The sequence below is a fragment of the Marmota flaviventris genome, chromosome 8 (assembly GCF_047511675.1).
Source record: "Marmota flaviventris isolate mMarFla1 chromosome 8, mMarFla1.hap1, whole genome shotgun sequence".
NCBI classification, from domain to species: domain Eukaryota; kingdom Metazoa; phylum Chordata; class Mammalia; order Rodentia; family Sciuridae; genus Marmota; species Marmota flaviventris.
Genome location: NC_092505.1, coordinates 43038043 through 43110131, shown reverse-complemented (window position 1 = coordinate 43110131; position 72089 = coordinate 43038043). Strand labels below are relative to the sequence as shown.

The 72089-nt window shown below is 38.8% G+C and overlaps 3 protein-coding genes across 5 annotated transcripts; 2 read left to right on the top strand and 1 right to left on the bottom strand.

The window, feature by feature from the left end:
* Window positions 1–1614: 1614 nt before the first annotated feature.
* Dnajb11 (DnaJ heat shock protein family (Hsp40) member B11) lies at window positions 1615–15984 on the bottom strand. Its single transcript, XM_027951527.3, has 10 exons — window positions 15695–15984; window positions 13234–13390; window positions 9780–9877; window positions 8002–8134; window positions 5717–5859; window positions 5157–5239; window positions 4433–4490; window positions 3258–3369; window positions 2660–2816; window positions 1615–2066 (listed from the first exon to the last, which is right to left on the bottom strand). Exons 1-10 carry the CDS (start codon window positions 15760–15762, stop codon window positions 2002–2004), a joined length of 1074 nt encoding a protein of 357 aa, XP_027807328.1. The 5' UTR covers window positions 15763–15984; the 3' UTR covers window positions 1615–2001.
* A 2774-nt stretch (window positions 15985–18758) lies between these two features.
* Tbccd1 (TBCC domain containing 1) lies at window positions 18759–43241 on the top strand. 3 transcript variants are annotated; one of them, XM_071615162.1, is made up of 9 exons: window positions 18759–18828; window positions 21167–21545; window positions 29884–30039; window positions 34384–34750; window positions 38265–38451; window positions 38590–38723; window positions 38823–39087; window positions 41182–41331; window positions 42201–43241. In XM_071615162.1, exons 2-8 carry the CDS (start codon window positions 21210–21212, stop codon window positions 41309–41311), a joined length of 1575 nt encoding a protein of 524 aa, XP_071471263.1. In that variant the 5' UTR covers window positions 18759–18828; window positions 21167–21209; the 3' UTR covers window positions 41312–41331; window positions 42201–43241. The 3 variants fall into 3 exon arrangements, with proteins under 3 accessions (XP_071471263.1, XP_027807300.1, XP_071471264.1); XM_027951499.2 differs by having other exon boundaries at window positions 38590–39087; XM_071615163.1 differs by having other exon boundaries at window positions 18771–18828; window positions 21273–21545; window positions 38590–39087.
* Window positions 43242–44560: 1319 nt separating this feature from the next.
* Window positions 44561–50536, top strand: Crygs (crystallin gamma S). The gene is made up of 3 exons (XM_027951570.3): window positions 44561–44581; window positions 49416–49658; window positions 50010–50536. Exons 1-3 carry the CDS (start codon window positions 44561–44563, stop codon window positions 50280–50282), a joined length of 537 nt encoding a protein of 178 aa, XP_027807371.2. The 3' UTR covers window positions 50283–50536.
* Window positions 50537–72089: the final 21553 nt, after the last annotated feature.

Genomic DNA, 72089 nt, shown 5'->3' with positions numbered 1-72089 from the left:
TTTTCCTTGCAGGTCTGAAGATACTATTTTATTTTCCCACCATCATTATCTAGATCCTTCTACAGTGTTTCTCCTCTTATGAATCTATCACAGTTAAATACATTCTCTGGAACAGGTTGCCTGGATTCAAATTCAGGTTCCAAAACTTGTAGTAAATTATGGGATGTAACTCAGGTTCCTCATCCATAAGTTGGGGATAAAAAACAAAAACAAAACCTCATCCATGTTTAAAGATAAGGCACTTGGAATAGAACCTTGCTATTATCTATTCTCAATAAGTAATTTTTACTCAAAGAATAGAACAAGTTTTCAGTCCAATTGCATTCTGTAATTCACCAGAGCTTCTGGCTTGAACAGAATTTACATATTGACCACCTACCTCCTAGGCTTAGAGGCCTCCTCTGACCTCTTGAGACAGGTATCTTTAGTCTACTTGGGGGGATCATGCTGTCTTAGGGACCACTGCTCCATCTTTGGCAAGCACTAACTTCTGGAAGACAATTACACAGACAATATGGAGCCTGGTTTCGTGATCCTCCCATCATTCCCACCACCTGTCACTATGATTGACTACAAGAAAGTCTATGGAACTTGATATAAATCTTTCCAAATTACAGTGGGCCTGAGATATAACACTTAAAGTGAACTGAAGCTAAATCCAATGAGATCTTCTCAAACACAGCAGTCTAGACCATGGATAAAGAGAAAAAGTCCTTTTAACATTCTTTTTTGTAGGATGGAACATTATCTCTATGGGATCTTTCTAGCCCTGACTAGTAACTCCAACTCTCAGAATCTTGACTGACTTCATCTTGGAAAAAAACGGGGATTAGCAATTGCAAATAAAGACCAAGAGTTTTTCTAGGCTATGTTAGGAGAAGTGTTGATGAATATTTCTGAGAAATGTTCAACTACAGGAAGTTCAATATGTAATCTTAAATGTACAAAAATTCACTCAACTTACATTGTATTTATGTGGTTTCATTTGATTTCTAAGTTTCTTTCAAACAGTGGTATTGACTGCTGTGGAACCAAATGCAGGGATGCTGTGCAACTCCAGTGACAGTTGGACCCCTCCCCCATATAACAGCAATTGTTCAACAGCAATGAAACATTTACCAGCAGAGGCAAGAGGTCTAGAGTACATGAAAAGTAGAGCATTATGTGACTGTACAAAGTAAAAAAGCAAATGAGGGTCAAAAGCCAAAGGTACTCAAGTCACATGCCATTTGAATCGGGTGCTACTGGAAGAAACAAATGTAATTTGCAACTCTACTTTCTAAATTCATTTTCTAGAGCCAGTATAATCATGGGTTTAACTGAGATTATGTACATGAAAAGTGCTTTCTAAACAGTAAAATATCTATATCAGATTTTATTGTTCCCAAATAAAATGAGAGGAAATATATTTTCCCAGAAAATTAGATCTTCATATAATCTTGATTCCTATATCCTAGTCCCTAAGCTTGTTTTTTTAAGCTCTTTGCTACAAGATTCCATGTGTGTTTCATGGGGTATGGGAATTGGATTACACCAGTCTTTTGCATGCTTGTGTGTTCTTCTTGCCTAATGGGAGAACAAGCGGACTAGTTCACAGGAGAAAAGAAACAGGAGTCAAGAAAAAAATAACAACAAGATGTATTTAAAAACAGACTTCTCCAGTTGGCATTTTGAATGAAATAACTAACAATTATCTCCAACCCTTTTTATTCGCTTGCTCCTGGAGTCCTCTTGAAGCTTTAATTCTTGAAACTCAGGTGGCAGCACCAGACATTGTATTCCCAAAGGGAGAGGTATTAGTTAACCTTTTGCTGGTCATTCTTGTCTGAATGCAAATGGACAAACTCAAGCCCTCTTATTCATATCATGACGGTTATTAGGAAAAAAAATTAAGTCAAACTTGCATATTGAAAATAAAAATAAAAACACACAAAAACCCCCCTGCAGATAATAAATATCGCTGATTCACTTATATTCAACAAAGTCCAATTTTATTCACTCTTAATATCCTTGCAGTCCATTGTATACCTTCTGCACTGATCCTTGTTTCAGTAGCTGTTTGATACCTAAAAAAAAAAAAGAAAAGAAAAAGAACACATGACAACCTTAACAAAAATGTGACTTCCCCAGAGTTTAAACAGCATGTTTCATGGGGAGGCCCACAAACCCCAGGAAATCAAAAAGGAGGTAATCAAAAGGGAAAGAAAACTCTCCAGCTAAGTTTTTCATTTCTTCTCTGTTCTCAATTTTTACCTTTTTTACCACTTTTATTATTTAACAACACCAAACTGGGCCCTTTTCAGCCAGTTATCACAGTCATTTCTAAGCTTCTCATCTTCTTATAGTACATGGCTTCCCTTTTACAGTTTGGTCTAGCTCATTCGTTTTAAGTAGGTCTGCTTCACTCTGAACATACTGGGTTTCAAAGCATGCTCATACAACCTTTAACACACTTACCACAGGACTTTTATTATTGCATTGCCAGAGAAACACGAGTTTGTTCATTCCTATACTTGTATTCCACTATTATTAATGGCTGATACATTATGCCACTGGAGGGTTTTTATGGTCACTATACTCTCATATACATAACACACAGACACAGATGTGCAAAGGCATACACACACACAAACACACACACACTTATTATACTCCATACCTTCTCTTGCTTCCTCTGTTAACTGTTTTGGAAAATCCACATCAAATGTGATTATTAAAGAGCCCTTGATATTGTTGTTGTCAAAGTTAGGGAGCCCTTCCCCCTTTTTCCATAGCTTGGCTCCTGGCCTGGTGATCTTATCCCGGGAAATATGTACCTAAAAAGTAAAAGGGAATGTAGTGAAGCAGGACTGACACACCCAAAGTACATCACACAGCTCTAGTGAGCAGTGGTACATAAAGCTAATGTCACAGCTCAAAGAAAGGATGAGGGGCAACATCATTAAGATAAAAGTACAAAAAAAAAAAAAAAAGGTTTTAAAAAACACGAAGTAAAATCAAACACATAAGCCAGTTTAAAGAAATAATAATAAGGTTTTGTCAATGGAAACTTGGAAACTCTAAGAACAAGACTGTCAAAGGCTGTGTAATCAATTCTGAGCAGCAAAAGGCCTGTGGCACTGTTATTGCTGAACATTCAGCAGCAGAGTAAGGAGGGAAGGCAGAAGTCCCCGTGGTTCTCTACAAGTGAAGTGACTGAAATAATCTAAAATCACCCACATAAAGGCTTTAAAAAGAAGCAAAATTGCTTTGTTTACCTTGTGACCATCCAAGTGAGTAATATCCATCTCAAAGCCGACTAGAGACTCAACTAGTGAGATTGTCACATTTGTGTACAAATCATCTCCTCTCCTTTCAAATATCCGGTGCCTAAAAACAGAGTAAGATAAAGAATAATTAATTTCCATATGTATCAAGAGTTCAAAAGTTGCTAGAAAGATCTTGATGAACACCATTCTTTCAAACAATGAGCACTTATTAGACACACTTTTGTGTAAAGCATTAACTGAGATAACAAAACTACATAAGTCTTATTAAACCTTATTCTTAAAGAGAGTTTACAATCAGCAGAAGCCAAAATATATATATGTAAGGAAAACTATCAGTCATTAGGTTATGGAAAAGAGAGAAAGATGTTTGGTAGCAGGGGCTAGGAGATGGGCTTCAGAAACAGGTCTGTGGAGGTTTCCTGAGCTGGGTTCACAAGTCCAAGGGGGCTCCAGATGCAGATATGGCCAGTGCAGGAAAAGGGGGAACAGGCTAGAGGGAATTCTGGCAAAGACAAGGACTTGAGAAGGTACCAGGTTTATTCAGGGAATAGCCCATGTTCCAATTTCTTAGGAAGTGATGAGAAAGACAAGGTAGGTAAGAAAAGCTGGGAAAAAATAATCACTGAACATAAAGAGTGCACAGACAGACTGTTTCCCCATGTTCAAGTGGGAATCCTGTTTCAAATAATTCTTACATGAAGAAGTATCCAACTGGTAACAAGAGAGAAATAATCAACAAGAAAGCACAAGTCCTGGACAAAATGACTGCCTCCACAGCCTTTCTAAACAGAGAAGCTGAATATTATATAATAGAAGTTCCTTCCTATGGAGAAACCTCCCATTCTTGAATAGTACAGTAGACCCTCAGCTAAAATCACAGCTTACCTTAGTTCCCTATTCCTGTATGCCTCTCTTTTATAGCTCCTTTTCTCTATTCCTCCTTTCCAATGTCTTTTGGATTTTTATGTCCTAAGTGAATATATAACTGAAGCTCAAATCCCAGGGCCCAATCCCAAATTTTCAGGATTATTGAAGAATTACAAATAATCACTTGTGGTATTATGGGCATGAAACAGGAAAAAATCTTGAGGCATTATCTCTATCATCTGATGTACCTGAGAAGCATAGGTTGAAAAGATGGCCTCTAAAATTCGATCACTTACTTGACAACTTTGATTCGGAAGCGTAAGTCTCCAGGCTCACCATCCACATGAGGCTCACCTGGTCAGGGCAGATTACAGAAGGTTATAGAATACAGGAAGTCACACAAGTATAAGACTACAAATCTACTGGACAGTTGAGAGGAATTTTTAAAACCACTACCTAAGGCACTGGGTCTATCAAGTCTGTTAGGGCACAGTCTCAGCCTGGTTATATCAAGTTTCAGGTCATTAGTGAAGATCACCTGTGCTTCAGGCACAGCAATAAATAACTTGACCTAATTCCTAAACAAAGAATGATTCACCAATTTTCTGAACCTGGAGTCAGTCTTAAAGCTTTATTTCCTTTTAGAATTTTAAGTTTAAGTCCAAAAGTGAGTTTGGAGAACATATAATTAATGTCCCATTGGACATATATATCCTCTTTCATTGTTAAGTTAAAATTAATCTATTTATTGAGGCCTGGCCACCCTAAATTTTGATAAAATTTAGACTATCTGACAGTAACTTTTGGCCTTAATAGTCAAAGGATAATCAGTAATGCTAATGCTTCTGTGACTAAGCATGCTGGTAATAAAAGGCTTCCTATAACCTAAAACTGGCTGAAGAGTATTAGAAATTATACATTCATTTACCATGCAGTCACTAAGAGATGAGCTGAGGTAGAAGTGAGATGTATTCATAAGAAGAGAATAGAGTTAGGATAATAAAAACATTAATATTTCACCTTCTCCAATAAAGGGGTACTCCATGCCATCTCTCACTCCAGGTTCTATTTCTACTTCCAGCGTTCGTTCTTCATTCACTAATCTGGGACAAAGGAATTAAAAAAGGAAAAGAAAATGAAAATACAAATGTAATCCCCAACATAGATAAAGTTTTATCCGTTTTATCAGAGCTTTTTCTGATTATTAGTATACCTCTACTTCACAAAGCTCTCTCAGATCTGTTTATATCTTCTTCATGACAAAATTCAGGGCAAAGCCACTGTGTATTACATAAACATATAAGATTGCTCTACTAGTCCAAGTAGAAAGGAAACATTAACATTTATTAAGTATCTTTGGAAATAAAGGGCATTGCTTATTAGTTCAGAAACAAAAAAAGGATATATATAGAAAAAATATTTCAGGAAAAATTTTAAAACGTACATTTATTTGCTCTATCCTTTGGTGAAACATTGATGGAAGAGGAAGGGAGAGTTAAATATGGGCCATGAAATTTTTATTAAACAAATGAGATTATCCAAGTGTTTCTTGGTAGAACCATGGAGGTGATTTCACTTACTTAACATTAGGGCACTCATCGCAGACTACCTCTTGGGTCATCTGGAAGCGACCTGGGCCCAGCTGGGTGGTCCGCATTTCTTGCCGACAGTTGCATTTCCGTTTGCCAGGAGCCTGCCTTGCCACAGGTTTATTTCTAACTACCTAAGGAATGCATGAAACAGCCTTTAGTTTCCTTAATGAATTAGGACTCTACTCACATCTGTACTGGAATTTCCCCTTCTTTGGCAAGCTACCGATCAGGGAAACCTAAAGCTGACAGAAACCTTTGAAGAGTACAAATCAGCCCTCAAACAGGAATGAAGTAAACATATACTTAAATGACTCAAATTCTTTAGTTGGAGAAGAGAGGGAAGTAAAAAAGAAGAGAACTGAAATATAAGGTATATGACATCAGCATTAGAATTGTAAGCCACAACTAAGTGATACTGAGCTAAAGTGTTCATAGATTTTACTATCTCTTAAGAAATCTGAGTTGGGTAAAGCATAACCCTGAAGAACAACCACAGCATTCAGAAGCTACTGTGTTTACCATCTAAACCTATGATTAAACTAATGAAAATGCCTCCTTGTTTTAGGCAATTCAATCCAGGACTACTTTCCAGTGCTACCTTTGTTCAGACACATTACCATGCCAGGAAGAAACACAATGATCATCTCTTTGTAGTTGACTGCAATCAAATATCTGACCCCACCAAGTATGTGAAATTAATATGTATTAAGAAAAGTAATCTTGTTTTTGCCTAATCACAAGGTAACAACTCATGCAGCAGACTGACAAAAATGCCTGGAGTAAAACCCCTAACAGCCTATGTATATAAAAACCCAAGTCAACAGGATATTACAGCCAACAACAATATAATAATCAAAGCAAACACTTTATAGCAAACCTGTCCAGGAATACTCTAAACACTTTTGCACATTCACATATTCATTTAATCCTCACAACCTTACAAGGCAGGTCATATCATTATCTTCATCTTACAGGTGAGGTAAAGGTAGCACATAAAAGTGAAGTAAAAGGACCCAGGCCACATAACTAATATATGGCAGAACTAAAGTGGGAAGGTAGGCAGTCAAGCTGTAAAGTCCATTCCAGAGTTTTGAAAAAGATGAATAACCTCAAATAAAATATCTCAAAGTTCACTAGAAAATACAGAACAGTATTTTTTCATTTTAGAGCAGAATTTCTTATGTAAAATGCAAAGACTAACCATAAAAGATTGATAAGATTTGAATGCCTTAAAATTAATACTTTTGCTCATTGAAATAAATCTTAAATATAATGCAAAGATGTTACAAACTGATGGGATATATTTATATCATATGTAGCTGATAAAGAATTAGCAGAAAGAATAAAGTATTCTTAGAAATCAAAGAAAAGGGCCAAAGACATGAACAGACATTTCATAAGATAAGAAACAAACATGGCCTATAAATATGAAGGGACACTTGTCCTAACTGGTAATCAATAAAACATAAATCAAGACCATGATGAGATAACATTTTATACCTATTTGAAGGACAAAATTAAGAAGTCTAATAATTCCATTTATTAGAGTTAGTAAATCTATAAATTCTCATAAATGGTACAAGTGTTGACACAATCAATATCAAAACCAATATGGCATTATTTCATAAAACATGAACACTGGTTCCTATTACCCAGCAATTCTATTTAAGTATTACCCACCAAGAGATATTCTGCTCACGTGTACCTAGAATATGTACAAGAATGTTCATAAAAGCACTGTCTGAAACTGAAAAGAACCTGGGAAAAAACTAACACCTGTAGATAAATTGTGGTCATAATAAAATTTTATTCAGTGGGATTATACTCTAAGCAACAACAAGGGTGAGTCCTAGTAACATAATAGCAGAAAAGTCAGCCCCAAAAGATAATAACTGCTATATCATTTTTACAAACTCAAAAACAATAAATAATACATCATTCATTTGTTTAACAAAACAAATGAGAAAGGCAAAACGACCAAAAAAGACAAAATTCAGGTAACAAATTACCTATAAAGGGAGGCAAGAGGATGGAATAGGAAGTAGCATGTGGGCAGATTAAGTCCTGGCATGGTTTTATTTAGTTCCAAGTCTGAGCAATCTTGAGTTTATTAAAAAAATGACAACTGCATCATGAACCAAAGATTCTGATTAATTCAATTTCAGTCACTCCCCCTCATTCTCTAAAAGAGCAGGTACTCTGAAGCCTCTAATTTTTAGTCAAAAATTCAAGTTCTAGAAATAAACATGAATAGCCATATTGTTTAAACTTACTTCCACAAAATTTCCAGCATATACTTCTTCCAAAGTGACTTCTAGATCTACGATAATATCACTTCCTCTTGGAATATTTCTGTCTTGCTGGCGAGGGGTTCCTCCAAACATGAAACCAAAATCTCCAAAAAAGCTGTAGATAAGTGTGAAATCATCAGAAAAGAAATATGAGTTTGTTACAATTATTTAGTTTTCTTTCAAATTTATAAAACAATGCTTCCTGTCAATACAATGTACAAAAGTCAAAGACATTTTCCACATATTGAAGTCATATCATACACAATTATAATTTATATAATGTCAACTACATTGTAACTATATTGATGCCCACAAGAAAAAAAAATACTTTTAAAAGTAATATGGTCCATACAAATAGTATAGCATATACACATACTATATGCCAATGAAGTCAATGTTGGACTCAATGAAATAATATTAATTTGATACTAAGGAAAATCCAGCCATAGTAAACTTATTGAGAAAGGGTATAGTATACATAACACTGTATAAAGCTGAGCTTAGTGGTAAACTTATTTTTAAGGGTAATTTTGAACATACATAATGTTCACTTTATGTGCTTTTTAGCAGTTAACCTTGATGAAAGAAGCTACTACTGTGTACCAAAATCCTGGGTACATATTTAAATAAACTAAAAAAGCATCAGCTTAGCATCAGCTTAATAAAATTCTAATCCTTAAGGAAAAGTAAGTTCTGGTCTCTACAAGATCAAAATTAACTTTTGTAAATAAAAAAAGAATCATCTGCAATTAAAAAAAAAACAGTGACCTTCATTTGTGCAGGTATTCTAATATTAATGTTGATCTCTGGTGTAATTAAGAAGCTTCAGATATTGGTATGACAACTATATAATCCCCTCTCCCACCAAACAATCTTGGTGAATGTATTCCTCAATGTTAAAAGCAAGGAGGTAAGATGGGGTGGAAGTAGGGGAAGTCTTTTCTCTTCCTGACATCCCTAGGGAGTACTTTATTGTTTTGTTTTTGTTTTTTGGTATTGGGGGTTGAGCCCATGGGAGCTTTACCCTAGAGCTACATTTCCAGTCTTTTTTATTTTTTATTTTGAGACAATCTCTTGCTAAGTTGCTGAGGCTGGACTTGATCTTGCCATCTTCCTGCCTGAGCCTTCCAAATTGCTGGGATTACAGGTATGCCCTAGATAGCACTTTGAAAAGCCAAGGAGAATAGACACTTTTCTGATAGGCCAAAACAGCTAAATTAATCCTAGAGAAGAGGAAGATTTCCCAATCATTAACTCACACATTTTCAGAAGTCCTAAAAATCTACCATCACCCTTAAATACTAAATGGGGAAAACTACTGTATGCAATACCGATTCTTACTTTAAGAATCTGAAGAAAAAAACTCTCTCCCATAAAAATGCAGATTTAAATATCTTCTTAATTATAAAAGCTTCAGACCTGAACTCCAGGTGAGATCTACTACACAGAATTATGATATATGGAAATTCAAATATCAATAATGTGGGCTCCAAAAGGAAGAAGGGTTTATCATTCTAGCCACCCAGCACTCCTAGACAGCCATGTGCAGCAGGAGATTAAGAACTTCTATTTAATTCCTTCCCCAATGGTGGTTATCAAAACTACCTATTCTTGTTGATAGGATGAAAGAGAGGTAGCTCTGGATATAAGAACAGAATTTTTTTTTTTTCTCTTCTGTGCTTAAAAGAATAATTTAGCTCATTAAGTCACTATGATCCATTATTGGACACTAATCCTTTGCAGGTGGGTACATTACTTACTGCGAAAAAATGTCTCCATGGGAGCTCTGATGACCATCTTTCAATCCTTCTTCACCATATGTATCATATTGTTTCCGTTTTTCACTATCTGACAGAACCTAGGATAAAAGTGGAGGAAAAAGCCATACTTGGTAATATTCAGCTTAGGTACATTCATATTTATGTTTGTTTTTTTCACTCTGATACTATGTTTAAGATATCAGGGGAAGGTAATTTTCATTGTGTATGGTATTAAGCATTTTTATAAAGTTTTTTTTTTAATAGACTAAATTCTTTGGTGAATTTTCCATTTCACATTGCTTACTTCATGTTTTTAATTTAGCATTATCAAACCTCACCTAATTACTTAAAATTTATACTTGAATGATATGGCTGTGAAGGTTGGGGAAGTACCAGGAAAGAGGTGAGATGGACTGCTCAGGTTTACTTTCTGTGTTGTTTAAAGCCAGTGCTTATGCTATTAACTACTATGCTATATTCTCTCCAAACCATAAACTAGAATATAACTATGACAGACTATCATCAGTGATAGAAGCACTAAATTAGGACAGTCTTAATAGTTGGGACTCACGTGTCTATGCTTCCCAATATACACACATTAGGAGATTGGCAAGTCAACGGAATAGAATAATAGGCCCTTCAGTAAGATTTATACTGCTTTATTTTTCAAGTTTGGTATATGTAGAAATTCATTTGTGAAAGAACTCTATCTGCCATATAGTCAATTTCACTGCTTAAAAAGAAATTTGTAAGTTTTAGTTTAGAGAGGTTTATGCTTTCTCATTGAACCCACTCTGTGTGATAACAAAGAATATAAAGAAAAATAACTCTTATACTTTCAATTTTGCATGTTAAGCAAAAAGAAAAATAAAGCTTCCATTTTAGTCACAGCAACACATATACCTTTGGAAATTAAACAGCTTTAAGATATTCCTTTGTTATGTATAAACTCCCACTTAGACAAGAGACTAAAGGAGAAACAAAGGAGAAAATTATTTCAAACCCTGATTGACATATTCAAATAACCCACACTTTTGGCTCAGTGTCTGAAAGATGTGCAAGGAGCCACAGCAAACATTTACTAACATTGAAGACATATTTAGAAGGATATATATTAAATGTAAAAGAGAATGAGCATTCTTAAAAGCAAAGAAAAATGGGTTAGTCCAGAAGTAACCACAGCAGCACTATGATAAAGCCACTACAACAGATCAGGTAAGAGAAAGAAATGTTTTGGCAAAAATTCTTAGAAAACAGGTACTTTAAGACAGGTGTGGTGGTAATTCTAGCTACTCAGGTGGCTGAGGCAGAATGATACCAAATTCAAGGCGAGCCTGGGTATTTGAACAAGACCCTGCCTCTAAATAAATAAATAGCTCTGGGATATAGGTCAGTGGTAGAGCACTTGCCTAGCATGTGCAAGGCGCTGGGTTTAATCCCTAGTATTGTGGGGGGGGGGGGGGGGAAAGAAAATAGATACTCTGAAGAAGAAGAAATGGACAGAGTTAACCTGAAACAAACTTATTATTCCACAATCTGGATTCCCAATATTTTCATCTTTAAGTCTACATTGCTGATCTTATCTAGATAAAGAAACAAACCCTGCACAATGATTGGCTTTAAGTAAGTTTCTTTTTGGATACCAGAGGCTTCTATAACTGCCCCCCCACCAAAAAAAAAAAAAACTACCTGTAAAGTTGTCATTCATTTCTTCCTCACTTTTCTTCTAAGGAAAGCAATTTATTTAATAGTCTTAGAAATTATTTTACTTATTTTTATTTTTTATTATTTTCTTTTTGAGTCAAGGTCTCACTAGTTACTCAGGCTGACCTGACCACTGGGCTTAAAGAATCCTTAGCCTCCCTTGTAGCTGGGTCTATAGGAAGATGCTACCATATCCAGCCTCTTGCATTTTTAAAGTGGGGGGGGGGGGCGGTACAGAGATTGGCCAACCAACATGCAGATTCTCAACTAATTAAAAAGCCAGAAATATTCCCAGCTCAGTAGAGAAAGCAAATTGGTATTCATAGAACTCTTTGTAGTATACTGAGATTTTGATTAATGAACACTCATTTACCTAAGGTAAAAGGCAATCAAGCTTGAATGGTACAAAGAAAAAGAAAAAATCTGAACTAGTAACTAGAGAGGTTGTAGAATTATATAAACTGCAATTTCATGAAGGATACATGCATAGCCTGCCTAGGTCATGAATAAAGACCATGATAGATTGTTTATAAAGAAATGTAAGTTCAACTTCCTTCGAAAATATTTTTTGACTATTGGGTTCTTAGCAAACAATGGAAGTAGAAAATATAGTATAAAACATGGACTCATAAATAATAAAATGTTACATACATTTTAAGAGGGGACATAAGCCCTCTCAAATTTATCTTTAGACCTCAGGTTAAGAATTTCTGTTGTGTAGGATCACTGAAGTTATGGGGGAGAAGAAAGGGAGACCCCTGTAGCTCTAGGGTTCATATGGTATAAGACGATTTCAGTTCAGTAGATTTTTTTAATCTAGGAGGATTAAAAAAAAATTTTATTTTGAGATCCTCATTAAAAAAAAATCATATTACTTTCCAGCCTTTTCAATATGCAGGGTTTTAAACTTGAATTCAGAAAATTTCACTCTACGACTTTTAGAATTTAATTAATTTTTTCTGTGCCTTTTAGGAAATGGGAATAAAAATTTGTCTAGATCTACTATATTTCACAGTATCCTTGTGAAGATTGACATTACCCTTGCAAGTGTTTTGACCTCTAGATTTGCCCGTAAATTCAAACTATACCTATGTTTTGTTTGATCTGCAAAATAAAGAAATTCAATTAGTTACCAAAACTTTTACAATAAGGAGAATTTATATAAAAATGTAGATTTCCAACTTCTCTTGAAAAATCAGTAGATCTGGCAAGATAATATTTGCATTTGTTTATGGCAAAAACTGACTGGAGTTCAGTCACATCTGCTCCACTGAAAGAGAGCCAGAGGCTTCAGTTAATAACAATCTTCATCAGTCTGTATTAATTCCCAAGGAATGAAGGCAGAATATCCATTGTTATGTTTTATCTTACACCTCTGCCTGTTATTTTTCTTGTCCCTATGAGCATGTTAGGTTGCAAACCTCATTTAGGTGTTTTTTTTTGTATTTCTGGCTCAATTTCCCTAACTGATAGATTGATAGATCAATCAGTTAAGATTATTAATCTCTCAATCATACTTTCATTCATTTTTTTCAACATTAATCCCCTCATTAAAATAATATTAAAAAGATAGGAAATGACATCTACTAATAAGAATGTAATATCTAGTACAGCATAGCACCAAGTATTATTTTTACTTTTATCTATATGTTTCTAAACAGAAGTAACCTAAATGAAGTGTTTCTCTGTATTATATGGTCTTTTCTATATCCATAGCTTTTGTTTATACTTATCTTTTTTCTTGACTCACCTCATAAGCAGCACCCAGATCCTGGAATTTCTCCTGGGCTTGGGGATCATCAGGGTTCCGGTCAGGATGAAGCTGCAGGGCTAGTTTCCTGTAGGCCTTCTTAATATCCTTTATAGAGGCACTTCGAGGTACCCCCAGGATCTTATAGAAATCTCGCCTGGGAAGGAACAGAGAAAATACATCATTAAAAAGATTTATATATTAAATTTTTAAAAGTGAAAGGTTTTTTATCCCTTTTCATTTAGGTCTCTGTCTAAGCAAAGAAATACAAAACGAAATAAAAAAGAAATACAAAAAAATAAAGGTGTGCATGCATGTTTCACATATACCTTCATTTTTTATTAGAAAATGGGAATAAAACACACACACAGAGACTTGTGCTGGTTATTGAACTCAGGAGCGCTTAACCACTGAGTCACATTCTTAGCTCTTAGCATTTTCTGAGACAGGGTCTTGCTAAGTTGACTAGGGCTTTAGCAAGTTGCTGAGGCTGGCCTGGAACTTGTGATCCTCCTGCTTCAGCCTCCCAAGTCACTGGAATTGTAGGCATGTGCCACCACACTTGGCTGTAACCTTCTTTACAACTACCTTCCATCAGGAAACTATTTTCTTATTTTGTGGTCACATGTCATTTCTGGGCAATAACACCATAAAATGCAATTAACTTTCCCCCTTTTCCCTTTCTGGTTCCAGATGACTACTGACTGTTTCCAAAGGTCAAATATCAATCTCAAAGGATGGTTTTCTTTATTTAAAAAGATAATGTGACATAAATGTCCTAATAGAAACACTTACAAATGTTAAAGAGAAAGTGACTGAAGTGAAATTTAGAGGTTAAAATAAAGGTTAAGTCAAAGCCCAAATAGCAACTCTAAAGAAAAAATAAAACCCATCTGGATATAGTATTTTTTGCTGAAAGAGAAAAATATGAAACTTATACTCATTTTCAGTAGTTTTCATGTAAAAATGGGAACAGCTCAAAAAAAATGTAGGGAGAAAATGGCTAGCTTAGCTCAGCATCAACATTACACTGAGACTATTTTATGACTTACTTAAGTTTATACCTACAAGATTTAAAATATTTAATATTAGCATTTTATTAAACACTCTAGAGTACTTGTAGCTTTATGTGTAAATATTACAAAGAAAAGTATAGTTAAAAAACCAATAAAGCATTATTTAGGAGAAGTTAATTTTTTAGAAATTTAAGATGTTTCACAAGAAAAAATGACAACAAAGCTTAAACTTACATGCAAAGGGTAAAAAAAACTTGTGTAAGAAATTCTTAAATTTTAAAACTATGCTATGTAGTAACTTCCCCATTCAGAAAAACCTATAAATTGTTCAAAGATGAGACCTACTATTTTTTGCATTCTAAAATATGGGCTGGGGTTGTGGCTCAAGTGGTAGAGTGCTCCCCTAGCACGGGTGAGGCACTAGGTTCGATCCTCAGCATCACATAAAATATATTGTATCCACCTAAAACTAAAAAATAAATACAAAAAATAAAATAAAATAAGAGCCTGGTGTACTATATCTTGGGTTACCAGGAGTATAGGATCATGAATGTTAAAGGCTGACTGGATCCTTAAGAGTCCATCCGCATAAGGATGGCACAATACTACTTTCATGTTACAGATGAGAATATCTAAATTTCTTTCAAGGTTACATAATTCATAAATAGAGTGGCTAAAACCCCAGCTTACTATCTGTTGGCGAACTGTTCTTCTCACTCACACCATTTGAATTCTCAAGATGGTACCATGGAGAGAGACAGTGAGGCACGACAGCCTTGTCTCAATAGTAAAGAAGCTGGGAAGATCAAGAGCTCTCTAAAAGGTCTCGCTGCTTCCCAAATCAATTTTCTTCAGTCCCGGGTTTGCTTCCCTACCTGAGATCCTCACTCTGACTGGTGTCACAGCACACCCACTTTAATGTCAGCTCTTCAATGGCTTGCCCCGGACTCAGCATTGCACCATGTTCTGCTTCAACTCAGGAGGGTACAACAACACACCTCTTTGACCGAAGGCGTGTCCATCGCCTCAATCTCAGCTCGGCGCTGTCACTATCTTCAATTAGTCAGGAGTCCTATTCCTTCCCAAGCTCTGCGTGACACTGCTTCCGCTCGCAACCACTTTCCTCCCCTGAAACTCCCCTCAAACCTCAGCTGCTGTATTTGGCACTGTATTCAATTCCCACTCCTCTAGGCAAAGCCCTACAGGGCCTCTGGATCTAAGGTCCTCTCGCTGGTGACACGCTAGGCTCCCCTCGTATCCCAAAAGCCTGGCCCACACTATCCTACTCTTCCGCTCCATTGTCGTACCACAAGGATATCCCTCTCCATTCCCTCAGTGTGGCCATGCCGCTTCTCCCACCTCTCCCTCCCCAATGCCCATCCTGCCTCCTCCCCAGCAAAGCTGACTCCCGGGCCCCATGCCCGCCAGGCCCGCCTCTTCCTCACCCGGCGATCACGGCCCCGATGAGGTACAGCAGCAACAGGCAAAAGGTGCCCAGGTTCTGCGGGGCCATGGTTCCTCAGTGCCGGCCCCGGTCCCACACACTCCTCACAGGTTCCGCAGCCGCCGCGTCGTCTCGCCAGCGCTCCCGGCCTTGTGAGGCCGCCTCACGCCGGGAGTCTCCTACTTGGTCCGCAGGCAGATAGCTTGCCCCCAGCCTCTGCCAGTCCACTTCCCGGGAGTCCCAAGTCCCGGTGAGAGAAGCCCCCAGCAAGCGAGGGCCAATCGCTACCCGGGACATCACACGCGGCCGGTACCTCGGAGCCAATCAGCAGAGTACACTTCACCTCCGAGGCGGTGCGGGTAGCCAGTTAGGCTTCGGAACTGCAGCCGCAGTTTCTGGCCAATTGGAAGAGGAAACGTCAAAGGATCGCGACGCCACAAGAAGCCGCTCAGGCCCGGCTCCCGCGAGTCGATGAAAACTACGTAAAAGGCCCGGATTGGCGCCAAGTGAAGGCACCGAGATACCCTAAATCTTTCTTATCGACTCCCTGGATTTTTCACCAATCGCGAGACTTTTCTACCAGAACCGACCAATTGGGAGAGGGAGGTTTTAGCTTGGAAGTCTTGAAATTTCCCATTGAAATACATTGAAATTTCACTAGATGCCGGCGATGAGGGACAGTGGCGGAAGGGGGCGGGGCTGTTACTTCGCGCCAACGCTACTTGGGACGCCTCGCTTGGGAGGTCTCACTTTACGGTATCCTGGCAACCCCGTAAGCAGTATCTCGGTTGAGTAGAAAAAGAGGTCCGCTTGCTTACAGAAAAGCGACCGTGGAGGCAGACCGACTCAAGCCGAGTTCAGACTTGGTTTCCAGCACTTCAAAGCGGTGAGACCTTCCCCACCCTCCAAGTCCGAGCCTGTTTCTTAAAAAAAAAAAAATTAAAGCACTAACTGGCAGTGTTGTGAATTTTCAGTGGGGAGAAAAACCTAAATTATGCACAGTAACGCATATTAAGCACGCAATGAATAAAAACTATTACAGTTACGAGTAGAACTCATTGATTCTCTCTCTGTCTTCCCCGGTTTTGTTCATCGCAGTAAATGCACCACCTCGTTGTTTAGGACAAAACTCTTAAGTCTTACTTGATTCCTTTCCTGTATAACCCAGCCAAATCTTTTCCTCTCAACTATATCTTTAATCTGTTTACTACATAGTCATTATCACCTTTCGGCCACGACATATCCTCTTACCTGGGAAAGGCCTCCTAACTAACTGATCTGTCTCCACAGTTAACGTCTTAATACAGTATTTTAATATACTCCAAGATTTTTTTTTTAATGTCAAGTCATGTTACTTTCTTTTTAAAAAATCTCTAATGGTCTTTAATTTGCACTGAGACTAAAAAGCCAACGCTATGCTAACTCAAAAAGCCTTAAGAAAAAAAGGCGTATTATATGGTCCATACCCTCACCTACCATACACCTTACCTTGATCCAGAAAAACGCCCCCTTCCCTCAGTACATCAAGATCTTTCCTGAGTCCTTTGCCCTAGCTATTATTAACCTTTGCCTGAAATACTTCCCACCCCCAGGGCCTAACATAGGAACTCTTTTTTTTTTTAAACCTGGATATCCTAAATGTCATCAACTCAATCAATCAAAATTAGCCCTACTGAGTCCCTTTTTTACACCACCATGTTTTATTTTTTCCATCCCTGCTTCTGCACTCATGCAAACAGAAATGCCAGTCTCATGAGAGCATGAATCTGGACTAATGTTCACAGCCTATACAGAACTGCACAAACTGTGCCTGGGGAAGTAGTGATCAAATATATTTGAGTAAAACTTGCTTTGATTGTGATCTTCATGTAGCTAGTTTCTTATTCTCCAGGCCTCAGCTCAAATTCAGCACTGCAAAGAAGCCTTCCCTGGTCCTCTCCTTTCCATTTTCAGTATTTGTTGTTATCTGAAATCACTATTTTAAGTATTTGTTGTCGGTTTTCCCTATTAAATGATACACCCCAAGAAAGCAAGGAACTTGCCCGTTTTGTTCATTCCTAGCACTGTGCCAGACACACAGTGGTGCTCAACAAACACTAATTGCTGATGCAGAAAACTAAGGCATAGGTTGGGGAAGGGATATAGCTCACTGGCAGAGTGCTTTGTGCATATGGGAGCCCCTGAGTTTGATCCTCAGAGCCACAGGGGAGGAAGGAAGAAAAAGAAAGAAAACTCAGCACCAATTAGTACCAAATCGCTGAACCTAGTAGATGATGCTACCTGGAGTCCCTTTCAGGAAGATATCTAGTAAGGGAGAGAGGCCACCTAAAAGAGGAACTATTGTATTTTGTGATCTACTTTGACTTTCTTACACCTACATAGGCGATAAATGAAAAGCAAAAATGTTCAGAATTCATGAAATGGTAGCATAAATTGAGTGGTATCTTCTTGGTGGAATCCAAAAACGCTTCCTGAAGACTATAACATGGCAGGGAAGCTGACATGAGAGTTAAGGAGCTAACGCTGAGGAGGCCGAGGTGGTAGAAGGGGATGGCTCCCAATTCAGAGGACCTGGGTTTGACTCTTGTCCCATTTCTTGCTGTGTGACCTTGGGGGTGTGTTGCTTTCACCTTTTTATGCCCTAGTCTCATCAGTGAAACAAATGTGCTTAGCTTACAAATGCTCTTGAGAAGACTGGGATAATACAATTAATGTGTTTTACCTAGTGCCCAACCAGTAGTAAGCGATCCACAAATGTAAACTTGCATTATCCCCTCCCCGCCCCCCATCAAACCGGGCTAACCTTAAGAACAGATATTTGCTGATCAGCATTCTATGGAGCAATGGAAAACTTTTTTACTTCTCTGGGTAGAAATGCGCGAAACCAGAAAGCAATGGGTCTGGCTTGGGTTCTTGGATCGTGGACTCCTGGGATTCTGAGTATCCTCATAAGAAATTAAGTACGTCTTAGACGCGGGAGAAGCAGTTGCCACTCTAGCAACAAGGTCCGCGGGTTCTCAGTGGTGCGAGGTCTTGCGCTTGCGCGATGCGCGCGGCGGATATAACGCGCCGTGGAGGGTGAAGGGCGGGCAGGGCGCGCGGAGAGGTGCGGTGGACCGGTTTCTGCTTTGGCAGGTAACTGCTGACGGACTGTCACTGGGGAGGGCGGGCTGGCGCTAGGGAGGTTGAACTGGAGGCTGGGCCGCTCGGGCCACGGGCTTAGGCTGGGAAGGCTGCCTTAGAGCTCACTGGGTCTCAGGTCCACTCCTGAGCCTGTCAGCTGAATATCTTGTTACCAAATAGGGTGGTTGCGCCCGAGCGGCCCACGCCACATCCTACACCTCTGCGGAGATGGTGGCGAAGCCTCTGTACGAGCGCCTTGGGCCCACGCCTGTTTCTCGACCGTGAAACCTTTATCCCAGCGCGTCTCAAGGGAAAGAGCTCCAGTTTTGATGGTTGCGAATATAGCCCTGTCGAATCTCGGGGTTAGAATAAAGGGTTAGTCTTCAGGATCTGGCTTTGATTGCACACTTCTGAAACAGCTCAGTACCTCACGAGCAGCCTGTTTTCACTTTGGAGAGAACTAAGATCTGCCTAATGTACTTTTCATCGTTTAGCTGTGCTTAGAACAACGCCAATCCATTCCCATATCGAACCCAGCCGCCATTTACCCTCCCACACCCTTTTCAGTTCACACCCCTATGTTCCTTCACCTGTTGCTTAAATGGCTTAATGTCTTAAGACTTTTCCTACTGTTCTGGACCCACTCCTTTCCCAGAGATTCTCCCATTCTGGGTTCCCAAAGTACGTTTGTAGCTGCACAGTTCTTTAGTCAGACCTGATTTCTAATCCAGGACTGTGAGAACTAAGTGTATGACCCTTGGTAAGTCCCTTCTCCAAACTTCAGGTTTCTCAACTGAAAATGAAGGAACTCATGTATCACTAGGTGGTTGTGAAGGTGAAAGGAGGTGAAATAGGCAAAATACTTAGCATGCTATCTGGCACATAGTAAGCACTCCATGTCAAATTTTTTTAAAATGGTTTCCCAAAGCAGCACAACTTTCTAGAATAAAACGCAAAATAACAGTGAAACATTTTTTATCAGTCATATAAGGAAAGTTTTTTTCTAAATGATGTTCATGCTGAGGAATGCTCAGTGAAGTGGGTTCCATTGGTCAAATGATGGTACAGTTTTAATAGTTAATTTTGAAAACAATAGGAGTGTATGTCAGGAAGCATAGCAATATGTTACTTCATTTCACAATTATACATCTGAAAATCTCTGGGAAATAATTCATAATGCAGAAAATATGCAGAAATATGATAATCAGGGTATTATAATAATGAAAACATTTTAACTTTTTATAACAAATTTTTAATATACACAAAGGCGAAAATGTACATGAGCCCCCATCAGTTCATCGCCCAGCATCAACAATGAGTTACATCCCCAACATTTTTTAGTTTTTATTTTGAGACAGGATCTTACTAAGTCGCTTAGAGCTTTACTAAGTTGCTGAAGCTGGCCTCTAACTTGCGATCTTCCTGCCTTAGCCTCCCAAGTTGCTAGAATTACAGGCGTGCGCCACTAGACTCGGCTTCATGAAAACTCTTAAGCCTAGTAAGTTTCTAAAAGTAAATGGGAATATATTTGTCGTCTTTTAATTCAGAATTATATATATATTATATTATCACAACTATGAAAAACAACATCTAGTCTATAGAAAAAAGATAAGGAGGAAGTACAATCAAATATTGACTAGTTGCCATTGAGTGGTGGTAATGTGGATGATTCCCTCCTTGTGTTTTAAATGTTTTATACATATTCCATAAAATTATCCATCATAGTTATGTAAATAAACAACAAAGTCTAAAAATACTACAACTCAACTGAGCACAATAGAATATGCCAGAGCAGGTTTGTTGTAGAGAATAAAGGTGCTTTACTATCTCTTGATCTATCTTGTAGCCTATGTTTACATGAGCATTCTTGTTAGCTCCTCATATTAGTGTTTCATATTGAGTTTGTGTGTTCAGCTAACATGTCTAAATGTTAACCAACTGTCCTCTATGTGTAAGTGATTTAACTCTGAAATTTTATTCTTGTTTCTAACAATGTTCCCCGCCAGAGTAGAGCATAGCTTTCCATGACAGGATGATTTTTCTCTCTTTTTTCTTCTTTTCTTCCTGCCCAGAGCAGGGATCCAACCCAGATTTTATCCCTTTACACACTCTTCTGAAACAAATTTCTGATAATTCAAATAAGATAATTTTGTTTTATTGAAGTTTTTTCCTCAAAAAGATTGTAATGAGATCTAATCAAAAATCTCTTCTGCTTTTGGTTGATGAACTGTAGCTGCTTTTAAAACTGATGATGTGGTACTTTGAAAAACAGGGGAGGGGTTACCTTCCAGGGAAAATGTATAAATGAGATATGTTTCAAGTCAGTTCGTGAAGAAACTTTGTTTCCTAGGTATGCAAAGAAGCCTTTTCATCCAGATGTTCTTAGCGGTAATATGGATCAGTCAGGAGTTCTCCTCTGGGTAAAAGCAGAACCCTTTATAGTGGGTGCCTTGCAGGTCCCTCCTCCATCCAAGTTCAGTCTTCATTATCTCAGGAAGATAGCCACCTATGTGCGAATCCGGGCCACAGAGGGAGCTTACCCACGGCTCTACTGGTCTACATGGAGGCACATTGCATGTGGGAAACTGCAGTTGGCTAAGGATCTGGCATGGCTTTACTTTGAAGTATTTGATAGTCTTTCGGTGAGGACACCTGAGAAACGCCTGGAATGGTCTGAGATTCTCTCCAACTGCATGTCTGAAGATGAAGTTGAAAAGCAGAGAAATCAGGTATGGATCAATGTGTATAAGTGTTTAATAACTTTGGAAAATAAACCATTGTTACTTTTTTGTACTAGCAGTATAGTTTGAGTTTTTAAGTTAATCACTGTTGTGATCCTACCATTTGAGTTTTAGCAGTTCCAGTTTGGCAATGATTAGGCTGTCTTTACAAATCCTTTGCCTGCTCCCAAAGTAATAATGTTACAGGAATCTTGAAATTAAAACTGGGAAATATTTTCATTGACTTCATTATGAAACACTGATATGTTGTAGTCAGAGGTGCCTGACTTTAAATGAACATCTACTATGTGCTGTGATTCAAAGATGGTTTGGACAGCATGTTCACTCCTTCCCTGTTGTTAATAAGGTAAAAATCTTATTAATACTTATAGTTTTGGAGGTTCAGAGTCAAAGTGCCATATAATGTGATGGTCTTCTTGTGGGCAGAGTCTGAGGCAGTGCCAAGCATCACAAGTATGTGTGTATGCTAGTCTTTCTCCCTTTTATAAAGCCATCAGTACAATCATGGGAGCTCCACCCTGATGACCTGATGACCTTATCTGTTTTTTAATCACTTTCCAAAGGTCCTATTTCTAAACACCATAAGTTATGTTTCTACCTTTTTAATTCCTCATAATGGGGATTAAATTTGGAGATATTTAATTTTCCAATTAAATTTGAGTTTTCAGAGAGGACAAACCATAGCATTCTGCCCCTCACGCCCTATGACTCATGTTGTCCTCACATACAAAACAATTGTTCCATCCAAATAGTCCCAAAGTCTTAACTAGATCCAACATCAGTTCAAAAGTCCAAAGTCTCATTTGAGACTCAAGGCAATCTTTTTTCAGCTTTGAACCTGAAAAATTAAAACAAGTTATCTACTTCCAATATACAGTGGTGGAAAGCCCAGGGTACGTACACATTCTCATTTCTAAATAAATAGACAAGTAGAGCGTAGTAACTGTCCCAAAGCCTTCCAGAACCTGGCAGAGCAGACATTAAATCTTAAAACTTCAGGTCCTGCATCCTTTGCAAGCTGAGTTTAGGCTTCCAAGGCCTCAAGCAGCCCTGCTCCTCTGGCTTTGCTGGACTCAATCCACCCTCAGCTCTCAGTTTGAAATTTCATGATTGCAGCTCTATCAGACTGGCATTGCATGCTGGTTACTACATAGTTTTGGGCAGAACTCTCTGCCTGGCCTTCCAGGCTTAACTTTGAAATTTTGGCAAAAACTGCAATAACTTCATAGCTCTCAAGTTATGCACATCTGCAGAATTGGCACCATTTGTACACCAAGGTCTGTCATTCCTTTGGAATGGTGTCATTAGCTGCACCCGAACCTGCTAGAACCATAACTGGATCACTTCTCTGAAAAGCAGGGAGCAGAATCCTGAGTGGGCCCTGGGCACTAAGCCTAGGTAGAGCACCTGGAGCTCTCCTTGAAACAGTTCTTCCCTTTTAGGCCTCTGGGTCTGAGAGGGAAGAGGCAGCCACACAGATTTCTGAGATACCTTTCAGGACTCTTCCTTATTGTCCTAATGCACAGCATTTGGCCTTGTTTTATCCACTCATGCTCATATCTTTAACAAGAGATTGCTAGAATGTACTCCTTCACTGGCCAAGCTGTGATTTTTTTCAAAGTTGGTTTACCTCCCTTTATTGTTTTTTAAATTTTTTTAATTTAAAAAATTTTTTTTAGTTGTAGATGGACATAACTTTATTTTTTTTATGTGGTGCTAACAATTGAACCCAGTGCCTCACACGTGGTAGGCAAACATTCTACCCCTGAGCTACAGCCCCTGCCTTCTACTTCTCTTTAAATTATACATTCCATTGCTCCTAAATCCTACTATATGTAGTTAAAATAACCAAGCACTAGCCCAAATGCTTGGTTATTTAGAGATTTCCTCTGCCAGACATTCCAGTTCATCTTTTTTAAACTCAGACTTCTATAAAGCTCTAGTATGGACACAGTTCAGCCAAGTTCTTTGTAATGGTGTGACAAAGGTAATGTTTACTTCAATTTCTGTTGGAATATTCCTCATTTGAATCTGGTTACAACTACTTATCCAGTTGCTAAGATGTTCTAGCTCTCCCCTAGTCCTGAGTCCTGAGCTCAGATGTGAGCTCTCACCAGAATTACCTGTAATACTCCATTTATACCATTATAGGCATTTTATAACCTCTTTTTCCAAACTCTTCCAGTTTCTGCCCATTACCCACTTTAAAAGTCATTTCCACATTTTCAGATAATCATTACACACAACCGTACTCTTGGTACCGATTTGTGTTAATACATTTCCTGTTACAATAACCAAATATTTAAGGCTGGGTAAATTAAAAAAGATTTCTTTAGCGCTCTCTCTCTCTCTCTCTCTCTCTCTCTCTTTGGTACCAGGGATTGAGCCCAGAAGCAATTAACCCTGAGCCATATCCCCATTTTTAAAAAAAATATTTTATTTAGAGACAGCATCTTGCTAAGTTGCTTCGGGCCTTGCCAAGTTACTGAAGCTGGCTTTGAACTTGCAGTCCTCCTGCCTCACTCTCCTAAACTGCTGGGATTACAGGTGTGCGCACTATCATACCTAGCTAGCTCACATTTTTTTGAGACTGAGAATATAGACACTATGGTGCTGGCTCTGGCAGGAATCTCCTGTGTCACATGGCAGATGGCATCATGGTGGAAGCAGTGCAAGAGGGAAAGATCACAGGGGGACACTGGAAGCCTAAAGGGAGGATGGAAGCCAGTCTTGCTTTTTTATAACAACTGGTTAGAACAGCAAGGACCTTAATCTTTTCTGAGGGCAATGCCCCTAGCAAGACCTAATATCATCCCACTAGGCCCCACTCTTAATATCACCAGACCATGCTTCCAGCACACCAAGCCTTGGGAGACAAACCACATACAAATCATAACAGACAGCATCTCTGCCCTCATGGAGCTCATAAATTAGTAGGGGTAGCTGATGTTTAAAATAATTATTCATAAAGCAATATGGAGATTCCTCAGAAAATTTGGAATGCAACCACCATTTGACCCAGCTATCCCCCTGCTTGATTTATATCCAGAGGATTTAAAATCAATGTACTACAATGACACAGCCACATCAATATTTATAGCAGCTCAACTCACAATAGCTAAACTATGGAACATCCTAGGTGTCTTCAGCAGATGAATAGATAAGGAAAATGTGGTATATATACACAATGGAATATATATACACATTGGAATATATATATATATATATACACACAATGGAATATATATGTGTGTGTGTGTGTGTGTGTGTGTATAAACACACACACACACACACACAATAATGGAAGAATGACTTTTTGCCAACAAATGGATGGAGCTGGAGAATATCATGCTAAATGGAATAAACCAATCCCCCCAAACCAAAGGCTGAATGTTCTCTCTGATATGTGGATGCTAATTCATAATGGGGAGGGGTGCTAGGGAAATAGTAGGTAGCGGGAAATAATGGGAGGAGAGGGAGGTATGGGAGTAGTAAGAAGGATAGTAGAATGATTCAGACGTTATAACCCTGTGTATATATATGACTACATGACCGGTATGATTCTACATCATGTACAACCAGAAGAATGAGAAATTATACCCCATTTATGTATGATGTGTCAATGTGCATTCTACTGTCATGTATAACTAATTAGAATAAATTAAAAAATATCATAATTATTCATAAAGTACAAAAATGGAATACAGAAAAATTCATCCTGGTGATAAGAAAAGATTTCATAAAGTATGTTAATCATAGTAGATTAATTATAGTAACAGCCACAGCATTTCAGTGGCTTAGAACAATATCAGTTTGTTTTTCATTCATCCAAAAGTCCAGCACAGGTGCATCTGGTTGGTTGAATCTCTGGACTGTCGTTGTCCAAGCAGGGATTTAGGGACCCATGTTTCTGTATTTTTGAGTCAGTATTCATATTAATCAGCTTTTCTGCAGGAAAAAAAAAAAAAACAATGAAATTTTAGTAACAAAGGTTTACTTCTTTCCTATTTAAGATGTAGGCTGCACTTTAGCTATATCTTTCTTCCAGGCTGTGATTGACTTTATGTGTCCTCTCATTTGGGAATCCAAGCTGAAGAAACAGCTTCTTATAGGTCATGCCTATTCTTGTAACAGAAGGGAGGAGTGACAAAGCAGAAGGAAATCATGGTGCTTTTTTCCCCCCTTGTTTTGAAGACAATTTTATGAGTTTGGGGATAAGTATATATATTATGAAACCATTACCATTGTCAAGGGTTAAAGCTGTAGACTAACATCTGTCACCTCCCCAAATTTCCCCTACCTCTGTTTATTATTATTATCATCATTACGATTTGTGTGTTTTAAGAATATTTATATTTATATACCCTTTTAGAAAAAATTTTACCTGTACAATACAGTATTGTTAGCTATAAGCACTATGCCTTGTCTCTTAAGACTAAATATCTTGCATAACTGAAACTTTGTAGCCTTTGATCATTACTCTCCATTTCTCATTCTGTCCAGCATTTTACAGTTAGCATTCTACTCTACTTCTTTGAGCTTGACTAGTTTAGATTCCATGTATGCTACAATTTGGATGAGTTGAGTGTCCCCTAAGGCTTCCTTTGTTCCCATTTATTCCCCATTATGAGGAATAGAGAGGGTAGAACTTTAATCTGTTGACTGTGGTGTAGGAGATGGGGCCTTTGGAAAGTGATTAGGACTAGATAAGGTCATTAGGGTAGCCCACCTATGATTGAATACTGATGGCTATCTAAGAAGACAGGGAGAGAGCAGACAGATACAGACACACATAAACATACTCACTGTTTCTTGCCATGTGATGCCCTGGACCTCCTTGGGCTGTAGTAAGAAAACCATCACCCGTTGCAGCCCTTCTAACCTTGTACCACTAGAACTATGTACCTTTAGAACTAAAGAAACCTCTTTTTGCTATAAAGTAATCTGCTTTATAGAATTTGTTATAGAAACAGAAAGTAGACTAATACAACATACAAGGAGGTTATATAGTTTTGTTTTTCAGCATCTGGCTTATTTCACTTTGTATAATGTCCTTCTGGTTTATCCATGTTGTTGAAAATGGCAGAAATTTCCTTCTTTTTAAAGGCCGAATAGTATTCCATTCTATGAATATACATACACACACATCACATTTTCTTTATCCATTTATCTGTCGATTGGCATTTAAATTGTTTCTGTATCTTGGCATTTAAATTGTTTCTGTATCTTGGCCATTGTCAGTAATGATACAGTGAACATGAGAGTTTTGATTTGATTTCAGTTTCTTTGGTTAAGTAGCCAAAAGTGAGATTGATCATATAGTAGTTCTGTTTTTAATTTTCAAGGAACTTCCATCCTGTATTCCATAATTGCTGTATCAATCTACATTCCTGCCAACAGTGTACCAGAGTGGTTACCTTTTCTCTACATCCCTGCCAATGATTGTTAATCTTTCACTTTTAAAAAAAAATAATAGACATCCTAACATGTGAGGTGATATCTCCTTATGGTTTTGATTTGCATTTCCCTAATGATTAGTGATGTTGAACACCTTTCAAATACCTGTGGGCTTTTTGATGTCTTTGGAGAAATGACTTTTCTGGTCCTTTGCTTAATTTTCACTGGGCTATTTGATTTGATTTTTTTTTTTTTTGCCTTTGAGTTGTATGAGTCTGTTATATATTTTTGAAACTAACTTTTATCAGATATATAGGATTTGCAAATATTTTTTCTCGTTTCACAGGTTTCCTTTTCATTTTGTCGATGTCTTTCTTTTCTGTGCAGATTTTTAGTTTGATTTAATCCCACTTGTTTATTTTTGCTTTTGTTGCCTGGTGATAAGGAAAGACTTTACAAAGTAAGTATGTTAATTACAGTAACAAATAATCACAGCATTTTAGTGGCTTAGAACAGTAACCATTGGTTTGGTATCGTATCAAAAAAATCATACCAAGACCAATATCATGGAAATTTTCCTATTTTTCTTCTAGAAGTTTTTACTAATTTAGTTGTTGCATTTAAGTCCTTAATCCATTTTGAGTTGATTCTGTGTGGTCTAAGCTGTGACCCAGTTCTTTCTTTCTTTTTTTTGCATATGGATATCTAGTTTTCCTAATATCTTTTGTAGGAGAGATTATCCTTTCCCTGTTTTGCATTCTTGTCACATTTGTCAAAAGTTAGTTTACCATATGTGTATGGATTTATTTCTAGGCTCTCATGATGCCTCTTACTTATATTCAGGGCTTGGGTTGTAGCTCAGTGGTAGAGCGCTTGCCTAGCATGTGCAAGACCTGAGGTTCGATCCTCAGCACCATGTAGAAATAAATAAATAAATGAAAGATATTGTGTCTATTACAACTAAAAAAAAAAAGACTTATATTCAGATGTAATATAAAACAACCTAATATTATTCCATTGGCTAAAGCTCTGTCACATGCATAAAATCAATGAGGTAGGAAGGTAAACTATCTCACAGGAAATATGGGAAATCTCATGGCAATGAGTATGGCTGTATTAGCTTCTTGAAAGATGGGGAGGTGAACAATTGCAAATAATGATACAGTTTGCCACAACCGTGTCTATTAGGCCCTCAGAGTCATCTTTTGCTTCAATTTCTTTTGGAGAATTTTATGGGTCATGCTTGAAAATAGCAGATATAACTGTAAATTCACCCACGTTTATTGACTGTAATTCAGTTATACCGTATCTAACTGCAAGGGACGCAGTATGCCCTTCAAAGAGGAGAAAAAGGAGTTAACATTTAGCCAGTCTCTGCCACATAGAAAAGCTAAAGCTTTTGGAAATTGAAAAGTTTATCATGCATCCAGGAGGGATGAGGCATTGCAGTTATTCATCAATGAAATATTGAGAGCCTACTATGTGCTAGGTACAGAAGTAGATGCTACAGATATAGAGATGAAGTAAGACCTTCAAGAAGTTACAAATTTTTTGAGTGTTTATTATGTAGCATATTCTATGCTAGTTACTAGTGCTTTAAAAATGGATAAAGCAAGAATTTTATAGTTTAATGGGTAGACCATATAAAGAATATAATAAAATAACAAAAAGTATTAAATGGAAGTATGTATAAAATCAAGGAATTACCCTGAGTAAAAAAGCCAGTATCAAAAGGTTACATACTCTGTAATTCCATTTATGTAATTTTTTTTTTGTGTGTGTGTGTGGGGGTAACATTCTTGAAATAACAGAATTTATAGAGATGGAGGTTAGATGAGAGGTTGCCAGGGATTAAGGAAAGGATGAGGGTGGCAGGGAAGTGGGTATTGCTATAAAAGGGCAATAAGAGAGCTCCCTTTGTTGATGGAAATATTCTCTCTCCTGACTACTTTAATGTTAATGTCATAGTTGTGGCATTGTATTGTAGTTTTGCAAGGTTATAAACTGGGTTAAATTTACATGGGATCTCTCTATATTATATCTTACAGCTGCATGTGAAACTTCAGTTATCTTAAAGAATTTATAGAGTAAAAAATTACTAAATACATGCTTTCATGGGATCCCACATTGACCATTGGTTGAATAGATCTGGGTGATCCTGAGGATCTGTGTTTTTAAGTGTCTGTATTTTTTAATTCCTCGGATAGCAATTTTTAGCCACCTTGGAAATGAGGGTGAATATAACTGTAGACTCAGATGTATCACTTCACTTTTTTGCCTTTCTTATGTGGGAGATGGGGATGGGTACTTAAGGGTAATTGTGAACTTCAAATTGTGAGCTTCAAACTACACCCTTTCTCAAATAAGAAATGACATTGTATAGCTATCAGACCAGTAGCATTATTTTTTCTTTATATCTCTTAAGTACTTTATGAAAACCTGAGACCTACTCCCCTCACAAAATGCACATACACCAAGAAATTACATACAGTTTCAGTTATTACACAGATATCCTAAACTTTTTTGGTAAGTCTGTGAACCTTATGTTGAACCTTTGTATTTTGACCAAATTTTCTTTTTCCCCCTTATATCTGTTCATTTACTTATTCAAATTAAGGTGGATTTTTTTTTAACTATAAGATTAAACTTCTGTAATAATGTACTTAAGTATATTCTTCATCCTTTACTTTTCATTTTGGGAAAAAATTTCTATGAATTTTTACAAAGTGACTTGAGATCCATTGTAGACACTCCTGCATCTGGGTATCAGAGAATGCATATGAAATCCTAGCAATGTTTCTGAAGTATTTTTTAGGATCAGCAAACTGTTTTTTGAACATAAGTTTATTGTATCTACTTAGTTGTAGATTAATGATTGATTTAATGTTGATTTAAGTCATGTGTTCATCCTTATTTTCCTCTTGAACAGCTTTCAGTGGACACTCTACAGTTTCTGCTGTTTTTATACATACAACAGTTAAATAAGGTTTCCCTGAGGACATCTTTGATTGGAGAAGAGTGGCCTAGTCCCAGAAGCAGATCTCAGTCTCCCGACCTGACAGAAAAATCCAATTGTCATAATAAGGTACTGTTGTTTTTCTTGGTCTCTTTCATTGAATTGGACAATTTCTGAAGAAGAAGGTTCACCATTAAAAATTATGTTGGGCTGTATAGGCTAGTGATTTGATGGTTTGTTTTATTTTTTTGCTTTCTACTTTTTATAATCCTAGTTATAAAATCAATATGTGTAGTCCTAATCAAAATGGTTTTAGTTCCTTCACTGGTATAAAAATCTCATGATTTAGGGGCAAATTTATCACTATATTACATTAGCATTCCCATTTTTACAATTGTTAATGAGATTGAATCCATTTATTTGACTAAGGATAAATAAGAAGATGTAGTATTTATAAAGTTTATTGAAATATACTGAAAAAAATCTCTAAAACTATCTGTTGTTTAGTCATGCCTAAGTAATTTTATAACCATGACAATCTAAATGGTAACTGCCTCACATTGTGAGTTTTAGAAAATATCTTTTTTCTTCATTTTTGTAAAGAAAAACAGAAAGGATTTTATTTGTTTTATTGTGGCAGTATTTTAAAACACTTAAGTAAAATGTAAATAGTAAGTATTAATATCATGTGTAGGCTCTTTAAAAATGTTCTGAAACTTAAAAAAAACCCTTTAATATCTGGCACTTTATAATATTCTTTTTAATAAGTCTGCCTTTTCTTATATTCCATGATACTATACTTTATTGGTTCTACTTTTTTTTTTAATGGTTGCTCAAGACAATACAATGATCTTGACATATCATACTCTTCCTTCTCACTTGTCTTCATAGGTTTCTCTCCCATTGGCCCTTACTTGTCAGTATTCTGCCTGAGGCAATTTTCTCTTCCTACTTCATTCAGTATAATTGTTCCCTCTACTCTATATAACTCAGTGATGTCCAAGTTCGTCTCCATGCTAGAACTCTTGCCTGATATTCACATAAACGGCCAAGCTATACCTTAAATTTAGATTGTCCATGCTGGGCACAGTGGCACACACCCATAATAATCCCAATCGCTTAGGAGGCTGAGACAGGAAGATCACAAGTTCAAAGCCGGCCTCAGCAATGGTGAGGCACTAAGCAACTCAGTGAGATCCTGTCTCTAAATAAAATACACAATAGGGCTGGGGATGTGGCTCAGTGGTGAGTGACCCTGAGTTAAATCCTTGGTACCAAAAAAAAAAAAAAAAAAAATTATATTGTCCAAATCCAGATGCATTAGCGATACCAGTCACTATGCTCTCTGTCCATGTAGTTCCTACAAAATGGGTACTCTTAGGAGATGGTGTTTTGAGCCAAGGTAGCCTGCATTCAGATCTGGCTCTACCAAAAATAATATTATGGTTTTAGGCAGATCAGTTAACTTGTCTTGGCTTTTCCTTTTTAAATGGGAGTAGTAGTGCCTATTTCTGATTGGCCAAGAATCAGTGATATATTACCATGAGACTTGTTGCATAGTAAGCACCAGGCAGTGGCAACTCTGGTTTGTGCTATTATAACCTGATCTCTCCAACAACTGATTAGACCAGGACACTTGAGTAGAGTAGCTCATTTGAAATTGGTCTGATTTAAAATGATGACTTGGGCTATCAGTCGCCTTAGGGACTGAAGAAGTTACCAGTTAGTGATATATGCTTGAGCTAAAAACTCATGAGGCATTGAAATCCATTAGAATAGCCACCATACTCATGAACTTTTGAGAAGTTATGAGAATTAGAAATTAAAATAATCAGTGAAGTACAGGATGCTTCTCATCAGAGAAATAGGAGAGAATGGAACAGATAAGCAGAGGCTCATTGGCCTCTGAAAGAGAAGTGGATTTCCAGTTCCTGTTCTGATACAGCCTGTGTCTATTGGGGAGACAACCATATGTCCCTTCAATACAACCTATCTTTACTTGAGTTAACTTTTTCTCACTATTCTATATAACTATAGAGCTATATAGTTAACTATATAGTTATAGTTCCTTATAACTTTTAGTAGAAGTTACCACTGGTCTACCCATACTGGCTCTTTCCCCTAACCCTTGTCTATTAGTTGTCAGGTCTTAACTAATTCTGCCTCAAAATAGGTTCCTTTTCTTCCCTTTATCTGAATTTTTTCTTTCTTTCTTTCGGTACCAGGGATTAAACTCTGGGGCCCTTAATCACTGAGCCACATCCCTAGCCCTTTTTATTTTTTATTTCAAGAAGGTCTAAGTTGCTGAGGCTTTGAACTTGCAATCCTCCTGCCTCTGCTTCCTGAGTCACTGGGTTTACATGCATGCACTATCCCACCCAGCTCTGACTTTTTTCCTTTTTGCCTATTTTATGTCATTAGGTTCTATCTGGTCACCCTACTTTTAGTCTGCCATACTAGACTTTGTAAAAATGCATTATGTTCATCTCCTGTCTGAACTCCTATCAGTGAATTCTCTTTATCATTGTAGTTTTCTTTTTGTACTCCTTAGAACCACCTCAGGGCATACTTTGGGGGAGAGGAATGCAGCAAAAAGAAGGAAATCAGGTTGAAACTGAGGACAGCTGTGCTTTGATCTTTTTTCTTTGTGATCCGTATGAGAATTTACTTAAAAGAAAAACAAGTATAGTTATTTAGAAAATAATTGGAAAGTCCCTGGCATACAAAATAAAATCCTGATGTTTTAATAATTTGTATAAGGCCTTTCACGATTGCTCTTTATGATTCCAGCTGCTACTTTTCCCCGTGCTTTCTATATTTCACCCAGAACTTCCAGTTTTCTGAACAAAGTGGTATTTTCACTTTTCACATGCTGTTACCTATGCCTAGAATGCCTTTTTTTTTCTTATCTCTTTGCCTGACCACCAGCATCATTCAAGAATCTTTCAAGCAATGCTCCACCTTGATTTTTTTCTTAATTTTTAGTTGTAGATGAATACAATACCTTTATTTTGTTTATTTAGTTTTTTTTTTTTTTTTTTTAATGTGGTGCTGGGGATCAAACCCAATGCCTCAGGTGTGCTAGGCCAACACTCTACCACTGAGCCACAACCCCAGCCCTCCACCTTGATTTTTTTCCCCAGGTAGAGTTATTTGTTTCTCTCATGCTCACAGGATATTTTTAGAGATCACTAATATAGGTCTTATCTCACTGTGCAGTTATTATTTATTTAAATTGTCTTCTTACCACACAGACTCTTGAGATTATTCAGTTTACATATTTATCATTTAATATTGCTCAAGCCAATTAAGAGATGCTCAAAAAATACCCGTCAAATGAATAAGCCAAACCACTGGGATATCTGCTAACTCAAAGCTTATTCCCAAAGTTGCAGTTTCTCTTAGATCTAGTATGATCATTTCACTCAGTATAATTTGAAATTCCATACACTATTAGAGAAGGTCAGTTAAGAAACCCAGTGCTTCATTGACTGGATGTCCTTGGTGACTATTTATATATTTAACCTGAAACTTTAAAAGTATTTACTAGCTCTGTGACTTTGGGAGAATATCTTAACCTTTCTGTAGCTCCATTTCTTCATCTGTAAAATAGCTGTGATAATAGTGTCTATTTTAGTATTATTATTAGAATTTAATATGTTAAAGTATATATAAAACTTAATGCTTACTACATACTAAGAGCTATTTATTATTATAGGTTGAGCATCCCTTACTGAAAATTAGAAATTCAAAATACTCCTAAATTTGAAACTTTTTGAGCAACAATTTTATACCACAAGTAGAATATTTCATGCCTGATCTCAAGAGACAGATGACAGTCAGAATGCAGGCATACTAAAACTATTATATAAAATTACCTTCAGGCTATGTGTATAAATTAATTTCTTGGTACCATCCCCAAGATGTCTCATTTTATATATAAAAACATTTTCCAAAATTCAAAAAAATCCCAGGTCTGAATTAAATACATCTCATCTCAGCATTTGATATCAGGGATATTCACTTGTATTGCTTTTGTTTTTTGTTTGTTTTGCAGTGATGGGGATTGAACCCAGGTGCTTGAGCATGCTAGGCATTCTATCACTAAGCTATATCCCCAACCCTTTTTATTTTATTTTGAGATAGGGTCTTGCTAAGTTGTCAGATTGGCCTCAAAGTCATAATCTTCCTGCCTCAGCCTCCTGAGTAGCTGAGGATTACAGGAAGGTACCATCATGCCCAGCATCTTGTATTGCTTTTGAATTAGTTAATGTAAAGGGAGAATCTATTTATATCTGACATATACAGTCAAAAAAGTTGCTATGTATAGCCATCTAAATTTTGGGGGTGGGAGGAATAAGGCAAACTATGAATATGAATGTAAAATAACCAAAAACTTTAGATCTTAATAGAATCTCATAGTTCTATTAAAAATGCTTCTTTTAATTTTTTGGTTTTAATTTTTTTTTTTAGAACTGGAATGATTATAGTCACCAAGCTTTTGTCTCTGATCATCTATCAGATCTCCTTGAGCTGCTTTTAGATCCAGAACAACTTACTGCGTCGTTTCATTCAACTCATAGTAGTCTCGTCTCTCGAGAAGCTGTTGTGGCACTCAGCTTTCTTATTGAAGGCACAGTGAGTACAGCCAGGAAGATCTATCCACTTCATGAACTTGCACTGTGGCAACCACTGCATGCAGAGAATGGCTTTTCAAAGATCTCCAAGACTTTCTCTTTCTACAAGCTGGAAACCTGGTTGAGAGCTTGCTTAACTGGGAATCCATTTGGTACATCTGCTTGCCTCAAGTCAGGAAAAAAATTGGCTTGGGCTCACCAAGGTACTTTTGAAATATTTTAGTTGATTTTGAATTACAAGTTAAGGAACCTAGTTTTCTAATGTATTAATGATCAGCATCTTTTTTGCAGAGGATCTAAAAATAAAAAATACTGCTACTATAACAGAGAAAAAGGGGGAATATCTATCTTTTGTACACGGCTTTCTCCCTCAGGGGAGTAGAAATCTCAGCTGGTTTATTAGTCAAGGCTCATTTGGTTAGTTAACAGAAACTCCAACTGTAGTTAGTCCTCTTTTTGTTATGCTTTTCTCCACTTCTCTCTCCCTCTCACTCTTGTATGCTCATTTGCTTCAGACTTTTTTTATTTCTAACAACAGCAGATTTTGGTCATCCTAAAATAACCAAATAGTAACAGTAATCACCTCAGAGTTGGTGTAGAGATGAGATCTGTTTTAACTACATAGAACCAAGCACAGTCAATGTTTCTAGAAATTTAAGTTTTAGTAGAGAGAATCTGGCGTTGTTTGCATCAGGTCTCTATTCCTGATAGTGCAGCAATGGCTAAATGAATAGGTTCAGGTGTTGAATGACTCCTGGGACCATGTATAAGTTTTAAGAGAAGAGGCACCGAACATACATCTCTGTAGGCAAGTGCAGGCAAAATAAATGAAAAAAAAAAAAATGCTCTAGAATATATTTCCTCAATCTCTAATTTCAAAGTAACAACAAACATAGCTTCTAACCAATGTGTGGTAGCATACGCCTGTAATCCCAGAGACTTGGTAGGCTGAGGCAGAAGGATCAACTACTTAGCAAGACCCTGCCTCAAAATTAGAAATAAAAAGGGCTGAGGGGCTGGGATTGTAGCTCAATGATAGAGTGCTTGCCTAGCATCTGTGAAGCACTGGGTTCGATTCTCTGCACCACATATAAATAAATTAATAAAATAAAGGTCCATGAACAACTTAAAAAAATAAAGGACTGGGAATGTGGCTCAAGGTAAAGAGCCCCTGGGTTTAGTCCTCAGTAACCCCCCCCCCCCCCAAAAAAAAAGCTTCCATGCCAATGTTAAAAAATATATATAACAGTTTTGCATCAGATTTTCATAACTTTTTTAAAAAATATCTTTTATTTGTAAATATATACAGTACCTTTGTTTTTTTATAATTTATTTTTATGTGGTACTGAGGATCAAAACCCAAGTGCCTCACACAGGTTAGGCAAGCATTCTGCCACTGAGCTGCAACTCCAACCCAGATTTTTATAACTCTTAATAGAAAATGGCTGAACACCATCTACAGAATCTGGAGCAAAATGATTGTAATCCAAGAATACTACTATATTCAACCAAGCTACTGCTCTAGTATGAGGTCAGAAACTTTCAAATGTGAATAGCTCCCATAAATATATAGAAGATAATACATAATTCTTGATGTTCCAGACAAGTTTAAGCAAGTTTTTGAACCTTCTTAGGTTAGGCACTAGTAGGAAAAAAAGAAAAAATATCCAACCTCATAAGATTTTACTAAAATGTTAACAGTGATAATTGGATTACCAATTATTCTTATTTTCCTTTACTTTTATTTTTCTGCATTAACCATCTGTTATGTATATGTCAGATTATATAACTGAAAATTATTAATTGATTTTTTAAAAGAAGAATGATGTATTTATCTAACTTTTTCACATTTGGCCAGTGTTATTTACAGGGTGTCCTGATGACTCACAGAAAAATACAGCCTGAGAACTCAGTCACGTAGTGTTGGAATTATGTTAGGAGGGCAACCTGCACAGATGTTTTGTGTCAGTTTGTGCAAGACACTGTGTATAAGGGAACATGTGCTCTCAGGTAGTAATGGTCTTGGGAGACATGAACTCATTTAGAATTCATGGAATGTTACTGTTAAGTAAATTAAAATTAATATTAGGAATAAATTAGAATTAATATTAGGACAACTTCAAAACATTACAAAGCTCATGATATATCATCTTTCATACATTTGACTCAAGTGGGTTATGAACTCCCATTTTTACCCCAAATACAAATTGCAGAATCACATCGGTTACACACTCACATTTTTACATAATGGCATATTAGTGACTGTTGTATTCTGCTACCTTTCCTATCCCCTACTATCCCCCCTCCCCTCCCCTCCCATCTTCCCTCTCTACCTCATCTGCTGTTGTTCAATTCTCTCCCTTGTTTCCCCCCCCCCTTTCCCCTCACAACCTCTTATATGTAATTTTGTGTAACATTGAGGGTCTCCTACCATTTCCATATGATTTCCCTTCTCTCTTCCTTTCTCTCCCCCCACTCGTCTCTGTTTAATGTTAATCTTTTCCTCATGCTCTTCCTCCCTGTTCTGTTCTTAGTTGCTCTCTTTATATCAAAGAAGACATTTGGCATTTGTTTTTTAAGGATTGGCTAGCTTCGTTTAGCATAATCTGCTCTAATGCCATCCATTTCCCTGCAAATTCCATGATTTTGTCATTTTTTATTGCTGCGTAATACTCCATTGTGTATAAAAATATGGAACGCTTCACGAATTTGCGAGGTGATGGCCAATAGGACTGGAGAGGTGTGACTAGAACTGAGTCAACTTTAGTCATAGATTGCCCACCAGGAGTGAGGCAAAGGACCTGATAAGAATGATCCCTGGGATTGGTTTAGGAGTATATAAATGATGGTGCCATTTGATAGACACATGGGCACCTATTATAATTTTAAATTTCCCATTATAGACCTTCTGATGAGCTTCCTGCAAATTAAAGAAAGGACACTGATTTAAAAATGATTCAATATATCATTTTATCTTAGTAAGTTCTATCACTATCTGAATGATCCATGTGGTCTTTGGTCTAAAATTAGACACTATTTGCTGCTTTCTTGTACCACATTATTATAATATTCCCTTTCATTGGGGACATGACAATCCCTGTGGAAACAGCTTGGGAAAAAAAGGAATCATAAGCAGTTAAAAGTAAGTGAGAAGCATCAAGCTATTAGGCAAGGCATTGAAAAGATAAATGGCTTGTGAAGGAAAATGTAATTAACAGGTTACACTGTATATGTTTGCAAAATACCTATGATGCATGAAAATGTTTTTGTCTACTTAATTTTCCTAAGATTGTGTGTTTATATTTAAATTAATTAAATGCAAACAACCTTGAAAAAAAATATTAGGACAACTTAGAGAGATTATGGTTGGGATGATAAAGACATATTGCAGGAGATATTTGAGTGGGGTCAACTCTGCCACTTTCTAACTATATGACCTTAGGGGCATAACTTGAAAGGTAGACATGAAAAAAGTTTTAAATCTTTTGGCATTTTTTGAGTGGTTTATAGGTTTTAAATTTTTGGTAACAAATTATGAAAGATTACAAATACACAGAAAAGAATAGAGATTAATATAGCAGATACCTCTTTAGCCAATGCCCAGCTCTTATATTTTTTCCCCCACATGTATCTTAGGATATAGCCTAGTCTAACCTCATATGGTTGGTTTTTTTCCCTTGGTTTGAAACTGTCTCATTTATTTGTTTTCTTAAACAGTTGAAGGTACGACCAAAAGAGCTAAGATTGCTTGTAATACTCACATGGCCCCTAGAATGCATCGAATGGTAGTGATGAGCCAGGTTTACAAGCAGACATTGGCCAAGAGCTCAGATACTCTGGTGGGGTCGCATGTCAAGATTCATCGCTGCAATGAATCTTTTATATATCTTCTCTCTCCTTTACGGTAAGCACAATCTTAGTGTTCTGACATTTTGCCATGTTCTTTGGACTAGGATAGATTTTTTTTTCTTCAGATACTATTATTTTAGGCAACTTTTGTATCTTATTCAGAGGAATTTACCTCATTTCTTTATTTTTTCAGATCTATAACAATTGAGAAGTGCAGGAATAGCACCTTTGTCTTGGGCCCCATAGAGACTGCTCTTCATCTCCACAGTTGTGACAACGTCAAAGTCATTGCTGTTTGCCATCGTTTGTCTATCTCCTCAACAACAGGTTGCATCTTTCACATTCTGACCCCTACGCGCCCACTTATTCTCTCTGGGAACCAGAGAGTAACTTTCGCCCCTTTTCATACCCACTATCCAATGCTAGAGGACCATATGGCCAGGACAGGCCTTGCTACGGTGCCTAATTATTGGAATAATCCAATGGTTGTATGTAGAGAGAACAGCGACACAAGTGTGTTCCAGCTCTTACCACCTTCTGAATTCTATATATTTATTATTCCCTTCGAAATGGAAGGGGACACAACAGAGATACCTGGGGGTCTTCCATCTGCTTATCAGAAAGCACTGAGTCAAAGAGAACAGAAAATACAGATCTGGCAAAAAACTGTGAAGGAGGCTCGTTTGACAAAGTAAGTGTTTTCTAGGAGTAATTATATTTTCTTTGAAACCCCATGTGGGAAAAATTAATCTGCACCTACTTATAGCTGAACTAAAGTAATTAGTAAATATAATGTGTCTTTTGTTAAGACTTGCATTTCAGGTCAGTATTTTAAACATTGTTGGGATGGGAAGGAACAGATGTTCAAGTGTTAGACTCCTTTTTTTTAAGGTAAGTTTAGTTGACAGATATTTATATGAATTAAAGAAATGTAAAATATGCCACATAATTGAATACTTAAATGGATTAGTTTTAGTTGTTATGCTAATGGTTCTCAAATTTGGATACACATCAGAATTCTCTAAGGAGTGTTAAAAATACAGATTTCTCTGGCTCTTATTTAGTCTGTGGTGTGTCTACCTAATGCTGATCCACAGACTAATGCCTGTTTTTATCAAAGTTTTTCCTAATGATAAAATGTAAAAAATAAGTACAGTGTTTTTAGAGAGCTTAATTTATTCAATGTAAAATACTATCTTTTTTAATATACTATTTTGGGATTATTTCCTTCCCACTATTAGGATAGAAATTACCCTAAATATTTTATTTTTTATTATATGCTTATTGTATTAGACAGCTGTAATTATTGTATATATTATGTATAACCCACTCTTCTTGGAATACAATCTGAAGTCTGTACCCTCTTTGCCTCATTTTCTGTCATTCTTTGCCTCATTCACTCCCTCTCACCTTGTGAAAGTCTTCTTGCTATTATTTAGTTATTGCTCTCTTGCCAAAGACCAGCAGAAACAAATGTGTAGATCTAGGATGGCTTGTAGAAACAGTCCAAGGAGGAAGAAAACTGTCATCTCAGTAAGAAGGTATTAAAAAGAACTTACGATTGGATTTTGGTTTGTGTTAGGCGATTTGGGGGAGAGTTCTAGGAAATAGGAATTAGATGCCATCTGAAAGTGAAAGTATTTCTGTGATCGATAGCTTAATAATTTGTATCTCTAGGTGGGGGAACAATGAAGTAGAACTAAGTTTAATTATAAAGAAGCAACAGTCAAAATTACCCAGGAAAGGGTGGTGTTTCGTATTTTTTGTGGTTTGGATCACAACATTTATATTTTCCTCTGAACTGAGATATGATTATGGAGTATTCTTGTACTTGTTTGGTCTTTCATCATCCCAGGTGGCCTTGTCTTCTGTTGGTGTTCTGTGGAATTGTTTTGAGATCAACAGAAAAACATCACAGCTAGGCCAGACCTTAGCCACACCACGGCCTAACTGATAGTTTTAAGCTGCCTCCCGGCTTCTCTTATCTTGAACATGTTAAATTTGGTCTTACTTTAGAGCCTTTGTCATTTCTGTTTCTTCTGCCTGGCAACCCTTTCCAGGTAATCATTGTGCTTCTTCCATAACTTCATTCAGACCTCTGTTCCAGTATCATCTTCAAGAGGCCTCTTCTGTCCTTTTTGAAAAATAGTATTCCCAGTACTCTCTGTTCTCTTTCTTTGCTCTATTTGTCTCTGAGGCACTCAATGCCTGTTTTTATCAAAGTTTTTCCTAATGGTAAAATGTAAAAAAAATAAGTACAGTGTTTTTTTAAAGAGCTCAATTTACTCAATGTAAAATATTGTCTTTCATTTTGAGATTATTTCCTTCCTACTATTAGGGTAGAAATTACCAGTACTTCAGTTATGTTATATCATAACATTTATTTTGCTTCTTATCTATCTTCTCTACTAGAATATACAGTCTGTAAGACATAGATCATACAGATCACAATGTGCATGGTGCCCTCTGGAGTCATTCACCATCAGCCTGCCCAAACAGGACTTACCTCTTCCCTTTTATTTATAGGTTTGTTCGCATCAGTTGAAACACTGCCCAGCATTAACTTGGCCCTTAATGAATATCTGACAGGGAATAAGTCATGACAAAGACGATATTGTATCTGACCAATCCCCCCAACTAGTGATGGTGATCTAATGTACTATGAACAGAGTGAGATAACTTGAAATATTCATTTAACATGCTCCCATTAAAATTGTTATCACTTGGAGTAAAATTATGTGAATTAGTGTTCTAACATTATTTTTGCTCTCAATTACAATTTTAGGGATCAAAGGAAGCAGTTCCAGGTACTTGTGGAGAATAAGTTTTATGAGTGGTTGATTAATACAGGACATCGCCAACAGCTGGACAGCCTTGTACCCCCTGCAGCAGGCTCCAAACAAGCAGCAGGATAAGGTCCTACATCCAGTCACTGGTAGGCATTTATAATGCAGGCTGCTTAAAACAAATTCATTTGCGGGAAATCTTTCAAGTATACAAAAAATACACAAAATATTATGTTACTAACCCTTGCCAAATTTTTCCCCAGCACTCCCAACTGCAACATAGACCTTTACATATTTGCAATATTTTATAGTGAGAAAAACCAAAATATTAAGGTGGAACCTTTAGAATTTTAGGCAAATAAACAATTTTGTCTTTTTTACATTCTTAATTGTTTCCTTTGCTGTTCAGAAGCTTTGATGCCATCCCATTTATTATCTCTTGGCATTATTTCCTGACCTTTAGAGGTCCTATTGAGAAAGTTGATGCCTATACCTATATGTTGGAGTATTGACCCTACGTTTTCTAGGAGTTACCTAGTTTCTGGTCTGATTTCACATGGGCATATACCTAGGAAAGGAATTGCAAGGATATATTATACTTAATTTTTTAAGGAATGGCAATTTTCAAAGCTATGAAAGATATACTTTGTTATTTACTTTATGTGGTATTTACATTTTTAAGTTGCATATTACATTTTTAAAGAAAAAGTCTTCATATTTTTAGTTAATAATGCTGAGATTAAGAATTAGGAGATTTTGCAAAAGAAATTGAAACTGTAACAGGGTAAAAATTTTAGCTTAAACCTATCTCATGATCTGCCAGGTTTTTGTAGAATTACACGTAGAAGATATTATGAACTAATGTGACACAAAAAAAGGAATATGGTTAACCTTATAAACTCTGTTTTATCACTCTAAATTATCTCCATAATTTATGTGATTTTGTAAATAAGGGTTTTCTTATTTGCATGAAGGCAATAAAAATAATTAATATGAATTTTTCTTTTGTTATCTTCAGGGCCCTGAAAACATAAGGATGAATGAAGAATGGTTCCCATCTTAATACAAAATTGGGATAGCCTCATTGCTGCTTAAGAGACTTTGAGGATTTTTTTTTTTTTTTTTTGACCCTTTATTTAAGACCTTTCCTTGACTTCCATTCATACTCAATTATTACTATTTAGGCTGAATCTTAGCTAAACTTCTGACTTTCATGTAAGCATATTGTTTATAGAGCATTAGAAGACTCATGTTTGTGATGCCAACATGTTAATGAAGGCAGTCCCATTTTGTGTGTGTGTATGCGTGCGTGTGTGTGTATGTGTGTGAATATTTAAGTGATCATAGATTTGCAAGTGATTTCATTTTTTAATTTGTATGATGAAAGGGTTTGATCCTTTCTAGAGTTAAGAGATTTTTTATAGTTCTTTGTAACTATTTAAAAGATGGTTGCTATTGCTTTTAAAAAATAATTGGAATAAAAGTATGATTGGTTGGTGTATAAATAAAACAGAAATAGTTTTATACAAAGATATTTTAGTCCTTAAAGTATGAAACTTAATGAATTTGTGTAAAAATCTTTATTTTTTATTTTCTGCTTCAAATTTTCAATAAACAAGCTAAAAAGTAATTTTCTCCTTTTGTTAAAAAGATAAAGCTTTGTTTTTGTGTGTGTGGTGCTGGGGATTGATACTCATGGCTTTGTGCTAAGCAAGCACTCTTCTGAGTTATATCCCCAGCTCCAAGGCTTTACTTTTGATTTTAGAAAAGGTTTTCATTATCATTCTGTGACATATGGAAGTACGATTTACTTGGATAAGCTTTGTTTCTCAAGAAAAAAGAAAACAATTTTCAGTTGATAAAATGAATTATTCATATTTCATATGCTTACTGGCAATTCAATTAGTAATTGTATTTAAAAAGGGCTACTTTTATTTGTGATGTGAAAATTAACCTTCACAATGTTGTTAATTCTAATTGAAGTTTTCAGAGTTTTTGTTTTAAGATGAAATTCAAGCAAGCAGAGCATTATCAAATAAATAAATATTGGAATAATAAAGGGTGTTTGGGAAATTGTTTGTTAATGACATTAATGATATTAATCAGATATTTCCTTATAATTTATAAAATTCTGAAAACTAAACATATAACTTAATTTTGTTTCTCAGTAGTTTTTATATTAAGCATTTTTGTTGTTTTCTAATTTGATCATAATATATCTTATGGGTATCCCATTTACAAAAATATTCATTGTACAACTTTGTTAGTAGAAAGTTAGGGAAGTTGGACTTTTGAGAAGATATATTCTAGATCAGAAAAATTAAAATGGAGAAGGGATGATACATTATTTATTTGAGTTTACATAAGATGTACTGTCAGCCTAAAGTCAGAGATGTGTTCAGGGCCAAAAGAACGTTCTCTGAACAGGTTCAAAAATGATCTCGTAGGCAAAGAAAGACTAACTAGCAGGTGGCAACTTCCAGAATTCCACAGTAGCTTCCTGTCTTTCTGTATAGTGTGTCATGCTTCTTATGAATTAGAACTCTTTCCAATTTGTGTTTTGAAAAATTTTCAAAGTTAAAGAACAGTTGCAAGAACAGGTCCATGATCTCCCATATATGCTGTGTAGGTTCACAAATTGTTAACGTTTTGCCACATTCACTTGACTACCCTCTACACAGTATAATTTTATTGGCTTAATTTGTGAGTAGGTTATAGACATCTTAGACTTTCACTCCCAAATATATTAGCATGAATTTCTTACCTACTCATACCAACAATTTAAAAAGTTAAATATTGGTACGATAGAATTTCTAATATCAAATCATATTAAAATTTTTATAAATGCCCCAAGAATGTTCTTTGTAGTGACTGTTTTCCAAACCCAAGGCCATGCATTGCTTTTAGTTGTCATGTAAGTTTTATTGCCTTCAAAATGTGTCATTTTTATCCAAAAATAGAGAATGGTGTTTAGACTCAGCCTTCCACAAGCTTTGTTGAGGGAAAAAAAGAAAAGAATTTCAAAGAGGTTGCTTGCTGAAAAAAGTAAATTGTCCAGGGAAGAGAGACTTTTTTGTTTTTAATATTTAAAACTTTGGCTTGGTTTTGGTGTCTTGACTCAGCAAAGTCTATAATGCAGCAGGGCTGGGTAAGCATTAAAGGGGGTACTGAAGCTTTCCTTTATTTTATAATCCCAGTTGTTTTTCTAGAAACCATCAATAGACTCTAAATGACTGACTCAATTTTTGGAACCTATTCTCATGACTAAGCAAATGTTTGATTTGAAACCAGCCCAGTATAAATGTCTCTGGGCTTCTAACTCTCTGTAGCTTTCCTGGGTTTCTTTCAGCACTGGGGAAATCAACCTATGCACTAAAAATGTCTAAAACTGGAACCAAGGTAAGTAAAAAAAGTCATACTGATTTTTAGCCTACCCACTTTAAACGTAATGATACATTGAAAGGAACGTGGAGAAGAGCTTTTGCTTTTTTGCCTAGAGGTGAGTATGAAAGGTTAAAGGACTAGTACTGGGAGAGAAAATTAAGAAAAGCTTATTATATTTTTCTACTCTAACAGAATTACCAAATACTTTCTTAAGAGTTTATCTATCTATCTATCTGTATATATATACATATATATATGTATGTATGTATATATATATATATATATATATATTGCTGTGTGAATACTGTACAGATAAATAACATGTAAATATCATTATTTCTGCCTTCCAGCAACTAAATTCTATGAGGCGCCACAGAAACAGAACATACTGATGAGAATTATGTGGAGTAGGAAACTTAGTTTATTAAATTTAGCCTCACTCTTAATGTTCCAAAAGCCCAAGGTGGGTGGGCCAGTCAGGTGAAATAATCTTTGGTATTTCCTTCATTCAAGCAGTTATTCTCACCCTTTCACCAAATAAAATGTTCACTTACATTAGGAAAACTGCTTTTAAAATATTTGATTCACAGTTGCTGGGCTAGGAAGTGATCTCTTAGGCAACATTTTGGGAATGACATTCTCTTTAGTTCTTCTACTCACTAATAAGTCTAAGGCAAAGCCATTGTCTCATACCTGATTTTTTTCCTCCAACATTTTGCTTGAAAATTTTTCAAATTTATTGAATTTGAAAGAACAAGAAATGTTCAGTGAATACTTGTATGTCCTTCCCTTGAATTCTCCAATTAACATTTTATCACATTTTATTGATCTTTTTTAATTAAGCCATTTGAAAATAAGGGGCAAACTTCTTTATCCTTTCGCCTTAAAGTATCTTTTGCCTTCTATATCTCCTAAAACCAAAGGCTATCCCTGTGTAAACATCATCATGTCCCCAAGATTCATCATAAATATACCTTGTATTATATTTATACATATATTTCTGCATATAAGTATAATGCTATATGTGTGTGTATGTATGTGTATATATATAAAATATTCAGACCTTGTTCAAATTCCCCCCATTGCTACCAGAAATGTGTGACATTGGATATAGAGGTCATATATTACGTTTGAGGTCATATTTGGTTTGTCATGTCACTTCTTTCTTTAACTTATTTAATCTATTACAGTCCCTCTACGTTTGTTGTTGTTTTTGAGACATTAACACTTCAAATCTAAGCCATGTATCTTATAGAAAAAGTCCTGCATCTTGATTTGTCTGATTATTTCCTCATGTGTGGATTCAGACAACATTTTTGGCAAGAAAACTACAGAGGCAATATTGTATACTTCCCAGTGTATCATCAGGAAATACTTGATCCATAACTGGTTAGTGTCTTTTTTTTTTTTTTTTTTTTTTTTTTGCCATTTGGCAAATAGAGCTAAAAATCAGTGCTTATCATCCGAAGGTTTGGGGAAAAACAGAGGTCTTTAGTGCTCTGAGGTTCTTGAAAATGTGCCATGCACATCCTACTAACAAAGAATTTGAAACACTTAGAGGGATTTCCACGGACCATGGCTGTTACATAACTATCTTAAACAGATAAAAACATCCCCCACTTTCTGGAATTTCAAAGATTTCCAGAGTAGTAATAATATGATCTCTTATTTCTTATAGCTGGGTTGTTCATTTATTAAAATAACTTTTGCTTGCTAGTCCAAGGGAGATAGTAAATAATCTCTTACTATTTTTCATTGCTTCTCTCTTTCCCACTCTCTTGCCAGCAGTTTATTCAAGGAATTATGGCCTCAGCAAAAAGAACAGATTATATTAAGCATGTTTTCTCTCTCAGATACTAAAGACATTTTTCCTTTTGTGTTGGATTGGTAAGCTGCTTTTCAACAGAAATTTTGAAAATGATAGAAACTTTGTGGTACTTTTTTTTTTTAAGAGCGAGAGAGAATTTTTATTTATTTATTTATTTTAGTTTTCGGTGGACACAACATCTTTGTATGTGGTGCTGAGAATTGAACCCGGGCCGCATGCATACCAGGCAAGCACGCTACCGCTTGAGCCACATCCCCAGCCCAACTTTGTGGTACTTTTTAGGAAAATTTTCTGCACATCTCTTAGTTTTCTATAAAACTTTTTGCCCAATAGTCAAAACCTCAGCTAACAGTAGAACAAGTAAATTTCATGTTTCTTTTACAACTAGAAATTGAATATAGCCAGGTATTAACATGCTCTGGCTCTGAAGTCCTTGGTCCTGGACCACAGTATTGATTCTATGACAATATGATGAGTACTTTTGGCCTTGGGACAGTTGACTGGTAGTTAGGATGATGAACAGCATGGTGACCTTATAGAATGTCATGTATATTTCTACTTCTCAGGTATTAGTATCAGACATATGTGCACAGGGCAGTAAGTATGAGAAAAAAGGTAAAATAGATGATAATTTTATTCCCATTACCATATCCCTTACAAAGCATCTGTTTGGGTAAATAGTTAGTCCAAAACAAAGTGAATTGAGTTTATGGATTAGGGAGTTTAGAACCTATACATTCCTTGAGAAGTTATTTGATTTCCTAAAGATCTCTCTACAGGTAATAGGAAAAGCCTCACATGCTCAGGATCAGTTCTGTTCAGCATCAAAGGATAGCATTGCCTTGTTGAACAGAGCTGGCTGTGCAAGCAGGGAGACAGTAGAGGAAAATAAAATGAACCGTGCATTACTGAACTTGATGCAGCTGTCTTGTAACTAGCTAGTGACCTTAGGCAAGTCCCTTCTTTGTAACAACTGTAGCAAAAGCTTATTGGCAATTAGGAATCAAGTATTAAACCAAGTGCTTTGTAGACATCCTTTTGGGCCCTCAGAACACCCCTCTGCAGTATAAATTGTTATCTCGTTTTGCAAATGAAGATGTTTAGGAAAGGGTTCAATGCCCTGTCCCAGGTTCCTGAACTGGTAAGTAGTGGTGCTGGAATTTTTTTCTTTTCATTCATGAACTCAGGTACCATCGATCTCTAGTCTGCTATGCTAAAATGAAGAAAGGAGCAGAAAAACAAAAATTGGGTGAGAAGAGAAAGGAGATGATTCTTCTAGTAGGTGAGAAGGGGAAAAGGAAGTTTTTAGAGAACAGGATTTACAAGAGTTGAGAATAATGGGAAAGGTAGGGAAAGATTAAAGTAGAAGGTGGGTATGTTGGTATGTTTCTATCTAGAAAGAAACACCCCAGGTGGAAAAGGATATTTTATGCCCTTTGCAAGTCATTTTTTTTTCCTCATTCATTCTCTGCACCTAATAGCTCACCAAATCCTAAATTTCTTTTGATTGTTTTCCCATTGTAGTTGCATTGCACTTGGTCCTCATCATCTCTGCACCTCCACCCCCGGCCCCTAGCAACCATCTATTTCCAGGCACAAACCACTAATGTTCGGCTTCCACATGAGTTTCAAGGGTATTGATTCTAGCTTGGCTCTTGTGTCATTTCTCTGGCATTTCCCCCTGATTCTTAATCATATATTCACTATGCACTAGAGTTAACTACTTATTGTCCCTACAATAAGCCATGTTATTCCCCTCCTTTACTCTGCTGAACAGGCTTATCTCTCTTCCTTTGCTTCTGGAAAACATCTAGTTTCAATCCTCTGCTCAAGAACTCAAGACTACCTGGCCCTGTTTATCTGAAATTACTCCTTTGGGTTCATTAAAGCAAATTAGCCACAAGGTGGCAGCATAATTCCAAGAAATTAGCCACTCAAATCATGACACTTGTGCATTCAATCCAAATTCTAACCTAATATTGATCTTAGATTTGGAATTAATTATTAAGCAAAAAGGAAAAAAAAACAACAGTCCATTTTTGTTTAAAGAGTTTTTCAGAAATTACTTGATAAATTCCTAAGTGTTCTTGGGAGCTGTCTTCTATTTCAGCCAGAACTATGCTGAGTTGTTTTATAGCCAGGACTTCCAGTCTCTCTAGTCATATTATTTGACAAATGGAAAGCTGAAGCCCAGAGAGATGTTTGCACTAATGTATGTTGGTGGTGGAAAAGCTGCCCTAGAACTGAGCCTTCTTATTTCTGGTTTCCAAGGGTTGCATGCTTTTTAGTGCTATGAGAGACTTACCCCAGACGCTGTGGAAGAAATTTGGTAAGACTTTGAAGCAAAGAATGCTCTTGCCTTGTCATTTCGTTACTTTACAGCTACCACATTGGCAAGAAACTAATGTAGAACATATAATGTAGTATATTTTAATGAGTGTTTGCTCTATAGTCTTTTAAAAGAAGCTCTTGAAAGTTAATCTATGTTTTTATTAATCTGTGTTTCTGTATACATCTTCCATATCACCTACCATGAATCTCTGTATGTGGAACTTAGTCATATTTATCAAACATTTTTTGAATGCTTGGCAAGTGCTGGGCTCAGGGAGCCCATAGCTTAAGTAAGCCTTGGTTCTTGCCCTTGGATGAAATCTAGAAGGAGTCGGATGGGAGCATGGACATAGAAACGGACAGTTTACAATATAATGTGATAGGTACAGAAAGCTGTGGGAACGTGAAGAAGAAATGAACTTGAGTGTGAAACTGCTGGTTTATGTTAGAGCTCTTTTGTCTTTTGCTTCATTTTTAAGTGTTCAGAAAGTACTTCTTCCTATTGTTGACAACTAAGATTGTTTGCCAGAAACCAAATGTTGTGAGGTAAAGTAGAACTACAAATACTGTCTCCTCTGAGTTGAGAAGAAAGGAATTTTTAAAGTGGGCAAGATTTTTTAATTTTTATTTTATCTATGAATAAAGCCACCCAACTCCTCAGTTCTTCTATTTATTTGTCCTGTACTTCAGATCACTTTTTATGAAGACAAAAATTTTCAAGGCCGCCGCTATGACTGTGATTGCGACTGTGCAGACTTCCACACATACCTAAGTCGCTGCAACTCAATCAGAGTGGAAGGAGGCACCTGGGCTGTGTATGAAAGACCTAACTTTGCTGGGCACATGTACATCTTACCTCAGGGAGAGTACCCTGAATACCAGCGTTGGATGGGCCTCAATGACCGCCTGGGGTCCTGCAGAGCTATTCATCTGGTGAGTCTAGGGCTTTTGCTCACTTTCTCCCTCTCCTCCATTTTCTTCTTCCTTAAAGTCTTCCTACCTTTCCACAGGCAGCTGGCTTCTCTTGGCTGCTGAATCTTAAATAAATCTTAGATCAGTTCATCATAAAACTGAATTACACTTATGACTTCCATTACTTACTACCTCTTGAGTATTTGGAGAAATGTTTTCTTATTAAAAGTCAACTGTTTCAGTCATTTCTTCAGGGAGGGTGGGAGTTCTGAGGATTTAGGTTCTGAAACAGGCTGTTCACTGAGTTCCTAACCTGCTGATGATTTCCATAACAATGGCTATTCATTTCTTTCTTTCTTTTTTTTATTTCAGACTAGTGGAGGCCAGTATAAGATTCAGATCTTTGAGAAAGGAGATTTTAATGGTCAGATGTATGAAACCACTGAAGACTGCCCTTCCATCATGGAGCAGTTTCACATGAGAGAGATCCACTCCTGTAAAGTGCTGGAAGGTGTCTGGGTTTTCTATGAGCTACCCAACTACCGTGGCAGACAGTACCTCCTGGACAAGAAGGAGTACCGGAAGCCCATCGATTGGGGTGCAGCTTCTCCTGCTGTCCAGTCATTCCGCCGCATTATGGAGTAATGACGTGGATGGGGCCATAGGTTTTTTCCTGAGGGCCAAATACTGGCTGGCCTCGTGGTCATAATAGGCATCATAAATAAAAACAATTGGCACGCATCCCACTGCTGACTATAATGCCTCTTAAATGCTTTTAGGAACTAGCATTGTAGTGCCCTGCCACAGTGGGCAGCCAACCAAAGCAACTCATCCATCAGATCACCAGTTTAGATCTTTGTGTCAAACAAAATGAGACTGCATTAAAAGTTAGAAAATCATACTGCTATGTAGTGGCTCTTTTTGCTTGTGTTTTGCATTAATTCAACAAGCGCAATAATAATACCTGGGATTATTAACCCATTCCTCACAACCCATCCAGTAAAAGAAGTGGTTTATCTGCATTCTATTAATAAAGAAACCGAGACTTGAAGAAATTAAAAAACATATTAAAAACTTGTCCAAGTTCACCAGCTGGTAAACGCAAGAGCTAGGATTTTGTCCAGGATATTTCTGTTTCCAACGCCATTGTTTTGTTTTTCTCTTTATTTCCTATTCATTCATTCAGCACTTAATGGCTAACGATCAGAGTGCATACAGTAAGTATGAGACCCTTAAAATTTTAAAAAGTGAAAAGAACAGAGTCCCTCAGAAGGTCCAGTTGAGGAGACAGGAGCAATCCATAAAAGCAGGGTGATTACTGGCAAATAGTGGAGCCATAAATCACCTGAAGTCCCTTGTTTAAGATTCAGAGATTCTCAACATTAGTGACTTCTCAGCCCTAACTTTGGTTTTCCATGAGAAGAAAGAACATGTTGAACAATTTTTTCCTCTGCTACAATAGTTGAAATGGGGTTTCATGGAGTTTTGCCTACTTTGAATAACCCCTGAGGTTCTATCTATTTAATCTTGATGAAGAGGAGAATGATGAAGGAAACAGGATCACTAGGAGTATTAGGGTCTATTCTAGTGAACCTGGGGATATGCTAAATGTAGCTATCTTTAAAAGAGAGGGTGAAGCCCATGTCTTCTAGCTCTTTTCACCAAAAGGATAAATGAGAGTCGTCAAACTCCTTTCGTATATACTTTAGTGTATACTGCATAGCTCTCCTACCCCAGATAGTTTTATTCATTTTATTATCTTCCTCTGCTTTTTATTGTTTCGTGTGTTTTAAGTGGAGGACTTTCGAGAGAAGTGGGTAGAAAGTAAGGGAGACACAATGAATTGAGGCAAAAAAAGAAAAGCTGTTAGCTGAGCTACAAAGAGCTCTGGCTGGTGAGCTGACTGCAACCATCAGCTCTAGACCTTATCATCCTACCACGAAGTTAACCTGCCTCCAAAATAACAGAGCCAAACCAAATGCTGTCTTGAGTCCCACTAAACAACTCAAATTCTCTGGAGGCCAGATAGGATACTGAAAACCTAGCTGACGACCTAAGACTACTGACACATTTTTAGAGGCACAATTTCTGGAAGTGACCTCAGAGATCCTGCCACTCCTTTTCCATCAAAGAAACTGAGGCTCTGGTACAGGGAGCTAGTGTCAGTCTTCTCTCATATCAACTCTTGCCATGTTCCCAGGGAGTTGGTCACAGTCTGTTCAAAACAGCCAGAAAAGCAATTCTGGCAGCAGGACAGGAAAACAAGTGTCAGGATGACTAACCACAGTCTCAGAGAAGTAAAAGATGGCTTTTGACAGATGAAAACAGAATTATCATTCTGGGGTATTATGTGCCTCTTGGTTTATGCCCTGATTCAAAAAGAGATTGCCATCATTCTCCCAGCTGCAGACATGCCAGGGGACTTTTACTTCATAAGAATTTTACTAGCAGTTGATAGTAGGGGTAAAAAATACTGTATGTTCTTCTCTGTTAATCAATCCCAGCTCTTTTGGTAGAACATAATGCTGTTAGAGTAAGAAGCTGTCATCCCACCTGTCAACCACACCCAGAACAGCACCTAGGTTACTATTCTGAGTTAACTCCTACCTTGTATTGTTTTATTATTCTGAAATGGCAGATGTCAAGAAAATAGGGCCAGGATACTTAAACAAGTTCAGCCTTGTTTCCATTGCAAGCATTCCTCTGAAAGCCCTGAACGGTTCCTAAATATGGAGACTGCTTACTCAAAATACAACATCAAGGGCTCCCATTTAAAGTCTCCAGGATAGAGCTTTCAGATAAATACAGAGCAGCATTAGTAAATACCAAATATTGGAATATAAATGTTTATCCCAGGATTTGCATAAGACGTATTCATACTAAGAAATTGTCACTTGCCTGAAATTCAAGTGTAACTGTATCCTATATTTGTATTCACTAAATCTGGCAACAATGTTTCAAGAGCAAGGCAACATTAACATTGGACATGACATGGGTCAGAAGCACAGGTTGCAGCAGGCTATGGACAAGAAAGCACATTCCCCACAGATGGCATTTAAATACATTTTAAAAAACAAAACACTGCAAGCCAACATCTGCAGCTGAATATGGCCTATGGACTACTGATTTCTAAGTTTGACTTGTAAGAAAGTTCTGAATATCACAAAATGTTCTTACGTTGAGCAACATCTGCCCCTGTAATTACTGACCTGCTGTCCTAGTTCTGCTTTCCATCTAGTTCTTCATCCACAAGATAGCTCTTTAGATATTGAAAGATCCCTCCTGCTTTTCTCCATGCTGTCCTTTCTAGGTTGACTGGTTCCTATTCTTTCCATTTTTTCTTTCCTGATATGGTGGCTCCAATATTCCTCCCACTCCGGTGCATCACTTCTTTGCCAACTGAAGTCTTCCCACTGTCTTAGCTTATCAACTGACCAGTGCACACTACACCTAGAAGGTCATGTTTAGTTATTTCCTCCTTCTTTCTCAGGTATATACTGCTCTTGACTAAGATCAACTCTCCTTGGGCCTTCTACCAACCCTAATGAGGGACCCATTATCTTTTCCTAAAAATTGGCATTCCCCTTCAAAAGCTGGAGAGCTCCCTTCCTCCTCTGGGAGTTAAAAATGGATCTTAGTCCTGTCATTTCCACGTGCTAGCTCTAAGTGACACATGGATAACCCTACTTTCCTCATCAGTAAAACGAAGATGACACCCTCCTGTGGGCATTAAAATGAGATAATGTATGAAAATCACATAGCATGTACAGTCAATTCCTTTTATTCTCAGTAATTATAAAGACAGCACAAACACTGAATAGCAAATACCAAATAGTTGCTTCTAGAAGAAATGTAAGGCTTCTGAAAGCCTCTGGTCACATTTTTGCCAACTGTGCAACATGAACTTTTCAGGTGTGCTATTTAAAGACACTCAATGATATCTATTGCTGATTCATTAACATGGAACTCATGGCCAACAGCCCTATAACATACCTGAAGGAACATAATCTGATACATATACAGTCTCTGTTAAGGGGCATCTAATTTCTTACGCTTAGAAACACTAGACAGCAAATCAGCAGTACACTTGGGGCCGTTTAAACAGAAATCAACAAAAAGCAAAACAGTGTAGAGGACATGGCACTGAACAGACACACTGTTTAGGCACACTTGTCACACAGTATGAGCTAAAACAGGAAGGCAGAGCATTTGTTCCAGCCTAGTGAAATTTGGAATGTATGACATGATCAACTGGACTTCCCCACTAGTATTTCCTAGTACGAAAGTACCACCATTATCAAGTTAAGACTTGTTTGTTGCTTTATTTTATTTATATTTTACTTGTTTAGCCTTTTTCTACCTTTTTACCATCCCCCAGTTGTTTTCAGAGAAGCATTGCTGCATTTTTGGCAGATACTTCATAGTTGGGAAAAAAATACATCAGGATGATCTAGCCCATCCCACTCCCTTGAAAAGGAGCCACATTTTACTTGTAGCAGAAACCAGGCTCACAGCTCTCCCATAAGCCTAGTTCTAGATTCTAACAGTTTGTGGTCAGCAGGTTGTTTGAGTTCAGACAAATCCCCCTTGTTTTCTACCTTCTGTCTGTCCCTCTTATCTGGGGACCCACAGCTAATCTCTAACTCTCCTTCCAGCCTTTGGCTGACCAGCTTCTGACCCATGCAGGAGAGAAGGGTCACTTGTGGAGATAACTCTAATGCAAGGGAACTCTGTCACCCTTTTACTTCTTTACTCAAGCCTCAAACTTCAAAATTGCCAGTTTCAGAACTGGAGGGGCCAGGGACCTTCCTATACATCATAAAAACTTGGTGAGATAGGGCTCATTCACTACAGTTTATAGACAAGGGACTAGGGCTCCAAAAGCCTAAAAAACTTGACCAAGGTCACTGGTTCCAAAGCTCTTGTTCTTTCCACTGAACCATGCAACTTCTGTCTCCCAACATTCAGGAGATAGAACCTAGAGTCCCTTATCAGTCATGGCTATATTAAAATGACTTTATTGAGATATAATTCACATGCCATACAATCTACCTGTTTAAAGTGCACAACTCAGTGGCTTTTAGTATATTCACTGTTATGCACAACCTCACTACAGAAGACTTTAGAACATTTTAATCATTACAACAAGCAACTGTGTTATCTTTTAGGGATCACTGCCTTATCTCCCAGGTCCTGAGCAACTACTGATCTAGTTTCTGTGTCTACATATTTGCTTCTTCTAGACATTTTATGTAAATGAAATCATACAGTATATACTCTTGTGACTGGCTTCTTTCACTTAGCAAAATGTTTTCAAGTTTCTTCCATGTTGTGGCATGTGGCATGTATCATTGCTTTTTGCCTTTTTATGGCCAAGTAATATTCCATTGGAAGAAAAACATTCCAGTTTATCTATTCATCAGTGATTGGCATTAAGGGCTGTTTTTACCCTTTGGCTAGTATGAATAATGCTGTCATAAACATTTGTGCATAAGTTTTTATGTGAACATATATTTTCTTTTCTCTTAGGTATCACCTATGAGTGAAATTGCTGGGAGCATGATCCATTTCTTGTTATATAGCAGCATGTGGGGCCTCAAAATCACACAGACTTAGGTTGAATTCTAGCTGCTCACCCACTTTTTGTTGTAGGTTTGGGACCAAACACACTTCTCTTATTCTTAGTTTTATTTAAATATGTAAAATGGAGATAATGATGGGTGCTTCCCAGAAGTTTTGTTGGCATTAGATGAAATAATAAGGGGAAAATTCTTAGCCCAGTGAATGAGCAAGTGCTGAATAAAGGAAGCTTCCAAATATGAAATCCCTGAAGGAAGAGGTGATGAGGACTGGGAATCAGTGTGCTGGCAGTATCTCCAGTGCCTCCCAGCTTTAATGAGCAATGATTTAGGTGTGTATGAGTGACTTTATGAGAGCCCTCCTAGAGAGCAGAAGGAGGGTTGGAGGCTGGGAGTGGAGGGGAGGCCAAAACACACTGGGCAGGTAAGGGGATTAGCTGCTTGCACAGAAAGGGGAGGTCAATTTTCCTCATTCAATTTCTGCCAGGGCCTGTGCTGCCCCTTTGGTCTTCTCTTATCTCAGCAAATCAATCTCACTTCCCTTCAATGTTGGTCCCATTTTTCAACACCAGTGTGTCCCTTTGTGAGTCAGCAACCATGGGGACTCAGCACTCTGGTTGAGTGGTTCTGGAATTGATTAGCTTTCAGGGGAAATCCTGCCAGCACTTCCCCTCTTGCAAGCAGAGCACAGCGGGCAGGGATTTGTTCCTATTGTCCACACCCCCTCACCCCGAACAGGCCGCATTAGCCTGTGCGCTGAACCATTTGACCAGAACAATGGTGGGTCCTGGCAGTGGTGCTGACCTCCGCGGTTCTCAGTGCACACAGGATGGTTTGCCTGAGCTCATAGTGAACTGGTGACCCTGCTCAGGCCAGTTCTCCAGGGCCCAGAATGCTAGACGGAAAGATAGAGCTTCTGACCCTGTTCCTGCGAGCAAGAGGCTGGTAAAGGAATAAGAGTGGCCAGGAGAGCTGCCTGCAGGTTGACTGTAAACCACCCCACTGATAGCTTCCGGGGACTTCTGTAAAGGCCAGGAATCCTTGCAGTTGTGAGGGAGTTCCATCTTCCTGCCCCATTCACTGTGTCTTACAGCCATCCAGCAGCAGCTATGGGTGCACATGTGATGCCTCATTTGTGTCTCACCATGGTTATGTGACAAAAGAAGATAGTTATTATTATTCCCATTTTGCACAGGAATAGACTGAGATACAGAAAGGCTATGTGGCTTTAGGGGAAATTATAGACTTTCTAGGTCTCCCATAGTCAACAGCAACCCTTTGACATAAAAGCTATTCATGCCAAAAGTTTCCCTGAAATATGACAATTTTAAGAAAACCATTCCCCTCATTTTTATCATACATATAAAACACACTTGCAATTGGCCACTATGATTTAAAAAAAAAAATGTTAGTGATATACAAGTGGGAACTAAAGCCCTGAACTTGGAGGCAGAAGAATGTGTGTCTGAGCATGCACTGGGAAGACAAATGGAAATGCACTTGTCCAGTGTTTGTATGATCTCCTACCCTTCTGTCCTACATTTTTCTGGTTTCTAGTTGGGTCCTGACATAATAAAAGACACATGGCAGATCTCTTGGAGGCTCAACAGCTTATCTTTCAGATTCATTCCCTTTTTTGGCAAATCTAATTCGTGAAAAATTTCCAAATTTGCCAAACAAATAATCTAGGGGAAAAAATATTCATGTTATGAAACCCAAGTCTGTCTGTCTGCACCTCAAAATCCTGTGCTCAGGAGAAGAAAGTTGGTGGGAAGAATCTCAGGTATACACAAGGGCCCACACCTTTGAAAATGGGTTTGCTATTGTGCCCCCCAAAAGAAAGTCTTAAAGGACTCAAGTATGAAAGGGATTGTATATGGGGAAAGGAGGTACAGGGGACAATGGGCTGGAAGAATATGTGCTCGGTGGGGTCTTGCTCATCAGGGCATATCTCCTCCCCACCCCAACCCCACCCCTTCCCTGGCTAGAATATTGCAATTGACCCTGACCTCCTGGTGCTAATTCCTATAATTTCATGGACAAAAATATTATTTTTCTGAAAGTTGAACCTCACAGTAATTTATGTACTTTTGTTAGTTAATATACAGGCTTAAAGAATTAGGAAGGGGTGTTCTGTGTTTTGTAAGTCTAAAGAAAGAACAATTATTTAGCAGTTAACATCCTGATCATTTAGGTGCATCTTTGCTTTAGAAGTCAGAATGCCAGGCAAAGGGAGGGAAGTAACTCAGCAAGGGACAACTCCCAAGGAGTAACCACTATTACATTCACTTTAAAATGACTACCTATGGGACTTTTTTAAAAAATGCACAATTATCTGGGCTAGGTGGCACATGCCTCTAATCTCAGCTACTAGGGAGGCTGAGGAAGGAAGACTACAAATTTGACCAGTCTGGACAACACAGTGAGACACTGTCTCAAAATAAATTTTTTTCAAAAGGGCTGGGGATGTAACTCAGTGGTAGAAAATTTGCCTAACATGATGTAAAAAGAAAAAAAATTACACACAATTTCAAATAAAAACTCAAAGTTCAGAGTCTGTTTTCAAAGAATTATGTAAGCAAGAGAAAAATCTATAGAGTGTTAGAAGTTGACATCCTACCCAAACTTATTAAGGCAGATTCTCCCACTCTGTGACTTTTTCATATTGTCCTTAGGTCCCGGAAAGAGGAGCTGTTCCTTGATTGAGGCCCATACTTGCAAGGAATCTATGTATCCCCAAATCATAATATAAAATATCTTGTCTTTCCTGTCTAAATATCTGTCTCTTCCTCTATCTCTATTTTTCTGTCTGTCTCTTTCTCTTGTTGGTTTGATAAATAATTGAGTGTAGAGGAGTTATAGGAGACAGTATAAGGAAGTTTAAATTTACTCTTTCCCTTTGAAGATTTGATTATTTTAGTCTGGGAAATAAACTCCCAATAGACAGATAACAAGAAAAAGAACATTGAAATTCTAGTACATGTCTAAGATCTTGGAAGATTAGACTCAAAGAAGGATATATATCTGTCTTAAAGGCATGGGGGGCTTGGGCTTCTGGGGCCATGCTAGGTGGTGCAGTGTATGGAAGATTTCTGTCCCTCACCCAACCCTGTACACACACACACATACACACACACACACACACACACACACACACACACACACGTCCTGCTCTGGATCCACAGATCTATCTCCTCTCTCTATGATTTGCCTATTCCAGACTGTCATGTCAGTGGAATCAGGCAGTCTATAGCTTTCTATACCTGGCTTCTTTTATTTAACGTAATGCTTTTGAGATACATCTATATTGTATTTATCAATATTTTTTCTTTGTTACTGAATAATTAAGTATTTACTCTGTGGACGTAATTCATTTGGTTTCACTGCTCACTGAAGAACATGGGGTTGTTTCCAGAAGGCCTGGTTTTGTTTATAGTTCCTTCAAGTCATCCAAAGTAGGTGTGCAGCCAGGTCACTTTCCCCAATATAACTCACTATATATCTTTCTCTTCTCTCATTAGCTGATGTCATTTTGAGAAGTGCTTAGAACTGCCTGAAAATCCTGAATTGGTGAAATAATGCATGGAGTGAGACGCCTGCCTACCTTGGCTTCCTAAGTATCTCAATTCCTGGGTTCAGAGGTCAATTGAAGCCCTTGGGCCCAGGCCAGCTTCTGTCCCATCCTGGCCTAGCATGGCTGAGCACCCGCAGGTGGCAGGGCTGGCCCTGGGAGAGCTCAGCTCTTCCAGCCCCTGGGTTACAAAGTGATCCTCTGAGTGGGTTAATTTATAGTTTCTAAATATTTAGACTTCGGGTATATGAGCCTCCGTTTGTATTCTGCCCTCAGGTCTGCAAATGGAAGGGAGGCCACACCCTGGTTGTAAAGGGACAGGACCTCGAGTTTCTTCTCACATTCCTGTGAGCAAATTACTCCATCAGACACCAGTGACCCTCTGCTAGATGGGAGGAATAAAATCTGTATCTAGAAGTACCTGCCTGGCTTCTGTGCTGGAAGAATCTTCCCTCATTTTTCCATCTGGTTCCCTGAATGATGGCAGCTGCCAGGGCAGGAGGAAACAACCCGTGCTTGGCAGTGCCTGCGGTGTCCCACTCCCCACAGCAGCTGTTTCCTCCTCCTTTCCCTCAAGCCCCACCCCCTGCCATCACATGGCCGGGCCTCTACTTCCCCCACTTCCTACACAACGAGGAAAAGAAGGACCAGGGGCCAGCGTTTGCTCTGTTTCCTCTGAGGAATCCTAACTCTAAGATCCCAGGATTCTCTGACGTTGGTTCTTGGTCCTCATCACAGTCAATCTACCCTCAGAGACTTCCCAAAGCCAGCCTCTGCCTGTGCCTCTGCTGCGGGCCTCTAAGCCTATTCCATGACTCCTCACCACTCCATCCACCTCACTGGTGTCAGAGCACTCTTTCTGAAACTCGGCTAGGATTGTTGCCTCCTTAACTTAAACCCTTCTAATCCTCCAGGTTATGAATCGAATCCCAACTCCCTGGGCGGTGGTACACCATGACAGTACCACAGTGCACAGCGGTGCCTGTGTGCACACAGGCATGGAGCTGAGGGGCAGTGCTGCAGCATAGCTCCGGGAAAGGACCTGGGCAAGCCCCAGCCCAATGCAAGGCACCTGCAGTTCTAACTGGCACAGAAGCTCATCACCCCCAAACCCCTCACCCACCCCCAATCCACTGAGGATTCTTCAAGGGGATCGTGCTATTGCCTGCTGGGAATAACCCTCTCTACCTTTTTGCCTGTGAGTCTTCTCCTTATCCATTGTAACAACTCAGCTGTGTTCTCAGGGGCTTCACTGACCACATGCCTGTCTTCCAAGCTCCTCTACTCAGTCCTTGCTGAGTGCAGAGTCATAATTATCTACACACATCTCTCTTCTTCTGTAGAGTCTGAATTCCTGGAGATCAAGGACTGTCCATATATCACAGGGTAGATATTCATTGCTAAATGAGCAGTTATCACGCACCTCATATGGGTCAGTATTGTATGGTGTTAGTACAGATGGGCTAAGAAGAGAAAGAAGAGTTGTCTTGAACTTAAGATCCTTATCAAGCACCAGAGATTCCCCAAGACATCTTAGGGAGACAGGCAGGCTCCCCATCCTCCCAATTTTACTGTATCCTCACTGAAAGCAAAAAGTTGCTTATATGAAGAAACATTGGTCAGCTATGGAATCCAAGGAAAGATGAGTCTTGGGGACAAATGTGGGTGAGTGGGTGAATGTGTCTAAATGCTGTCCCTGGAGGAGGAAGCCTCGGTCACTACCTTCTAATTTCACTGTCCTGTGGCAGGAACAAGCAGGAGTCACACCACTGTGGCTGGATCCCATGTCCTGCTGTCAGTGTGGGAGTCTTCTAGTCCCTCATTCTGAGCACATGCTTCTCCACCACCCCTCTGATTCTGACTGCACCTCCAAGTAACATGACTGCTGTTGCTCAAGGTCTCTGTTCTTATGTTAGTGGGAACAAAAGTTGTACCACTCAGCGTCAGCTCCACTAAAATTCAGGAGACAAAGGTTGGTGAATAAAATAGGTTTATTCAAAGCTGGCCTTGAGGAAACAGAGATCTTTTTTGTGAGACAAAAGGCAGGGATATACATATAATAAATTTAGCTAGGTTGTGCTAGTCAGAAACACAGGACAGTCTCAGTTTCCCTGGTGCCTGCCTGGGTCAGGGGGCAGCACCCCTCCCCATCCCGCCTCTATCTAGTTAGTGGGAGGAAACTCCAGAGGCAGAACAGAAGATATCAGGAATTTGATTCTAATTTTAAAGGGGCTCTGATTCCCTAGCATAATTATTATTCGTAAATTACTGACTTGAATGGGCTCATCTTCCTTGTGCTGACAATGGACATTTTCTGGGCTCACAGGATGAAGGTCAGGTTTGGATTGGAACAATTTCACCAGAGCAATGGAAGACAGTCTGTGAGAAATCATGGGACACAAACAACATCCCCAGGAGGTGACATGTCAGTGAACCTGTGTCATGGATGAGAGTCGTTGCATCTTGTTTTATTTATTTATTTATTTTGACAGGCAGCCTGTTATGATTATCCATGCTGAACCACCCAGATTCAAATTCTGGTTTTACCACTTACTAGCTGTGTTACTTAATCTTTCTGGCCCTCAACTTCCTCATCTTAAATTAGAATAGTCAAGCACTTACCTATCGAGCATCATTTTCTCTACACCCTTAAACCCATTCAGTCCTTGTAGCAATTTCCAGCTGGCACATGCAGGAGGATGAACGTGTTGGGATGCTAATGTCCCTGGAATATCCCCAAACCACAGTGGTGAGAGCTAGAGGATACATACATCTTCACCCCTCAGTGGGACAACACTGAGGCATGCTCTACACCGTCCCCATGAGATCCCCCAGGACTGAGGCCTGCTGCACATACTGGTAATCATCTTAATGACAGACTCACTGGTTTCCTTCCTTGCCCCAGGTCATCCCAGAGTCACCTCCCAAATGCCTTCCCCACAATCAAATCCTTCTTTGGAAGAGCTTTTAGGGGAATGCAATCCAGGACATCCACCTTAAAGGTGAGAAATTAAAGCTCAGAAAGATGAAGCACTTGCCCCAAGGTCACAGGAACCTCAGCGACAGAGCCCACATTCAAGCCTGGCCAGCTCATTCTCCACCAGCGGCCTTATGTTCAGGATTCCATTGCCTCTCCCTCCAGTTTTGTACCACAGATGGGGGTCATGCGCCCCCACCCACATCTGGCTCCAGCTGCTGCTTTAATTCAGCGCTAGCCTGCCACTGCTGCTAGCACCTCCCACTAGCAAAACTCCCATCAGCAGTGGGGCAGATCTGGGTCCTTCAGATGTTCCCAGCCACTCGGTGGAGTCAGTACTCACGTGGGCCAGCTTATTTCTGGTACAATTTCATTTTCTGCCTTTGTGTAGACACTGGCCTAGAGCTCCCTGTTTTTAAACAAAAAAGGTTGATATTTTAATGAACTTAAATATGAGTTTTTCAAAAACTCAGGAAGGCAGTTGATACCATGAGGAGCAAAACCCCCAGGGTGCTATTAGCAATTTGGCATTTCCATTTCCAATGGGAATGTTAATGGCACTCTGGAAGCAGTGTTGTCCTTATGATTAAGAAATTGTAACTGTAGAAACTGAGAGGTGTGAACTTCAACACAGGAACAAATGCAAATACCTCACCAGAACCTGTTGTGTGCACAAGTCACTGTTGGCTTCTCCTTGCCACTACAGTTCTAATCTGATTACAGGGAACACCAAGAGGCTGGATAGGATCATACATTATTTGAACTGCTGGGCATTGAGACTATCTAGCCCCTCGCCCTACTTTACAGATGATGGAATGCTGGCTGGAGAGCATGCAAACTGATCACCAAGTCCATCCAGGAGAAACCCAGTAGTGAGACCCAGGTCCCTCTGCTCCCAGACCAGTCCTCTCCCTCCTCACCCCCTCCCGGCCTCTCTCTTCTGTCACACTGACTCTGTATTCCTATCTCTGAGCCTCAGTTTCCCCTCTGTAAAATGGGAATTTGAAATAATTCCTAGATTTCGAAGTTGTAGGGATTAAACGAGCCAATTTACACCAGTTTTTTGCTTCCTACACGGCAAGTGTTACCCAAATGTGGGGAAGTAGAAAGGTAGGATGGAGCTTGCCTAAGAGACAAAGCTGGTGGGAATCCTTGATTCCCACCTGCATAGCTGAGTCCGTTTCTATAAGATGGAGTAATTCTGTCTTCTACATTAAGTTGTTATAAAATTTAAATGAGATGTTTCACTGTAAAATTCCTTGCCATTAAAATATAGATATTAATTCTCTCTCATATACTCCCTACTTTTTTAGGCAAGCACTGAAATCGGACACTTGGGAATACTGCTGGAAATAGAAGAATGTTTTTGTAACAGGAATTGGCTCAAATTAAATGAAAGGGCCTTTCCTTTTCTAAGAGTGTCTGTCATTTCCAAAGGTGTTAGAAAAAGCAATCAGCATTGTGAATAGGCAGAAATGACTTCCCGTGAGGTCGACAGGATGTCAAGGGGCTGTCAGGATGAAAGCCTGTTGCTCCAGTGTTCAAAGCAAGCAGGCTGGGCTATTTATGGGATCCTTATTTATTTATGTAAAGGAAACACTCCAGGTTTGCCATCTTTATATCCAAGAGCAGAGCAGATTAGCTTGGCAGGGGTGCTGTGTCAAGGGAATGATTGATCTAACTCCTCAAAGTGAGGCAGTGGGTTCTGCTAAGGCTCTATTCAGGCCCGGTTGTACCAGGAAGAGACTCCTGCCCTTGAGCTGGTTTCCTCAGAGCTGCACATGTGGAGGTGAGCTTACCATTCCACAGTCCCATTGCCCAGGTGGCCACAAACTGTGGGAGAAGCAGTGCTGAATGACAAAGCCAGAAATTTACCTTTTCTCTGGATTCTCCAAGTGGTGGCCTGGTGAAGGATACAATGGGAGAGCATATCTCTGGGGTCCCTTCCATGGGGATGTCATCCACCTCAATTTGTGTACTTGTACGCTGGATTCTGAAGTCACTAACATCACACACACATGCACACCCACACACACATACTTCAGCACTTACTAGGTGATTCTCTATATTTGGGCCGAGCAAGTCTGCATATTGCTCACAAAGTTTGGGATGCTCACTGTAGCCACTGTTGCCACCTATTCCAACCTGAATGTTGGGGCAGGGATAAAGCTTATTCAGCCTCTAAATTATCCCCATCTCAAAGGCAGAATGGACAACTGGGTAGTCAGGTTTTATTTTATTTATGTACTAAGGGTCTTTGCATTTCCTGTGCAAAAAAATCCTCCATCTTTGACTGGAGCAAGGAACTGATTACATGGGGCAGAAGGAGCTGAGATGTAAGCCTCCTTGTTTTAAGGGATCTTGAAACTATTCCACTCTCCTTTGGAGTGTGCCCCTAGATGGGTGATCTTATATGGTTTCCCCTTATATTTCGTTCATTTCCACCATCTCACTTTGTCACTTGGTTAGGGGGAGCCAAGTTTCTAGTAATATAAAAGGGGATAATGCAGTTGAACACTGTGGAGTTGGTGAACTTTAAAATAATCTGCATTCAGTGCCTGTGATAGAGTCTTCCTTTTCTTCAAGCCTGGGCTCCTGTGAACACACATAGTGGCATTTGGAGCCCAGCACTCAACAGCCCCATGTGAGGGATGCATCCAAATGAATTCACTTATAGAAAGTCACTTCTGAGCAGCTGGAAGAAGGATCTGGATTCACATCCAGGACAGTTTGTATTTGCTGAGCACACATTCTCTACTAAATACTGTGGTAGGCTTTTTATGTAGATTACGTCATTTGTTTCTTATGCACCCATCCTGATAAATAGGAATCATTCTCCCCAATTAATAGAAGAGCAAGCCGATGCTCAGACAGATTAATTCACCCAAAGTTACACAATGTGTAAAAGTGGCAGAGCCAGAATCCTTATCCAAGCCTTCTGAATTCAGAATACTTTCCATGGATATACAGCTTAGTATATTTCAAGGAAACTATTTTGTCTAGACTTCAATTACCTTATCCAAAAACATGGTTATAATAAAAGCACCTACCATTCAGGGTTGCTGAGAACAAAGAATGAGATCATTACTCCTAACACATAGGATCAATGGGTGGGAGCCCAAAACAAGGAGCCCAAATTCACATTGAACAAGTTTTTCTACAACCTGGTGCTGATATCCAGGGTTGTTTGGCTGTCAGCACTCAGATCTCTCCAGGAAAGGGGGACTCAGAATGGACCCTGACCTAGGAGAGCGCCAATATTGAGAAAGAGGTCCTATTAGGCACAGCATGGAGCCCTTAGTTCAGCCAGGTGATCGCTATTCCTGCCTCTCCTTCCCCCAAGCTAAGCCCTGCCCAGCCTAGGCTGCCCAGCATAGGGGAGGACCCTGTTTGTACGGCCTGTGTGTGTGCTGCCAGCGGCAGTGGGTGGTGGGTGGTCCCTCTAGCGGGAATGCTACTGAGAACAGATGGGGCTTTCCGAGCTGTTTGAAGGTGGCAGCTTGATGTATATTAACTGGCAAACTGCTCATCGTGCAGGGGCGGTCCGGAAGAAGGACTGCAGTTCTGAGTGGGCGACTGGGGACCACGGAGGGAAGTTGGCAAGCTGTACGGCACGATGTGGGCGGAGGCGAGGGCAGAGCTGTAGGTGGGGCGTGCCTGGGAGGTGAGAAGGTGAGACAGCTCCTCCAGAGCAGGCCTGGCCCTGACTTTTCGCTAAACGAAGCATATTGAACAACATTTGCTTAACTTGTCACATAGAAACAACACCCTGGGAGCCTAGAATCGGTATGGTGCTGCAGGAGACATTGCGACTCTTCTGCTCCAAGCTGCAGACCAGGAAACTGAGGCCTGGAAACCCGTCTAGCTCCTGGTCAGGGTGAAAGTCAGTCTTCCTACAAATCCAAGTATTTGGACTTTTTCTTCCCCCCAGTTTTAAAAGTATGATGATCGACACAAATGGAGTTTTGAAAGAAAATTAAACAATCATCCAATACCCTAATTGTGATCATTTTTTGCTTTCATTTTTAGGCTTTTAAAGATGTATATATTTATGCAGCTGCAACCATAGAGGAGAGAAAATCCTGTTTTCACATTTAATAGCATGATATTTTCTCGAGCTTCAGTCTTCAGAGCTGTCACAAAACACCATGTTCCATTGTTGAACAGTATATTCAATGTTGAATGACAAAATTGAAACATGAAATGTGACCAGGTCTGAATTTAGTCAAGACTCCCTCCGCAGCAGCTTCCTGTCTGTCTGATGTCCCTCTTGTCCTATCAGGACAGACTATATTTTGCAAAAAGATAATTTGCAGCCAGAATAAGAAACAGAACAGGGCAGGAAATTGGGTTTGCCTGAACCCCCAGACATTACTGGATGTTTGTGTTCTGCAGAATGTGGTTCTCATCTCTGGTGCACATTGAAATCACCTCAAGAGCTTTTTAAAAAATGTTGATATCCAGACCCAGCACACTGAGATTCTGACTTAGTTGTACTGGAAGGGAACCCAGGAGTAGATATTTTTTTTTCAAAGCTTTACAGGATCCTGATATGTATCCTGAATGAAGAACTACTGATCTAAAGGGCCAGCTTCTTAGAAAGATGCTCACCCCATCCACATAGAAGATAGAGGCAGATGACTTAGAATCATGTCCTACAACAGAGTAGAGATTTTTTTTTAATCATCTGCCTAGTGTGACAGCTGCAATTTGCATAGAACATACTTTAAATTACTTGGAAGAATATTAAAAATAATGGGAGGGTTGTTAGTAGGAAGGGAATGGAGGGGAGCTGAGGGGAATTGGGGGTACGTTATAAATGGGCACACAGTGAATAGAAGATTTATTCCTGGCCCACCAGAAGAACTTGTGGTGGCTTTCTGATTAAGATTTTATAATAATGAAGAGAACTGTTTTGGCATTGTCTGGTACAGCAAATATTTGCAGCATGGGTCTCAGCCAAGCCTGTAGTGGACAAGCCTGGACTCTTCCCATGGGCTGGAGACTTTCTTCCCACAGCCTGTAGGAGAATCCAGGGAATCAGAAAGGTGTGCTCTCAGCACCAAAGGCACCAGGTCCACAAATGTCTGTCTGTTGTTAGTGAACAGGGAATGATGCTCATTTCTACCCTCTTATATCTTTCTTCACCAAATGAGCTTTTAACACTGTCTCTAGTTCTCCTCCCTCCAGGTTTGGTAGGCTTTGCCAAGATTGATTTGGCACATTCAACTTCACTGGCTGGGCTGGGGATGTGGCTCAAGTGGTAGTGTGCTCACCTGGCATGCGCAGGGCGCTGGGTTCGATCCTCAGCACCACATAAAAATAAAAAAATAAAAATAAAGATATTGTGAACTTCACTGGCCAATACCATGTGTTGTGGGGTGCCTTTCATTCCCTGTGTCTGGATCTTCTTGAGACTACCTATCTGCTTTAAGGGACTGAAGAAGAATAGGAAATCAATTCAATTCAGCAGACATTATCTGAGCATGTGTTCTATACCATGAACAGTGACTGATACCAGAGCCACGTAGACACGATTTAAAAAAAATCCTTGTCCTTCCTAAGTGTGTTGTGAGGTAGACTGTGCTGGGCCCCCTTGATGGGCAACAGGGACTGTGAAGCACACGGGAGAGAACAATTCATTTTACTCCAGCACTTGGGAATCTCCTTACTGTGGAAGGAGAATTTGTCCTGTACTTAGAAGTTGTTCCAGAAATCAATTACTGGGTAACAGATGACTCAAAACTTAGTGGCTTAAAACAATTTATTATACTATCTCAGAGTCCTTTGGGTCAGTTGGTAGTTCTTACTTGGAATCTTTCAAGGAGCTGCAGTCAGGTTGCAGCTGTGGCTGGAGTCATCTGAAAGTCAGATGGGCTGGACATCCAAATGGTTTTGTTACTCACATGTCTGGCACCTCATCTAGGGCGGTTTGAACAGTTTCGGCTCGTAAGGTATCTCTCTCTAGGTGGCCTCTTCACTTGTTTAGTTGGGCTTCCTCACAGCATGGAAAACTCAGGATAATCAAATGGCTCCTTGCATGATAAGTGTCTTCTCTCAGAACATGCATTCTGAGAGGCCAACAGGAAAACTGCAAGGTTTTTTATGATCTACCCTGGGGAGGTATGCAATGTCTCTATTGGTCTTCCCAGATTCAACTGGAAGGAGATTACATGAAGGCATAAAGATCAGGAAACATGGTTCTGTGGGCAGGTTCTTTGGAACCATGCTTCCCCAGATGGATGGGATTTCCACATCCAAGATGGGGGTAGGGGGGAAGACGTTATGAGCAAAGCATGAATGTATATCCAAAATAAAGAGCAGCTTTAGTTTTGATCTTTTAGATCGAAATGGAAAATAAGACCAGAAAGGTAGGTAGTGATCAGGCCTTGGAGAAATGGGGATTTTCTTAGGCCTTAGGGAATCACTGCTTGTTGCAAGGTTGAAAAAACCCACACAATTAGATCAGTACTTTGTTTTGAGCACGTATGCAGGAGTGTAGAGGATGACTTGGTGGATGGGAGTAGAGATACCTCTCAGAAAACATATACAACAGGGCTGGGGACATAGCTCAGAGTGCTTGGCTTGCATGCATACGGCCCTGGGTTCAATCCCCAGTGCAAAAAAAAAAAAAAAAATTGAATGAGAAAACATAAACAGGCAAGGTGAGAGAGCTGAGGATTCCATGGAGGGCAGGGCGATGGGACTGGGTGGGACAAAGAGAGAGGATAGACACAATAATGGCTCAGAAACAAAATTAACAGGAGGCAGCAGAGAGGGCAGCATGAGTAGAACATGAGACTGGGGCTCAAGACTAGGCAACGAGGCCAGAGGTGGGGTACTCAGGGGAGAAGCCTGAGGCTGCGATAAAGAAGCCACATTCAGATTCATGAACATGGGTGGCAGGAAGAGGCCTTAGAAGGGATAGGCCATCAAGAAAGCGCGGTTTCTCTCTGGACATAAGAATTTCCTGGAGTGTTCATTAAAAACAAAGATACCTGACGTAGAGAATCTGATTCTGCTGGCCTGAGGCTGTGATGCTGGTCCTTGGGCCACACTTTGAGGACGATTTATGTAGATAATGAAGATTATTATAGTTAGTACGTTGGGAAAAGGCTACATTAAGTCTGGAGGAGTGAGCAGACAAGTCAGGGTAGGATCCAGAGAATTCCATGGTTGACAGGTCAACGAGACAGAAGTCCCTAAGAAGGAAGGAGCAGGCATGTGCTGTGCAGTGCAAGGAGGTTAAGTGAGACTGAGAACATCCTCCAGGTTTTTTTCATGAAGTCTTCTGTGAACTTGAGGTAGAAGAAGTCATAGTGCAAGAGACCAAGAAATGACTGCATGACGGTCTCTGAAAGTGCTGGGAATAGAAGAAGGAAATGACCATGCCACCGAAGGGTTTTTGAGGGGAGCATCCTTTCAGGATGAAGGGGGCCTGAAGAGGGAAGAGAAGGTGGAGAATGAGAGAGATGAGCAAGGGAAAGAGGGAAGACAGCAGTAGAACACTGTGATTAAACCAGGGACTTTTCTATCCATCTTTCTTCTATTTCTGATTGCTCCTACTGGCCGTGCACCTTTGAACTAGTGACTTAATCTTGCTGAACTTCAGTTCTTCCATCTGTGCAGTGCAGATAACAACACCAACCCTTCTGGACTATAGTGGGAATCACGGCACTCAGCATTAGTTTCTGCCACTACTGCTGATTACCATGATGCTGGATGCAGCAACAGAGGAAATGATACAAATAGTAATAATTAATAACTGATACTAGGAAAACAAAGGGTTTTTCAAAAATATATTATAAAAATTTAAAAGATAAAGTAGAGAGACTCATATAATGAATGTTCATCCACCCATCACTCAGATTTTATAAATCATAATATTTTGTTAACACTTACTTCATCCATTTTTTATTATTGTTATTGCTAAAGTATTTAAAAACAAATCCCAGCTCTCCTATCATTTGCCCTTTTTTGGGAGGCAGGTACTTGGGATTGAACTCAGGGGCACTCCACCACTGAACCACATCCCCAGCCCTGTTTTGTATTTTATTTAGAGACAGGGTCTCACTGAGTTGCTTAGCACCTCGCTTTTGCTGAGGCTGGCTTTGAACTTGCCATCCTCCTGCCTCAACCTCCCGAGCCGCTGGGATTACAGGTGTGCGCCACCACCTCCAACTTCATTTCACACTTTTACATCTAAAAAATGTGATTTTGAAATCATTGCTTACATAACCACAGTGTCATTACACACCTGATAAATAATAATGACCCCTTTGGTAGCAATTAATTTCTAGTTCATAATCAAGTTTCTCTAGTTGTGTAAAAATGATTTAATCCGAGACCCAAAATACTGCATTGGGTTCTTACCTGTTGAAATCCCTTAATCTGGAACTGTCTCTCCTCTCTTTTTCCATTGGATTATTGGAAAAACGAAATGGATTAATGGCTAGGCAGAAAAACAATCACATTTTGGATTTGCCTGGTTTCTTCCCCACAGTGTCACTTAACTTGTTTGTCTATGCTTTGAAATTCCTTTAGCTAGAGATCAACTTGATCTCTAGGACCGGCTTTTGGATGGTCAAATACAGATCACAGTGGTGCTTTGTGTCCCATGTGGCAATGATTGCAACCTTGGCCACTCATGACCATCAGCTGGGGACACCTTTAAACTATCTCCACACCCAGGTTACACTCCAGGCCTTTTAAAGTATAATGAGTGGGGGCAGATCCCAGATATCAATGTTGTGAATGCTCCCTTAGGTGATTCTGATGCAGATGGCATGCCATGTGGTGTATATTTCATCTCATCAGGAGGTCCCTAATGTTGGTTGTCCCATTTTCAGTGACTTTGATAACAGCATCAAATTTTGTTACTAAAGTTATCTAGATAAGGTACTGGCCACCTCATCTATCCGAATAAAGTTCCCTACCAACATTCAATTTGATTGTATCCTCTACTGAGGATTTTCATCTAACCCAAATGGAACTGCAAAAAAAAAAAAAAGAGTTTCTAACTCTTCATCCCATTCTCGTTTTTTAGCTGGAATTCTTCCATAAAAAAGAATTTTCCCTTATCTTCTATTTGGTTACTCTGTGATACAATCCAGGCAAAGCAAGATAAATGCTTAATTTCTTCCAAGGGGCTTATCTTCACCCAGGAGAAGGATCACATCCTTTTCTGAGAGCAGTGAAGGGAGCAGTTGAAGAGGCGGACCTTCTTGGAGGTGTGGGAGGAGGTGGGGCTTTGACTGCCAGAGGAGGTCAGCACCCTCAGTGAGTGAGGTCAGCAGGAAGGAAATAGAAGTGTGGAGAGAGTGCTTTGGGGAATGAGGCAGGCAGTTAATTATCAAGGAAAGGAGGAGTGCTGAGTGGCCCAAGGTCCAGCTGGGACTAGAGTGTGAATTCATGTTGGAACTGGAAGTGACAAATTTCTGTAGCCATGTTTAGCAGCAGAAGAGGATTTTCCTAGCCTGGCTAGTGTTGGAGCTAGTGAGGTGGGTACTGAAGGACAAATGGGTGAGGGAATCAAGGGCACAGGCAAGGCCGGACTGCAGGGGCACTGCGATTTCTCTGTCTGTATGGGTGGTTCCCCTGCCCAGAACACTCTCCTTTCCAGGCCAACTCCTGCTCATCCTTCAGGTCTCATTCAGGTGCCATGTCCTGACTCTCATGTCTGGCCGAGCAGCCCCATTTCTGCACTCACAAGGTCCCCTCCTCTGGCCCTAGAAAAGCTTATATCACCAACAGTACAATTGTTTGGCTGTGTCTCTTATTAGCCTGTAAGTTCTGGTTGAAGCCAATTGAAGTCCATGAGAGAAACAATATGAGCTTTGAAGACAGGAGAGTAGAGAAGGCAGTGGTCACAGAAAGGAGTATTTATAGAACATCACCAAAACATTGCTATTGATCTTGGTAACTGAGAGACATCGCCATCATAAACCCAACAGGCTCAAGTTTTCCAAACACAGGTTAGATGGCACCAGCCCCACACACCAGCCTCATTAGACGTTCTCAACACATTTGGAATAGAACTTCAAATCCTCACTCTGCCTCACGAGGAGCTCCATGACGTGCCACCATTAATGCCCTCACTCTCTGCTCATGAGTCAGTGGCTCCTTGTTCTTTCTGTTCATCTGCACATGGGCACACCACAAAGCCTTGCTGTTGTGCTTCCTCTTCCTGGAGCAGCCCTTCCCCAGGTAGTAGCCCATGTCTCCCCTTGTCTTCCTCAGGTCTCTGCTATTGCATGTTCTCAGACTCCCTCCCTGACCTCCCCCTGCTTGTTACCTTCCCCCGCTCTCTTCTTCATGGGCTCACA

Bases quoted from the DNA above. Each gene is read 5' to 3' on its own strand.
- Dnajb11 (XM_027951527.3), bottom strand. From the start codon at position 15,762: ATGGCCCCGCAGAACCTGGGCACCTTTTGCCTGTTGCTGCTGTACCTC. The intron at 13,391-15,694 runs GTGAGGAAGAGG...GTTCCTTCCCAG, and splicing joins ATCGGGGCCGTGATCGCCGG to GCGAGATTTCTATAAGATCC. The intron at 2,817-3,257 runs GTAAACAAAGCA...TTTACTTTTTAG, and splicing joins CTCACTTGGATGGTCACAAG to GTACATATTTCCCGGGATAA.
- Tbccd1 (XM_027951499.2), top strand. From the start codon at position 21,210: ATGGATCAGTCAGGAGTTCTCCTCTGGGTAAAAGCAGAACCCTTTATA. The intron at 38,452-38,589 runs GTAAGCACAATC...TTATTTTTTCAG, and splicing joins TATCTTCTCTCTCCTTTACG to ATCTATAACAATTGAGAAGT. The intron at 39,088-41,181 runs GTAAGTGTTTTC...TTACAATTTTAG, and splicing joins AAGGAGGCTCGTTTGACAAA to GGATCAAAGGAAGCAGTTCC.
- Crygs (XM_027951570.3), top strand. From the start codon at position 44,561: ATGTCTAAAACTGGAACCAAG. The intron at 44,582-49,415 runs GTAAGTAAAAAA...CCTGTACTTCAG, and splicing joins TGTCTAAAACTGGAACCAAG to ATCACTTTTTATGAAGACAA. The intron at 49,659-50,009 runs GTGAGTCTAGGG...TTTTTATTTCAG, and splicing joins CCTGCAGAGCTATTCATCTG to ACTAGTGGAGGCCAGTATAA.